Source organism: Micromesistius poutassou (genome assembly GCF_964030765.1).
Source record: "Micromesistius poutassou genome assembly, chromosome: 15".
In the NCBI taxonomy this organism is placed as follows: Eukaryota; Metazoa; Chordata; class Actinopteri; order Gadiformes; family Gadidae; genus Micromesistius; species Micromesistius poutassou.
Genome location: NC_140285.1, coordinates 17934360 through 17999359, shown reverse-complemented (window position 1 = coordinate 17999359; position 65000 = coordinate 17934360). Strand labels below are relative to the sequence as shown.

The 65000-nt window shown below is 49.8% G+C and overlaps 4 protein-coding genes across 5 annotated transcripts in view; 1 reads left to right on the top strand and 3 right to left on the bottom strand.

The window, feature by feature from the left end:
• Nucleotides 1-4318, top strand: part of LOC311360176 (nck-associated protein 5-like) — a 40616-nt gene extending 36298 nt beyond the window's left edge. The window contains exon 13 of the mRNA XM_084480267.1: nt 3240-4318. Coding sequence (XP_084336393.1) covers nt 3240-3503 — 264 coding nt within the window. The 3' untranslated portion in view covers nt 3504-4318. The remainder of the gene's footprint in view (nt 1-3239) is intronic.
• A 127-nt stretch (nt 4319-4445) lies between these two features.
• On the bottom strand, nt 4446-10481 carry tmbim6 (transmembrane BAX inhibitor motif containing 6). The gene is made up of 10 exons (XM_084479074.1): nt 10326-10481; nt 9241-9337; nt 9041-9149; nt 8439-8559; nt 8190-8238; nt 7579-7676; nt 5926-6005; nt 5749-5849; nt 5445-5520; nt 4446-5352 (listed from the first exon to the last, which is right to left on the bottom strand). Exons 2-10 carry the CDS (start codon nt 9294-9296, stop codon nt 5329-5331), a joined length of 714 nt encoding a protein of 237 aa, XP_084335200.1. The 5' UTR covers nt 9297-9337; nt 10326-10481; the 3' UTR covers nt 4446-5328.
• A 1876-nt stretch (nt 10482-12357) lies between these two features.
• ctdsp2 (CTD (carboxy-terminal domain, RNA polymerase II, polypeptide A) small phosphatase 2) lies at nt 12358-30701 on the bottom strand. Of its 2 annotated transcripts, none has more exons than XM_084479615.1 (7): nt 30340-30701; nt 25232-25426; nt 24189-24287; nt 16680-16736; nt 15394-15486; nt 14862-15047; nt 12358-13446 (listed from the first exon to the last, which is right to left on the bottom strand). In XM_084479615.1, the coding sequence occupies exons 1-7, from the start codon at nt 30475-30477 to the stop codon at nt 13321-13323; spliced, it is 894 nt and encodes a 297-aa protein (XP_084335741.1). In that variant the 5' UTR covers nt 30478-30701; the 3' UTR covers nt 12358-13320. The 2 variants fall into 2 exon arrangements, with proteins under 2 accessions (XP_084335741.1, XP_084335740.1); XM_084479614.1 differs by having other exon boundaries at nt 12361-13446; nt 25232-25407; nt 30358-30701.
• A 4377-nt stretch (nt 30702-35078) lies between these two features.
• Nucleotides 35079-62834, bottom strand: LOC311359333 (natural resistance-associated macrophage protein 2-like). The gene is made up of 16 exons (XM_084479339.1): nt 62677-62834; nt 62220-62333; nt 61897-62030; nt 58736-58858; nt 53627-53746; nt 49884-49990; nt 49159-49229; nt 48065-48132; nt 45218-45373; nt 44499-44657; nt 43312-43398; nt 42458-42577; nt 38130-38279; nt 35787-35860; nt 35567-35720; nt 35079-35279 (listed from the first exon to the last, which is right to left on the bottom strand). The coding sequence occupies exons 1-16, from the start codon at nt 62726-62728 to the stop codon at nt 35172-35174; spliced, it is 1797 nt and encodes a 598-aa protein (XP_084335465.1). The 5' UTR covers nt 62729-62834; the 3' UTR covers nt 35079-35171.
• Between the last annotated feature and the right edge of the window lie 2166 nt (nt 62835-65000).

The window sequence follows — 65000 nt, the reverse complement described above, 5'->3', positions numbered from 1 at the left end:
GGGAGCAGAGGGTGGAGCTGAGGGGAGCAGAGGGTGGAGCTGAGTGGAGCAGAGGGGAGCAGAGGGTGGAGCTGAGGGTGGAGCTGAGCGAGATGCCTCGCCCTGACTGCTCCTGAGCCGCTGTCGCCCTGCGGGGCCGACTCCGCCGTCAGTGTGTGAATGTGTGATCTATCTATATCTATATATCTATATATATATCTACGTATATCTATATCTATCTATATCTATATATCTATATCTATATCTACGTATATCTATATCTATCTATATCTATCTATCTATATCTATATATCTATATATATATCTACGTATATCTATATCTATCTATATCTATCTATCTATATCTATATCTATATATATATATATATATATACGTATATCTATATCTATCTATCTATCTATATCTATATATCTATATATATATCTACGTATATCTATATCTAACTATATCTATCTATCTATATCTATATATCTATATATATCTACGTATATCTATATCTATCTATATCTATCTATCTATATCTATATATATATATCTACGTATATCTATATCTATCTATATCTATCTATATCTATATATCTATATCTATCTATATTTATATCTATATCTATCTATATATAGGTATATCTATATACCTATATCTATCTATATCTATATCTATATATCTATATCTATCTATATCTATATCTATATATCTATATATATATCTATATCTATCTATATCTATCTATCATGGTGTAAAGAGTCTCTCACTGTTGTTAATAACTGATGATGTTAACTGATGTTAATAATCCCCGTAATATGAGTCACCAGCGGGTCTATTGAGGGTTCCTCCTCTCCACGTGGTGAATGAGTGAGGGCCGTTCCTCCGTGGTGAATGAGTGAGGGCCGTTCCTCCTCCGTGGTGAATGAGTGAGGGCCGTTCCTCCGCGGTGAATGAGTGAGGGCCGTTCCTCCTCCACGTGGTGAATGAGTGAGGGCCGTTCCTCCGTGGTGAATGAGTGAGGGCCGTTCCTCCTCCTCCACCATGGTGAATGAGTGAGGGCCGTTCCTCCTCCTCCACCGTGGTGAATGAGTGAGGGCCGTTCCTCCGTGGTGAATGAGTGAGGGCCGTTCCTCCTCCACGTGGTGAATGAGTGAGGGCCGTTCCTCCGTGGTGAATGAGTGAGGGCCGTTCCTCCTCCACGTGGTGAATGAGTGAGGGCCGTTCCTCCTCCACGTGGTGAATGAGTGAGGGCCGTTCCTCCTCCTCCACCATGGTGAATGAGTGAGGGCCGTTCCTCCTCCACGTGGTGAATGAGTGAGGGCCGTTCCTCCTCCTCCACCGTGGTGAATGAGTGAGGGCCGTTCCTCCGTGGTGAATGAGTGAGGGCCGTTCCTCCTCCACGTGGTGAATGAGTGAGGGCCGTTCCTCCGTGGTGAATGAGTGAGGGCCGTTCCTCCTCCACGTGGTGAATGAGTGAGGGCCGTTCCTCCTCCACGTGGTGAATGAGTGAGGGCCGTTCCTCCTCCACGTGGTGAATGAGTGAGGGCCGTTCCTCTGTGGTGAATGAGTGAGGGCCGTTCCTCTGTGGTGAATGAGTGAGGGCCATTCCTCCTCCTCCACCGTGGTGAATGAGTGAGGGCCGTTCCTCCTCCACGTGGTGAATGAGTGAGGGCCGTTCCTCCGCGGTGAATGAGTGAGGGCCGTTCCTCCGTGGTGAATGAGTGAGGGCCGTTCCTCCGTGGTGAATGAGTGAGGGCCGTTCCTCCGTGGTGAATGAGTGAGGGCCGTTCCTCCTCCTCCACCGTGGTGAATGAGTGAGGGCCGTTCCTCCTCCACGTGGTGAATGAGTGAGGGCCGTTCCTCCTCCACGTGGTGAATGAGTGAGGGCCGTTCCTCCGTGGTGAATGAGTGAGGGCCGTTCCTCCTCCTCCACCGTGGTGAATGAGTGAGGGCTGTTCCTCCGTGGTGAATGAGTGAGGGCCGTTCCTCCTCCACGTGGTGAATGAGTGAGGGCCGTTCCTCCGTGGTGAATGAGTGAGGGCCGTTCCTCCTCCACGTGGTGAATGAGTGAGGGCCGTTCCTCCGTGGTGAATGAGTGAGGGCCGTTCCTCCTCCTCCACCATGGTGAATGAGTGAGGGCCGTTCCTCCTCCACGTGGTGAATGAGTGAGGGCCGTTCCTCCTCCGTGGTGAATGAGTGAGGGCCGTTCCTCCGCGGTGAATGAGTGAGGGCCGTTCCTCCGTGGTGAATGAGTGAGGGCCGTTCCTCTGTGGTGAATGAGTGAGGGCCGTTCCTCCTCCTCCACCGTGGTGAATGAGTGAGGGCCGTTCCTCCTCCACGTGGTGAATGAGTGAGGGCCGTTCCTCCTCCTCCACCGCGGTGAATGAGTGAGGGCCGTTCCTCCTCCGTGGTGAATGAGTGAGGGCCGTTCCTCCACCGTGGTGAATGAGTGAGGGCCGTTCCTCCGTGGTGAATGAGTGAGGGCCGTTCCTCCGTGGTGAATGAGTGAGGGCCGTTCCTCCGTGGTGAATGAGTGAGGGCCGTTCCTCCTCCGTGGTGAATGAGTGAGGGCCGTTCCTCCGTGGTGAATGAGTGAGGGCCGTTCCTCCGCGGTGAATGAGTGAGGGCCGTTCCACCGTGGTGAATGAGTGAGGGCCGTTCCTCCGTGGTGAATGAGTGAGGGCCGTTCCTCCGCGGTGAATGAGTGAGGGCCGTTCCTCCGCGGTGAATGAGTGAGGGCCGTTCCTCCTCCGTGGTGAATGAGTGAGGGCCGTTCCTCCGTGGTGAATGAGTGAGGGCCGTTCCTCCGTGGTGAATGAGTGAGGGCCGTTCCTCCTCCGTGGTGAATGAGTGAGGGCCGTTCCTCCGTGGTGAATGAGTGAGGGCCGTTCCTCCTCCGTGGTGAATGAGTGAGGGCCGTTCCTCCGTGGTGAATGAGTGAGGGCCGTTCCTCCTCCGTGGTGAATGAGTGAGGGCCGTTCCTCCGCGGTGAATGAGTGAGGGCCGTTCCTCCGCGGTGAATGAGTGAGGGCCGTTCCTCCTCCACGTGGTGAATGAGTGAGGGCCGTTCCTCCGCGGTGAATGAGTGAGGGCCGTTCCTCCGCGGTGAATGAGTGAGGGCCGTTCCTCCGCGGTGAATGAGTGAGGGCCGTTCCTCCTCCACGTGGTGAATGAGTGAGGGCCGTTCCTCCGTGGTGAATGAGTGAGGGCCGTTCCTCCGCGGTGAATGAGTGAGCTGTGGTTGTGTTCCAGGGCCTGAAGGAGGGGGGCCCGTCCTCCAGCCGGGGGGGCGTGGACCCGGGCAGCGTGCCCGTCCCCGTCCCGTCCGGTCTGGGCCGCCGGGGGAAGACTCGCACTCCCAGCATCCCCGAGATGAGCCGGGAGGCGGGGCTGGAGCTGCTGCGGGAGCGGCCAGAGGAGGCCATCTCCCCGAGCCGCCCCCAGGTCCTAGAGACCCCGGAGTCCCTGAGCGACTCGCTCTACGACAGCCTGTCGTCCTGCGGCAGCCAAGGGTGAAGGAGACACAGCGAGGACTCAGAGCTAACGGCTAGCGGGGAACCTCGGTGCCTCACGCAGGACAACGATGTGGGAGCCGTCTGCTGCACCACCAGGACTAACGGAACGTTAACGTCCTCCACACCGCGGCAGCTGGACGCATCTGCACCAGGTTGGGACAGATATCCCACCCAAACTGGCAACAGCCAGATTGGGTGGGAAATTTGGCCCAATCTGGCAACACTGGCTGGAAGATGAGACTTCTCCTCAGGATTTCTAATAAACGCGAAACCAAAAGCCACTCCAATAGAATAAGGTTGTTCACTTTTTTAATGATGCAGTTGAATACGGACACGTCAAAGTCATGTCAACGGGACAACGGAACGCAAAGGAACAATGATCACACACGTCCATTACTCGTTTAAAAGAAAAGCAGGAGGACCTCCTCCAAGCCTTCATTGTGTAGTTGTTGAAAGCGATGACGTTGATCATGTGTGTAGCCAACATACTCTACAGCATTTGTTGTATCGACTATGTACTTTATCTTACGTTACGTTTTTAACTTCACAAGTTCTGAAAATAGTGTTTTCTTATTCAGCTTCTTAAATAATGAATGTCTGTGATTCTTAATTGCTAAACTCATGCATTATTAGTCAGATTAGTCAGAATGTATGTGCTTTAAATCATACTTTTTAAAAAGGTAATATATACCAGCAATAATATCATAGGAAAAAGAAATGGCTACAATATTCAACGAATATGTATTATTTATTTATTTGAAATGTACATTTCCCTCAGTTGATCTATGTGAACCGTAGTCTTAGATCCTGTTCAGTCTGTCCATCCCCTCACTAGAGAACATGTACCCGCTGAGCTTTTTTCTACTCTACAATTAAAACATTTTTGATTTAATCTGGATTGTGATTATGACCCACACATTACAAAACACAACACACCCAAGAGTTGAGTTGATCACATTCAACAAATTTATTTGAGCAAATGTATCAAATTATTTGATTTTCAATAGTACATCAATAAAATAAATTCTTCACAGTATACAAACGTTCAAAATATTGTAAATGTTAACATCACATTTGGCAAACAAATTTCTAAAGAACATGTACTTCATTGAGGTTTTTTTTAGACACATTTACATAAAGGAACAATCTGAATGACTGGCTTGTCCGCAGGAAAAATATGGACAGATGGCCATATCTGTCCCTACAGCAGCCAACAGCCAGAACCACCGAGACTTCCAACTGGGGGAATTAGCAAAAATGGGTGGATATTATTACAATTAGGCTTTGCTATTGTGGCTCTCCAAATATTAGACCACAAACAAAATGTGGGGAGATAGTTGTAATCAACCTTTAGGTGGTATGTGAATATACCACGGACTCCATGACTCCACCTCAAAAGATTTAACGTGGAGGGGAGGGTGGCCACTAAATAGATTGATCAAATTACAAATAACTTCAAATAAAACAATGATCAGATCTCAGAAGCTCAAGTTACCTACTCAATGAGTCTTTTATAGTTACTTTATGCCCCTTATTATGAAAGTGTGTGTAGGTTTAGTGACACTTCTGGGAGCCTCTGTGGGACAACGGCCCCCTCTACAGGCCAAGCGGGATCACTGCAGCATTAGTAATCTTCACAAGCAAGAAAGAACTAGCGTTCATTTACCACAAACTTACATTCAAACCTTATTGTAAGTCCAAAACCTAATTAAAGTTCAGCATTATAAGACCACATGGGAGTTAATTCAAGAAGTGAAGACAGAAAGTGAAAGCACCACCAGCGTAATGTGTGGAGTCTCAGATCCTGTGAAGCTCTAGAGCCGCCTCTACTTCTTCTCCTTCTTCTTGTCCTGGTCAGAGAGGAACAGTATACAGTCAGCCACCTTACTATTAGGACTGTACCTTAGTGCTACAGAGGCCCTTTCACAGATCAATACTGTACCTTCTCATTCATAGCGAGGAGGACCATCAGTTTCCTGAAGATTGTGACAAAGTCGAGGAACAAGTCCACGCAATGCCTTCAAAGCAACAGAAGATACCAGCATTAGTTCAAAGGTTATCGTATTTAAACAAGCAAGACTTGAGTTTCTTCATAGGGATTTGCACCGCCAAGAGGAAAGTACGTCATGTAGCCAGTGCTGAACCAACCGGTTTCTGCACCACAGAAGGAATATCTCCTCCTCAGAGATCATTTGAATGAAGAACTACTTTCTGCTTTCATTTCTATGTAACCAGGCAGCGCTCACCAGATGTAGTCCTTGTCTCCATTCTCTGCCTTCTCAATGATGAGCTGAGTGTCGAACAGGACGAATCCACACATGATGATCAGCCCCAGGTACATGTGGGCCTGCAGAAGAGAAGGAGCAGGTTAAGGTCAGACCCTATTCTGAAGTCAGGCCCAACAAAGCCCCGTCCAACGTTACCTTGAACAGCAAGGCAGAACCCAGGAACATGTTCATGACCGACATGAGGAACAGGACCGACAGCCCGGACATCAGAGTACCTGGAGAACAACACGGGTCATAAAGAGACTTAAGACACAATGAGCTTCACTGGTCTCATCATAAAGAGACTTAAGACACAATGAGCTTCACTGGTCTCATCATAAAGAGACTTAAGGCACAATGAGCTTCACTGGTCTCATCATAAAGAGACTTAAGACACAATGAGCTTCACTGGTCTCATCATAAAGAGACTTAAGGCACAATGAGCTTCACTGGTCTCATCATAAAGAGACTTAAGACACAATGAGCTTCACTGGTCTCATCATAAAGAGACTTAAGGCACAATGAGCTTCACTGGTCTCATCATAAAGAGACTTAAGACACAATGAGCTTCACTGGTCTCATCATAAAGAGACTTAAGACACAATGAGCTTCACTGGTCTCATCATAAAGAGACTTAAGGCACAATGAGCTTCACTGGTCTCATCATAAAGAGACTTAAGACACAATGAGCTTCACTGGTCTCATCATAAAGAGACTTAAGGCACAATGAGCTTCACTGGTCTCATCATAAAGAGACTTAAGACACAATGAGCTTCACTGGTCTCATCATAAAGAGACTTAAGACACAATGAGCTTCACTGGTCTCATCATAAAGAGACTTAAGACACAATGAGCTTCACTGGTCTCATCATAAAGAGACTTAAGGCACAATGAGCTTCACTGGTCTCATCATAAAGAGACTTAAGACACAATGAGCTTCACTGGTCTCATCATAAAGAGACTTAAGACACAATGAGCTTCACTGGTCTCATCATAAAGAGACTTAAGGCACAATGAGCTTCACTGGTCTCATCATAAAGAGACTTAAGACACAATGAGCTTCACTGGTCTCATCATAAAGAGACTTAAGGCACAATGAGCTTCACTGGTCTCATCATAAAGAGACTTAAGACACAATGAGCTTCACTGGTCTCATCATAAAGAGACTTAAGGCACAATGAGCTTCACTGGTCTCATCATAAAGAGACTTAAGACACAATGAGCTTCACTGGTCTCATCATAAAGAGACTTAAGACACAATGAGCTTCACTGGTCTCATCATAAAGAGACTTAAGGCACAATGAGCTTCACTGGTCTCATCATAAAGAGACTTAAGACACAATGAGCTTCACTGGTCTCATCATAAAGAGACTTAAGACACAATGAGCTTCACTGGTCTCATCATAGAGACTTAAAAGGGAAATCCGTTGTAAAATGGATCTGGGATGTTTAGTATGATAACAAGTTTGCACGTTTGTTGGGGAGCAAAAGAACGCCTATAGACACATTCTTAAAAGGTGTCATGACATGCCACACAGGTGTGGTGTGATTAGCATCATAAAGAGGTTATTATGGGAAATAAAATAAAATAAAATAAAAAGCGCAATGACTGCGCGTCTATTGTTGTCATACTAAAACGAAACAGCGAAGCGCTGATTCGTTTTAGTGTCGTTCCTTTCCCAGGGCTCGAGTTTCGCCTCCATCAACGTTACCGTATGACAACAATAGACGCGCAGTCATTGCGCTTTTTATTTTACTACTACTACTTTTAATACTGTCGGTGGAAAAGCGGCGTAAGAGTTCACGTACCTCCGAGGAAGAGATAGCTCCTCCTCTTTGCATAGAGCGCACTGAGCGTGAAGCACAGGAAGATCATGGAGGTCCCCAGGAACGCCGTCACGATGATGCTGAGGGCGGACAGCACACAAAGGTTAGGCTCTGACCCCGGGGACCCCCAGGACCCCCAGGACCCCGGACGCTGCTCCAGTCACAGCAGAGTCTTCTGATGACCAACACAGCTTCAGCTGACTGGTGGACATTAACATGGACTGAAGTCCACAGCCCACCAAGGCTTCTGCAGCTGAACAGGACAAGAGGCACCCCCTGGCCCTGGGGCCTACCCAGTGTTACCCCCTGGCCCTGGGGCCTACCCAGTGTTACCCCCTGGCCCTGGGGCCTACCCAGTGTTACCCCCTGGCCCTGGGGCCTACCCAGTGTTACCCCCTGGCCCTGGGGCCTACCCAGTGTTACCCCCTGGCCCTGGGGCCTACCCAGTGTTACCCCCTGGCCCTGGGGCCTACCCAGTGTTACCCCCTGGCCCTGGGGCCTACCCAGTGTTACCCCCTGGCCCTGGGGCCTACCCAGTGTTACCCCCTGGCCCTGGGGCCTACCCAGTGTTACCCCCTGGCCCTGGGGCCTACCTCGGATTGATGGCGATGACAAAGTCCATGGCGGGGCCAAGGCCGACACCTGGAGGGAGAAGACAAGACATGAAGCACCACCTACACCCAGAACCCACCTGGGGACCTACCACACTCAGCCTAACCCTATATATGCTCATGGGCATCAACATATTAAAAAACTAGAAGGCACAGTGGACCAAAAACTTAAATCGACCATGATAAACAATGGAGAAGATCCTGATTGGTCCAAACCAAGCAGACGTTTACCTGTGAAGAAGGCAAAGCCGGCCAGGATGGCCAGTCTCTTCTTCTCCGTGTCAGAGTTGTGTGGAGTCATGGCCAGCCAGAACATCATCCCCAGAGAGCCCAGCAGAGACAGCACGCCGCCCTGCAGCGCACACAGCACAGCACACAGCACAGCGCGCCGTGAGACGCTGGTGGGCCCAGGGCTACAGGACCAGTATCAAGGCCACTCTGAGCTCTATGAAACGTGGCCACTGGATGTCTACATTATGGCAACAACATCCACCGCAGGGTTTCCACTTCTATTTCAAATGAACTAGTCCCACAATGCATCAGCTTTGTGTGTTCATCAGTCACAGTCTCAGTGTGAGTGCCCTGTGACCAGGTGAGTGACCAGGTGAGTGTCCACCCAGATGATAGATAAGCCTACCAGTGGACTGGAGCCACTGATAGGCTTATCTATCCCTCTTACATCACACAGCAGGGAAGATATGGAAATGGTTTGTAACGGCTCATCACACCCGGTGGTGCAATAGGAGTCCTTTCAGTTGAGTAGAGACGCAGGTTGACAGCCAAACACTGTTCCAGTGGAGGCATTGAGGAGAGCGATAAGGTGGTCCCCGTACCTGGAAGAGACGAGTGACCACATGGACATAGGACCCCGCTGCAGCCACAAACATGCATACTGCCAGGCTGGAGTAGACGTTCTTCAGGTGCACCTGGGTGGAGTGGGATCTGGAAGAGGAGAAAGCAACACGGTGGACATTAAAGGCCTCTGCAGCGGTCCACTGGTAACACCATCGTGGGGCAGAGGCTTCCTTCTCACATTTGGGATAGTTTGAAGAGGGCGTCAAAGTTGATGTTTCGATCAAACACGTTCATCGTGGCTCCCGAGACGTTTGGCGATGCAGACCGTAAACCTTCTGTGGACAGAGTAAAACACGACAAACACTGGTTAGCGCTAGATAATGTGTCAAGGAACGACTGTCACTAGATAACTCCACAGCACAGAGACCAGAGCACACAGAACAATGAGGCATTGTGGCCGTCAGCACCCCCCATAGGCCTCCACCTCGCTGAGCACAGAGCCACTGATCCAGGGTGAGCACAGAGCACAGAGCCACTGATCCAGGGTGAGCACAGAGCCACTGATCCAGGGTGAGCACAGAGCACAGAGCCACTGATCCAGGGTGAGCTGAGCACAGAGCAGCAGCCCTACGAGGACTGCTGAAGCCCGCTGCTCTGGCTGTTGATTCAGGCCTTCTGATAGCGGACCACGACTGACATGTTAGCCCCCAGTTAGCACTACCTAGCCCCCAGTTAGCACTACCTAGCCCCCAGTTAGCACTACCTAGCCCTCGGTTAGCACTACCTAGCCCCCAGTTAGCACTACCTAGCCCTCGGTTAGCACTACCTAGCCCTCGGTTAGCACTACCTAGCCCTCGGTTAGCACTACCTAGCCCTCGGTTAGCACTACCTAGCCCTCGGTTAGCACTACCTAGCCCTCGGTTAGCACTACCTAGCCCTCGGTTAGCACTACCTAGCCCTCGGTTAGCACTACCTAGCCCTCGGTTAGCACTACCTAGCCCTCGGTTAGCACTACCTAGCCCTCGGTTAGCACTACCTAGCCCTCGGTTAGCACTACCTAGCCCCCAGTTAGCACTACCTAGCCCCCAGTTAGCACTACCTAGCCCTCGGTTAGCACTACCTAGCCCTCGGTTAGCACTACCTAGCCCCCAGTTAGCACTCGGTTAGCTCGCTCGTTGTAGCTGATTACGCCTAGCATGCTAGCAGTCAGCGCTAGCTGAACGTTGGTCCGCGGTACGTCCTGCTCCTCCTCCGCCATGAGGCGGGAGGGGGCCGGGGCGGCCGTGAGGAGCCGCGGGCGGACCGCGGAGGGCCTCGGCTCACCTTTCCGTCTCTCCGCCGCTCGTCTTCTTCCTGCTGGCTGTTTTGTTTTCGACGTGTCACTCAGCGCCTCGTCGCTGACGTCACCACCGCGGCCCCGCCCACCGCCTGATCGGAGTCTGGTCACGTGACTCGCGCTGCAGCCAGTGTTACCAGATCGGGCAGGAAATCTGACCCAATCTGGCAACACTGGCAGCTTAACGTACGTATGTGCTATTATCTAATAACATGGCGCCATGGGCCATTGTTAAATAGAATAATGGCTCCTGCAGTGCCAAAGAATACTGGCATGGGTAATTGTCAACGTTTTACAAGGAAAATGGCACTGCCGTCAACGTAATTTCATCCCCGAGTACACCTAAAATGGCTTCCACCGCGCAGCGCTGTGATTGGTTGAAGAGCCTCACGGAGGCGCTGTGATGTGATTGGTTGAAGACCCTCATGACGGCGAAGGGGTGTGAATATTAATGCCCTCATTGTTTACTTCAACCGACTTCAATCTGAAACATTGACCGGAGCGCAGTTATGTATGGAAAACTAACAAATTACATGAATTGACGTATACGGTGCAGTGTTTGCAGTGGTTATACTTATTGAAAGTAATTGTATGTAATTTATTGTAATGCAATCAGGTTTTAAACCAGTTTGTTGTTGTTTTTTCCTGAAATTGACAGTCGCTGCTTTTGCTTTGTATTTAGGTTTGTACTTTTTGTATTGTAATGGTTAAGGGGGAATGTGTTACACTGGACCCATATCAACATCAATGAGCAATGTTTTTTGCCATTTGCAAGTCATACAAACTGTGCAGTTAGGGAAAAACACATCAGTAAAATATAGTCATCTTTTATTTGTACACTGTCATGAAGAGTTTACTTGAATTGGGTCTGATAGTACAGACGTTCTTCTTTTCAATAAACACTAAGTATAAGACAATTCAATCATCACCGTCTAAAATAAAATATTTGGCAGTTTATAATAAATGGTTACTTTTTTTTTTAACATGCAGGCAATAGTTGTATAAATTGTAAAGCCAAAAAACGTTGGATATTACTCGATAAGCATAGTAATTCTCAGTGGAAAAAAGATGAAAAATAATTTTGAGTTGACAATGTGGTTTTGCTGCATAACTAAAGCGGCTTCAGAAGAGGTTCTGCTGGTCGTCCACAGCTGGCCCCTTCCTCTGACACGAGAGGCTCCAAGGCACTAACACAACTGGATGGTCCAACACTCAACCACCAGCAAAGCAGGCGTTGGATCACGAGCCGGACAGCAGTAAGAGGTACTGGACAATAAATACAGAAAAACGTTCCTCAGATATGATGATATGTTCAAGTGTTGCACTGCAGGTAGCACAGCTACTGGTGTCACTTGATCTCCACCAGGAGCTCTGCATGCTCTCCACTCACAGCAGGAGCTCTGCATGCTCTCCACTCACAGCAGGAGCTCTGCATGCTCTCCACTCACAGCAGGAGCTCTGCATGCTCTCCACTCACAGCAGGAGCTCTGCATGCTCTCCACTCACAGCAGGAGCTCTGCGTGCTCTCCACTCACAGCAGGAGCTCTGCGTGCTCTCCACTCACAGCAGGAGCTCTGCGTGCTCTCCACTCACAGCAGGAGCTCTGCGTGCTCTCCACTCACAGCAGGAGCTCTGCATGCTCTCCACTCACAGCAGGAGCTCTGCGTGCTCTCCACTCACAGCAGGAGCTCTGCGTGCTCTCCACTCACAGCAGGAGCTCTGCATGCTCTCCACTCACAGCAGGAGCTCTGCATGCTCTCCACTCACAGCAGGAGCTCTGCGTGCTCTCCACTCACAGCAGGAGCTCTGCGTGCTCTCCACTCACAGCAGGAGCTCTGCGTGCTCTCCACTCACAGCAGGAGCTCTGCGTGCTCTCCACTCACAGCAGGAGCTCTGCATGCTCTCCACTCACAGCAGGAGCTCTGCGTGCTCTCCACTCACAGCAGGAGCTCTGCGTGCTCTCCACTCACAGCAGGAGCTCTGCGTGCTCTCCACTCACAGCAGGAGCTCTGCGTGCTCTCCACTCACAGCAGGAGCTCTGCGTGCTCTCCACTCACAGCAGGAGCTCTGCATGCTCTCCACTCACAGCAGGAGCTCTGCGTGCTCTCCACTCACAGCAGGAGCTCTGCATGCTCTCCACTCACACCAGGAGCTCTGCGTGCTCTCCACTCACAGCACCAGGCACACCTGACACTTTTGCAAGTGCAATATTGTTCAAATCATCAGTGACAAACATAAGGACAAATCATTCATTATCTTGTTTTACAAATGTGGCTTTTATTCTATTAAGTCAGGAGCCACCGGCGAATTCCAGTGTGTCTGCTTTTAAATGGCCATAGTGTCATTCCAAAGTATCCCATCAACTGTCCCTATGTTCCGATACTGGACCATTATTGGAACTGGTATGATAAATAATCAACTTTATCACGCGTCCTATAGTTCTGTAGAAAAGAAGGTAGAGTACAGTTTCGGTGTTCCATTGCTGATTCATTGGTCTAAATCACAACCTCTCCATTTACACGGGCAGTATGTCATTACCAGCTGTCTACAGTAAGAGGTATTGTCAATGTAATGGGTTGCATAGATAAACCACATTTACTCTTCAAAAAATAGATTTATATATAAAAAAAACTAGAAAAAAATAACAAAAGCTGTTCAAATAAAAAGTGAGCCAATGTTTTTGTTTTGTTCCTTAAAAAAGGCACAATGATACAAAAACATCCCAGGGTAGAGTCAGGGACGGCAAAAGAACCACTTAGAGACAACCCCTGGAGCGACGGTTACCTAACTGCTTTGGTGGCCGTTTCCAAATCTCTCTGCTTTCAAATAGTGGCTAACACATGCAAGGCCCCATGTGCAGAAAGACTCAAGATACAAGTCCATGTTTGTTGCAACATTTTAAAAGATAAACAAGAGGTTGGGAAAGCACCAGATCTCTATTGGAACCACGAGGGGGGGCTGTAGTGTGGGCAGACCCCAGGCCTACGGGCCGCGGAGCTGGTCCAGACGGGTGTAAACGTTGTCTGCTTGACTCAGGTCCTCGAACACGGGAAGAAGGTTGAGGAGCTCAGCGTCGTCCACGTCGTCGAACCACGACAGCACCGGCACCTAGGCATGAGCAACAGAGTCAGACCTAGAACCTCACCTGCACCTAGGCATGAGCAACAGAGTCAGACCTAGAACCTCACCTGCACCTAGGCATGAGCAACAGAGTCAGACCTAGAACCTCACCTGCACCTAGGCATGAGCAACAGAGTCAGACCTAGAACCTTTCTAGTCCACCTACTACCTAGGCAGGCATGAGTAACAATCAGATCTAGAACCTTCCTAATCCAACTGGAACCAGATCTCATACCAAAAACCTAGATCACCGTTTCAATTTGTGAAATGTATAATCTTCTAACTAATTAACATTGATGTTAATATGATTCAATAAGACGATTTACAATGCCTTCATTCATACTTTGCACGTGACGTCACAACGACTGGCTGGTGGGCAAGAACTCCAGCAACGAAACCTAGTAACCTGATCAGGACGTCGCCAGTTTTACCACACGAACGGTCATTAGGTTCCTCTTAGTCCAAATACCGCCATGATGGAAAGATTAGTTCAACGGGAGCATTTGTGCCAGGCATACACATGGCAAACTGACAAATTAGACATATTTTTGTACGGAATCTCCCTGCTTCTGAAATGCGCGAACATCTCCGCCCAGCGCTCATTCCACTGTGCAGATTAAATCGCGCAGCATTCTGTAACAGCAACTGTGTGATCATCCCTGCCCTCACACATTGTTGAAATCATATGCTGGATGCTTTAATCTTTCTATGTGTATTTTAGTGAATGATCGGGCTATAATAAGACCACATTGGCTATGTAATCGCGGACAAAAGGGGACATTTCATAGTGGATGGTGGAATAATAACATTCACCTTTGCTTTGATTATGAAGATATTCCTGTTTTTCACCTCCCATACGACAGCGTTGTTAACCCATCTGTAGGCTTTCAATTTTTGTGCGGTATAAGGTGACGGATTCTCTATGAGATAAATGTAAATATCTCCAAACTCCAAGTCTTTGCCAGCTTCAAAGCAATGAATAACCTACATCAGCAGGTGCTGTGTATGGATCACAAGTTCAGAGTATGTTTATCTTCGTATCTAATTTTAACATTTTGTGACAAATGGTCTAAATAGTTGATTTATTTAAGTATCGGAAATCTGCAAGGCTGCAATTCCCCTGGTTGGCCGTTGTTCATCGCCATTTTGCCAGCGTTTGTTGCCCTCCAGGTATCCATGGTAGTCACGTGACCGCAAAGTATGAATTGACGGTACATCAAATCATCTTTCTGAGCATCTTCTAAAAATTCACATAAAGCAAATACAAACTATGCTAATTAAATTGTTTCAATAAGAAATTCACTTATTTTTACACTAAGTTTTAGTCTAAATCACTGCCTAGTGCTCATGTAGTCGGTGCAGTAAAGTGTTCATCAGGTGTTCAGTGTGGGGAGGGGCCTCACAGCGTTCTCCGGGTGGAAGATGTAGGAGGCCGGTGAGTTGTCCAGGATGAGGGTCTTCCTCAGGTCGCGGCCCAGCCGGCTCAGGTCCTTCACATAGCAGCCCTGGTGGAAGACGCAGGACTCCCGGAACAGACGCGCGCGGAACACACTGCCCTGATCCAGCAGGTCAGTCACTGGGTCCGCATACTGCCCGGGGGGGGGGGGGGGGGGGAAGACATGAACTAACGCTTAAAGAGTAACCAAACACTCAGGCCAACCTCTGCGTATTGCTATTTAGGATTGGCTTAAATTGGTGCCAAACAGTGGCATGACCTGTGGCTAATTTAAGCCCCACAGCATAACCTGTGTTTGGGACTGCGTCATGTTTGGTTCATCTTTTATAGCAATACATAGGCAACTACTGAGGGGGCCCGAAGCACGGGAAGCATCTAAGAGGAAGTTACAGGAAGAGGATCACACATAATGTCACACATTGAGCCAGCGCATCAGGAAACAGAAAGGTGATGTGTACCGCTAGGCCGCTTCCAAATACCTTAGCCAGGCTGGCTGTGAACAGCACACACTCAAAGAGCTCCCCCATCCTCTGCAGGAACTCGTCCACGTAGGGCCTCTTCAGGACGTAGACCTCGAGGAGACACAACAGGCTTCTGGTCACGTTCTGATCCGTTAGTCACATGCTATTTCACTGAGGAAATACATTATCTATTGAACTGATTGTCATAACCATAATACGGATAAGAGTCAATATTTATAATACTTTATAAATGTTCATATAAATACTTCATAATCCTTGCAATACTTTGGATATAGACAAATATGGAAAGAGTAACACTCCAGGACCCTCCTCTCAGCTCCTCCGCTGCCAGGTACCATTTCCTGAAACAAGTAATCAAAAATAGGCCGTGCGGTTGTGAACCAGCCTATCCTGGATTACTTGAACCAAGCCATGGCCAAAAAAAGATGAGTCCGCCCCAGCCCGTCCAGAGAGGTTACAAGGATTCATGTTACAGAGACAAGTGCTTCTCCACATGTCAAACAGTCGTCCCCTCTATAGAAAAATCGAATCATTTAAGATCATCTGATTATATTAGCCTAATTGGCATACATAAAATAAATTTTCAATTTTCAAAGCCACACAAAAAAAGACAGTGAATGATTTCCTGTGGGCCGTCAGCCGTTGTTCCCCGTATGGCCAGCAGAGGGCGCCACATAGCTACCATAACAACGCTGATCCCTGAACGCCAAGCAGGCTGTAAACACACCAACACACCAACACAACACAACAACACACCACCAGACCAACAGACACCACCACACCAACAGACCAACACACCACCACACCACCACACCAACAGACACCACCACACCACCAACACACCAACAGACCAACACAACACACCAACACACCACCAGACCACCACCACACCACCACCACACCAACACACCACCACCACACCAACAGACCACCACACCAACAGACCAACACACACCACCACACCACCACACCAACACACACCACCACACCACCACACCAACAGACCAACACACACCAACAGACCAACACACACCACCACACCAACACACACCACCACACCAACACACACCACCACACCACCACACACCACCACACACCACCACACCAACACACACCACCACACCAACACACACCAACACACCAACACACCAACACACCACCACACCACCAGACCAACACACACCAACAGACCACCACACACCAACAGACCACCACACACCAACAGACCACCACACAGCAGACCTTCTACCTTCTACCAGACGCACCAGGCCGTGAGGTCCTACCTGGTGGGTGGTCCCTTCTATCTCCACCGGAACGATGAAGTCTGCGTTGCTGATGGGCTGTGGAGGGAGGCCAGAGAGGCGGTCGGCATGTGTACATTCATGTCATTACATAACAAGTGAAAGAGTGAACACTCTGGGCCAGGCTGCTGACGCCATAACTCACAGACCCTGGCCTACATACACAGAATGGACTCACGGCCCCAAACATCCTTCACCACGTCCTGGCCGCATTAAGACCCTAACACGTTAACAATATGGACCACAACCGTCTTTGACTAAAAGCTCAAAGCCAATTAAAACACGTTGGATTCCTGCACAGACTTAGAGGCCAACACTGTACAGCGTTCTAAAACGGTGTGTAAATCAACTCTGAGTGTCGCAATCGGCGGGGCTAGAGAACTGGAATGCAGATGAGAGGGCTCAGGTCGCCCAACAGAGAGAAACCTGTTGTGGGGCCGAGTGACGCTGTGTTAGTGTGGAGTAACGCTGTGTTAGTGTGGAGTGACGCTGTGTTAGTGTGGAGTAACGCTGTGTTACTGTGTTAGTGTGGAGTAACGCTGTGTTAGTGTGGAGTAACGCTGTGTTACTGTGTTAGTGTGGAGTAACGCTGTGTTAGTGTGGAGTGACGCTGTGTTACTGTGTTAGTGTGGAGTAACGCTGTGTTAGTGTGGAGTAACGCTGTGTTACTGTGTTAGTGTGGAGTAACGCTGTGTTACTGTGTTAGTGTGGAGTGACGCTGTGTTAGTGTGGAGTGACGCTGTGTTAGTGTGGAGTGACGCTGTGTTAGTGTGGAGTAACGCTGTGTTACTGTGTTAGTGTGGAGTAACGCTGTGTTAGTGTGGAGTAACGCTGTGTTAGTGTGGAGTAACGCTGTGTTACTGTGTTAGTGTGGAGTAACGCTGTGTTAGTGTGGAGTAACGCTGTGTTACTGTGTTAGTGTGGAGTAACGCTGTGTTAGTGTGGAGTGACGCTGTGTTACTGTGTTAGTGTGGAGTAACGCTGTGTTAGTGTGGAGTAACGCTGTGTTACTGTGTTAGTGTGGAGTAACGCTGTGTTACTGTGTTAGTGTGGAGTGACGCTGTGTTAGTGTGGAGTGACGCTGTGTTAGTGTGGAGTGACGCTGTGTTAGTGTGGAGTAACGCTGTGTTACTGTGTTAGTGTGGAGTAACGCTGTGTTAGTGTGGAGTAACGCTGTGTTAGTGTGGAGTAACGCTGTGTTACTGTGTTAGTGTGGAGTGACGCTGTGTTAGTGTGGAGTGACGCTGTGTTAGTGTGGAGTGACGCTGTGTTACTGTGTTAGTGTGGAGTAACGCTGTGTTAGTGTGGAGTAACGCTGTGTTAGTGTGGAGTGACGCTGTGTTAGTGTGGAGTAACGCTGTGTTAGTGTGGAGTGACGCTGTGTTAGTGTGGAGTAACGCTGTGTTACTGTGTTAGTGTGGAGTAACGCTGTGTTACTGTGTTAGTGTGGAGTAACGCTGTGTTAGTGTGGAGTAACGCTGTGTTAGTGTGGAGTAACGCTGTGTTACTGTGTTAGTGTGGAGTGACGCTGTGTTACTGTGTTAGTGTGGAGTAACGCTGTGTTACTGTGTTAGTGTGGAGTAACGCTGTGTTAGTGTGGAGTAACGCTGTGTTAGTGTGGAGTAACGCTGTGTTACTGTGTTAGTGTGGGGTAACGCTGTGTTACTGTGTTAGTGTGGAGAAACGCTGTGTTAGTGTGGAGTAACGCTGTGTTAGTGTGGAGTAAGTGTGGAGTAACGCTGTGTTAGTGTGGAGTAACGCTGTGTTAGTGTGGAGTGACGCTGTGTTAGTGTGGAGTAACGCTGTGTTACTGTGTTAGTGTGGAGTAACGCTGTGTTAGTGTGGAGTAACGCTGTGTTACTGTGTTAGTGTGGAGTAACGCTGTGTTAGTGTGGAGTAACGCTGTGTTAGTGTGGAGTAACGCTGTGTTACTGTGTTAGTGTGGAGTGACGCTGTGTTAGTGTGGAGTAACGCTGTGTTACTGTGAAGTAACGCTGTGTTAGTGTGGAGTAACGCTGTGTTACTGTGTTAGTGTGGAGTAACGCTGTGTTAGTGTGGAGTAACGCTGTGTTACTGTGGAGTAACGCTGTGTTAGTGTGGAGTAACGCTGTGTTAGTGTGGAGTAACGCTGTGTTAGTGTGGAGTAACGCTGTGTTACTGTGTTAGTGTGGAGTAACGCTGTGTTAGTGTGGAGTAACGCTGTGTTACTGTGTTAGTGTGGAGTAACGCTGTGTTACTGTGTTAGTGTGGCGTAACGCTGTGTTAGTGTGGAGTAACGCTGTGTTACTGTGTTAGTGTGGAGTAACGCTGTGTTACTGTGTTAGTGTGGAGTAACGCTGTGTTACTGTGTTAGTGTGGAGTAACGCTGTGTTAGTGTGGAGTAACGCTGTGTTACTGTGTTAGTGTGGAGTAACGCTGTGTTAGTGTGGAGTAACGCTGTGTTAGTGTGTTAGTGTGGAGTAACGCTGTGTTAGTGTGTTAGTGTGGAGTAACGCTGTGTTAGTGTGGAGTAACGCTGTGTTACTGTGTTAGTGTGGAGTAACGCTGTGTTACTGTGTTAGTGTGGAGTAACGCTGTGTTACTGTGTTAGTGTGGAGTGACGCTGTGTTAGTGTGTTAGTGTGGAGTAACGCTGTGTTAGTGTGGAGTAACGCTGTGTTACTGTGTTACTGTGGAGTAACGCTGTGTTAGTGTGGAGTAACGCTGTGTTAGTGTGGAGTAACGCTGTGTTACTGTGTTAGTGTGGAGTAACGCTGTGTTACTGTGTTAGTGTGGAGTAACGCTGTGTTACTGTGTTAGTGTGGAGTGACGCTGTGTTAGTGTGTTAGTGTGGAGTAACGCTGTGTTAGTGTGGAGTAACGCTGTGTTACTGTGTTAGTGTGGAGTAACGCTGTGTTAGTGTGGAGTAACGCTGTGTTACTGTGTTAGTGTGGAGTAACGCTGTGTTAGTGTGGAGTAACGCTGTGTTAGTGTGTTAGTGTGGAGTAACGCTGTGTTAGTGTGTTAGTGTGGAGTAACGCTGTGTTAGTGTGGAGTAACGCTGTGTTACTGTGTTAGTGTGGAGTAACGCTGTGTTACTGTGTTAGTGTGGAGTAACGCTGTGTTACTGTGTTAGTGTGGAGTGACGCTGTGTTAGTGTGTTAGTGTGGAGTAACGCTGTGTTAGTGTGGAGTAACGCTGTGTTACTGTGTTACTGTGGAGTAACGCTGTGTTACTGTGTTAGTGTGGAGTAACGCTGTGTTAGTGTGTTAGTGTGGAGTAACGCTGTGTTAGTGTGGAGTAACGCTGTGTTACTGTGTTAGTGTGGAGTGACGCTGTGTTACTGTGTTAGTGTGGAGTAACGCTGTGTTAGTGTGGAGTAACGCTGTGTTAGTGTGGAGTAACGCTGTGTTAGTGTGTTAGTGTGGAGTAACGCTGTGTTAGTGTGGAGTAACGCTGTGTTACTGTGTTAGTGTGGAGTAACGCTGTGTTACTGTGTTAGTGTGGAGTAACGCTGTGTTACTGTGTTAGTGTGGAGTAACGCTGTGTTAGTGTGGAGTAACGCTGTGTTAGTGTGGAGTAACGCTGTGTTACTGTGTTAGTGTAGAGTAACGCTGTGTTACTGTGTTAGTGTGGAGTAACGCTGTGTTAGTGTGGAGTAACGCTGTGTTACTGTGTTAGTGTAGAGTAACGCTGTGTTACTGTGTTAGTGTGGAGTAACGCTGTGTTACTGTGTTAGTGTGGAGTAACGCTGTGTTAGTGTGTTAGTGTGGAGTAACGCTGTGTTAGTGTGGAGTAACGCTGTGTTAGTGTGGAGTAACGCTGTGTTAGTGTGGAGTAACGCTGTGTTAGTGTGGAGTAACGCTGTGTTAGTGTGGAGTGACGCTGTGTTAGTGTGTTAGTGTGGAGTGACGCTGTGTTACTGTGGAGTAACGCTGTGTTACTGTGGAGTAACGCTGTGTTAGTGTGGAGTAACGCTGTGTTAGTGTGTTAGTGTGGAGTGACGCTGTGTTACTGTGGAGTAACGCTGTGTTACTGTGGAGTAACGCTGTGTTAGTGTGTTAGTGTGGAGTAACGCTGTGTTAGTGTGGAGTAACGCTGTGTTACTGTGGAGTAACGCTGTGTTAGTGTGTTAGTGTGGAGTAACGCTGTGTTAGTGTGTTAGTGTGGAGTAACGCTGTGTTAGTGTGGAGTAACGCTGTGTTACTGTGTTAGTGTGGAGTAACGCTGTGTTAGTGTGGAGTAACGCTGTGTTAGTGTGGAGTAACGCTGTGTTACTGTGTTAGTGTGGAGTAACGCTGTGTTACTGTGTTAGTGTGGAGTGACGCTGTGTTAGTGTGGAGTAACGCTGTGTTAGTGTGGAGTAACGCTGTGTTAGTGTGGAGTAACGCTGTGTTACTGTGTTAGTGTGGAGTAACGCTGTGTTAGTGTGGAGTAACGCTGTGTTAGTGTGTTAGTGTGGAGTAACGCTGTGTTAGTGTGGAGTAACGCTGTGTTACTGTGGAGTAACGCTGTGTTAGTGTGGAGTAACGCTGTGTTAGTGTGTTAGTGTGGAGTAACGCTGTGTTAGTGTGGAGTAACGCTGTGTTACTGTGTTAGTGTGGAGTAACGCTGTGTTAGTGTGGAGTAACGCTGTGTTAGTGTGGAGTAACGCTGTGTTACTGTGTTAGTGTGGAGTAACGCTGTGTTACTGTGTTAGTGTGGAGTAACGCTGTGTTAGTGTGGAGTAACGCTGTGTTAGTGTGGAGTAACGCTGTGTTACTGTGTTAGTGTGGAGTAACGCTGTGTTAGTGTGGAGTAACGCTGTGTTACTGTGTTAGTGTGGAGTGACGCTGTGTTAGTGTGGAGTAACGCTGTGTTAGTGTGGAGTAACGCTGTGTTAGTGTGGAGTAACGCTGTGTTACTGTGTTAGTGTGGAGTAACGCTGTGTTAGTGTGGAGTAACGCTGTGTTACTGTGTTAGTGTGGAGTAACGCTGTGTTAGTGTGGAGTAACGCTGTGTTAGTGTGGAGTAACGCTGTGTTAGTGTGTTAGTGTGGAGTAACGCTGTGTTACTGTGTTAGTGTGGAGTAACGCTGTGTTACTGTGTTAGTGTGGAGTGACGCTGTGTTAGTGTGGAGTAACGCTGTGTTAGTGTGGAGTAACGCTGTGTTAGTGTGGAGTAACGCTGTGTTAGTGTGTTAGTGTGGAGTAACGCTGTGTTAGTGTGGAGTAACGCTGTGTTACTGTGTTAGTGTGGAGTGACGCTGCGTTAGTGTGGAGTGACGCTGTGTTACTGTGTTAGTGTGGAGTGACGCTGCGTTAGTGTGGAGTGACGCTGTGTTAGTGTGGAGTAACGCTGTGTTAGTGTGGAGTAACGCTGTGTTACTGTGTTAGTGTGGAGTGACGCTGCGTTAGTGTGGAGTGACGCTGTGTTAGTGTGGAGTAACGCTGTGTTAGTGTGGAGTAACGCTGTGTTACTGTGTTAGTGTGGAGTAACGCTGTGTTAGTGTGGAGTAACGCTGTGTTACTGTGTTAGTGTGGAGTAACGCTGTGTTAGTGTGTTAGTGTGGAGTAACGCTGTGTTAGTGTGGAGTAACGCTGTGTTAGTGTGGAGTAACGCTGTGTTAGTGTGTTAGTGTGGAGTAACGCTGTGTTAGTGTGGAGTAACGCTGTGTTACTGTGTTAGTGTGGAGTAACGCTGTGTTACTGTGTTAGTGTGGAGTAACGCTGTGTTAGTGTGGAGTAACGCTGTGTTAGTGTGGAGTGACGCTGTGTTACTGTGTTAGTGTGGAGTAACGCTGTGTTAGTGTGGAGTAACGCTGTGTTAGTGTGGAGTGACGCTGTGTTACTGTGTTAGTGTGGAGTAACGCTGTGTTAGTGTGGAGTGACGCTGTGTTACTGTGTTAGTGTGGAGTAACGCTGTGTTACTGTGTTAGTGTGGAGCAACGCTGTGTTAGTGTGGAGTAACGCTGTGTTAGTGTGGAGTGACGCTGTGTTACTGTGTTAGTGTGGAGTAACGCTGTGTTAGTGTGGAGTGACGCTGTGTTACTGTGTTAGTGTGGAGTAACGCTGTGTTAGTGTGGAGTGACGCTGTGTTACTGTGTTAGTGTGGAGTAACGCTGTGTTAGTGTGGAGTAACGCTGTGTTAGTGTGGAGTGACGCTGTGTTACTGTGTTAGTGTGGAGTAACGCTGTGTTACTGTGTTAGTGTGGAGTGACGCTGTGTTACTGTGTTAGTGTGGAGCAACGCTGTGTTAGTGTGGAGTAACGCTGTGTTAGTGTGGAGTAACGCTGTGTTAGTGTGTTAGTGTGGAGTAACGCTGTGTTACTGTGGAGCAACGCTGTGTTACTGTGTTAGTGTGGAGTAACGCTGTGTTAGTGTGGAGTAACGCTGTGTTACTGTGTTAGTGTGGAGTAACGCTGTGTTAGTGTGGAGTAACGCTGTGTTACTGTGGAGCAACGCTGTGTTAGTGTGGAGTAACGCTGTGTTACTGTGGAGCAACGCTGTGTTACTGTGTTAGTGTGGAGTAACGCTGTGTTAGTGTGGAGTAACGCTGTGTTAGTGTGGAGTAACGCTGTGTTAGTGTGTTAGTGTGGAGTAACGCTGTGTTAGTGTGGAGTAACGCTGTGTTAGTGTGGAGTAACGCTGTGTTAGTGTGGAGTGACGCTGTGTTAGTGTGGAGTAACGCTGTGTTACTGTGTTAGTGTGGAGTAACGCTGTGTTACTGTGTTAGTGTGGAGCAACGCTGTGTTAGTGTGGAGTAACGCTGTGTTAGTGTGGAGTAACGCTGTGTTACTGTGTTAGTGTGGAGTAACGCTGTGTTAGTGTGGAGTAACGCTGTGTTAGTGTGGAGTAACGCTGTGTTACTGTGGAGTAACGCTGTGTTAGTGTGGAGTAACGCTGTGTTAGTGTGGAGTAACGCTGTGTTACTGTGGAGTAACGCTGTGTTAGTGTGGAGTAACGCTGTGTTAGTGTGGAGTAACGCTGTGTTAGTGTGGAGTAACGCTGTGTTACTGTGGAGTAACGCTGTGTTAGTGTGGAGTAACGCTGTGTTAGTGTGGAGTAACGCTGTGTTAGTGTGGAGTAACGCTGTGTTACTGTGTTAGTGTGGAGTAACGCTGTGTTACTGTGTTAGTGTGGAGTAACGCTGTGTTACTGTGTTAGTGTGGAGTAACGCTGTGTTAGTGTGGAGTAACGCTGTGTTAGTGTGGAGTAACGCTGTGTTAGTGTGGAGTGACGCTGTGTTACTGTGTTAGTGTGGAGTAACGCTGTGTTACTGTGTTAGTGTGGAGCAACGCTGTGTTAGTGTGGAGTAACGCTGTGTTAGTGTGGAGTAACGCTGTGTTACTGTGTTAGTGTGGAGTAACGCTGTGTTAGTGTGGAGTAACGCTGTGTTAGTGTGGAGTAACGCTGTGTTACTGTGTTAGTGTGGAGTAACGCTGTGTTAGTGTGGAGTAACGCTGTGTTACTGTGTTAGTGTGGAGTAACGCTGTGTTACTGTGGAGCAACGCTGTGTCCGTGCGGAGCAGCACCTTGAAGGAGCTGTGGACCAGGGTCTCATCCAGGTCTATGACCACGCAGAGCTTCCCCTGGTCCTGGGGGTCCAACTCAGGCAGCAGGCTGCCCTCATCCTGGGAAGAGGACACACACACACACACACACACACACACACACACACACACACACACACACACACACACACACACACACACACACACACACACACACACACACACACACACACACACACACCTTGTCGTATGGATATTGACCAAAAAGAAGAGACATTACAGTGAGATGGAGGCAAACAATAGCCATTAGTGTCTAAATCTTCTGCTTCCTGTTGGCTGCTGTTGCCAGAGGGCCGCACGTGAGCAAACACAGCCTCTGGTTAAGACTGAGTCTAGAGCTCACACCTGAACACAGCCTCTGGTTAAGACTGAGTCTAGAGCTCACACCTGAACACAGCCTCTGGTTAAGACTGAGTCTAGAGCTCACACCTGAACACAGCCTCTGGTTAAGACTGAGTCTAGAGCTCACACCTGAACACAGCCTCTGGTTAAGACTGAGTCTAGAGCTCACACCTGAACACAGCCTCTGGTTAAGACTGAGTCTAGAGCTCACACCTGAACACAGCCTCTGGTTAAGACTGAGTCTAGAGCTCACACCTGAACACAGCCTCTGGTTAAGACTGAGTCTAGAGCTCACACCTGAACACAGCCTCTGGTTAAGACTGGAGTCTAGAGCTCACACCTGAACACAGAACCCTCCTCTAACTCAAAGCTAGGCCTGAGTCTAACTATTGGATCTTCAAATGTGAGCATCACATTCTTTCTTTATCTCCAAATGGTTAAGTGTGTGTAGATAGAAGGCTGAGGTAAAAGAAACATTTAATGAAGTTGATTCAAATGGCCTTTCTGTTTTCTTGGTCAAGTGACTCAATTTTCTGTTTTGGTAGATTTTTTTGTTCAAGTCTTCTCCAACACACGATTACCAACACTGGGTTGGTTAGTTGTAAATCAAGCTCTTAGAACCAGGGCTGTAAATCACAGTGTGAGTGTGAATAGTGCGTTACCTTGACAACTGTCCCATTTTCCTGCGACTCCAGCAAGGCATGCTGGGAGGACGGTGGAGGCGGCGGCGGTGCAGGTGGTGGCAGTTTGGGGCCATCCTGCGCTTGGAGGCAGCAGAAGAGCGCCTTAAAGATGTTACAGCTCTTTGGCTGCTTGAGAGAGGAGTGGCTCACCGCGCCTGGAGGGGAGAGAGGAGGCTGAGCAGACGGGACAGTACACAGCAAACAGCACGCTACAACACGGACCAATCACCATGGACCTCACACCCCCGTCCCACTACACAGACCCCCTCCGTCCCACTACAGTGCACCGACACTAGGCCAATGAACAGGGGTGTGTTCAAATGAATCCAGCGTATGGATTCCCTTGACATCAATAATCACCAAGCTATCAGTCCCCCCCTAAAGGCAGTACACCCAGCCTTCTATAGGGAGGCCACAGCCTGCAAAAGAAATCTGGTTTTAATGAGCTCCACTCTGCTGCTGCTGCTGCTGCTGGAAATGGCTGGTACACGTTATATAATCACAGAGGGCGGGAAAACACACACTACTCTTTTTTTCTCTCCAGTGGTAGGCTACCTTTAGCAGGAAAACACAGGGCCAAGGCATTCTGACCATGTCCCACTCCCAAGACACGAAGCCAGACGGCCTACAGGCTGACAGGAGCCAGCAGAGGGGAGAGCTGCTCACACCTCACTGCTCTGATCAGAGACGCTCTCCACCACAGAGAGACCAGCCAGAGGTCTGGGAGAGACCAGCCAGAGGTCTGGGAGAGACCAGCCAGAGGTCTGGAAGAGACCAGCCAGAGGTCTGGGAGAGACCAGCCAGAGGTCTGGGAGAGACCAGCAGCCAGAGGTCTGGGAGAGACCAGCCAGAGGTCTGGAAGAGACCAGCCAGAGGTCTGGGAGAGACCAGCAGCCAGAGGTCTGGGAGAGACCAGCCAGAGGTCTGGGAGAGACCAGCCAGAGGTCTGGAAGAGACCAGCCAGAGGTCTGGGAGAGACCAGCAGCCAGAGGTCTGGGAGAGACCAGCCAGAGGTCTGGGAGAGACCAGCAGCCAGAGGTCTGGGAGAGACCAGCCAGAGGTCTGGAAGAGACCAGCCAGAGGTCTGGGAGAGACCAGCAGCCAGAGGTCTGGGAGAGACCAGCAGCCAGAGGTCTGGGAGAGACCAGCAGCCAGAGGTCTGGGAGAGACCAGCCAGAGGTCTGGGAGAGACCAGCCAGAGGTCTGGGAGAGACCAGCGCGAGGTCTGGGAGAGAAGGAGTCCAGCCGTAGCACCAACACTGGAGGCACTAAGAGTTTGGTGGGAGTACTTCAGCTAATTAAGGCTAAATGCTAATAGGCGTCCAACTGCCAGCATAGACAACTGTTGACACAAGGCTGAGAAAAGGGAACTCTATTCAGTTTAAAATGTGCACTTAACTTCATAATAAGCCTCCAACCAAGGTTGGGCTTTTTTCACCTCCAAAAGGCATAATGCAGCTGCTGCTGCAGGCTCATGTTACACCACCGACACTACAACACTACAACACTACAACACTGATGGTCCACCGACACTACAACACTACAACACTACAACACTGATGGTCCACCGACACTACAACACTACAACACTACAACACTGATGGTCCACAGACACTACAACACTACAACACTACAACACTGATGGTCCACAGACACTACAACACTGATGGTCCACCGACACTACAACACTACAACACTACAACACTGATGGTCCACCGACACTACAACACTACAACACTACAACACTGATGGTCCACAGACACTACAACACTACAACACTACAACACTGATGGTCCACCGACACTACAACACTACAACACTACAACACTGATGGTCCACAGACACTACAACACTACAACACTACAACACTGATGGTCCACAGACACTACAACACTGATGGTCCACCGACACTACAACACTACAACACTACAACACTGATGGTCCACAGACACTACAACACTACAACACTACAACACTGATGGTCCACCGACACTACAACACTACAACACTACAACACTGATGGTCCACAGACACTACAACACTACAACACTACAACACTACAACACTGATGGTCCACAGACACTACAACACTACAACACTACAACACTGATGGTCCACAGACACTACAACACTACAACACTACAACACTGATGGTCCACAGACACTACAACACTACAACACTGATGGTCCACCGACACTACAACACTACAACACTACAACACTGATGGTCCACAGACACTACAACACTACAACACTACAACACTACAACACTACAACACTGATGGTCCACAGACACTACAACACTACAACACTGATGGTCCACAGACACTACAACACTACAACACTACAACACTGATGGTCCACAGACACTACAACACTACAACACTGATGGTCCACAGACACTACGACACTACAACACTACAACACTGATGGTCCACCGACACTACAACACTACAACACTGATGGTCCACAGACACTACAACACTACAACACTACAACACTGATGGTCCACAGACACTACAACACTGATGGTCCACAGACACTACGACACTACAACACTGACCTGATGGTCCACAGACCTGATGTGGTCCACAGACCTGATGTGGTCCACACAGACCTGATGGTCCACACAGACCTGATGGTCCACACAGACCTGATGGTCCACAGACCTGATGTGGTCCACAGACCTGATGGTCCACACAGACCTGATGGTCCACAGACCTGATGTGGTCCACAGACCTGATGGTCCACAGACCTGATGTGGTCCACTGACCTGATGTGGTCCACAGACCTGATGCGTTTCCAGATCAGTGTATTTAAAGTGTCACTGGTGTGATTACTGCCGGTGACCAGTGCTGAACCAGTGGCTCCTGCACAGGGCCCGCTCTGTGGCCTATTTACTGAAAGGGGGCAAGATCAACAGTCGGAGCCTTTTCCTATTTGCTTTTTTTTCCAGGGATATAACTCATTTAAAGTGAACAACAAGTGTAAAGGTGAACCCAAGGCTGCAGCACGCACACAGCGGCTCTGACAATGGCAATGAGACTGCGTTCTTCATGGTGGGAGCACAGGGCCCTTCAGAGCTCCAGTGGGACGAGGAGGGCGTGTGGAGGGGTGGAGGGTGGAGGGGTGGAGTGCATTCCTCCGTCAGTACCGCAGCCCCTGGGCTGAGCCAACAGGGCTCTACACCTCTCCGCCGACGACCCGTTTACACCTCTTCAAACACACCTTTATCTCCCTCCGTGTGCACTGTTCAACACTATCTATGTGCTTCATGTATTAACCAACGTACGACTGGAAGGTTGGAGCACTGCGGTAGGCCTGGGACTACTTTATTGTCCTCTGACCGCCGCGCACTGACCTGCCACTCCTCCTCATGTGAGCAGAACAACACACTGTGATCTCTGGTCCTGGTAGGAGGACCAGGACTGATCAACACACTGTGATCTCTGGTCCTGGTAGGAGGACCAGGACTGATCAACACACTGTGATCTCTGGTCCTGGGAGGAGGACCAGGACTGATCAACACACTGTGATCTCTGGTCCTGGTAGGACGACCAGGACTGATCAACACACTGTGATCTCTGGTCCTGGTAGGAGGACCAGGACTGATCAACACACTGTGATCTCTGGTCCTGGTAGGAGGACCAGGACTGATCAACACACTGTGATCTCTGGTCCTGGGAGGAGGACCAGCAGTAGGACTGATCAACACAACATGGTGTGTCCTCTGGTCCTGGTAGGAGGACCAGCAGTAGGACTGATGGTTCACCATGTATGGTGGTCGGGCCTCCGTTGGAACATGTTTTGATAACAATTGGAGAGAGCTCTATTCTTCAATAATAAGCGCTTCATGTTGTGACAGTAGAGTGGCTATGGGAGGAGCTGCAACATGAAGGCCTACCTGGTTCAACAAGAAGAGGAACCTCCACATCAGTAGGGCCCCTGGTCCTGTCACAGTGGTACCGTGGGGCCCCTGGTCCTGTCACAGTGGTACCGTGGGGCCCCTGGAGGCCCCTGGTCCTGTCACAGTGGTACCGTGGGGCCCCTGGAGGCCCCTGGTCCTCATGAGGATCACAGTGGTACCGTGGGGCCCCTGGTCCTCATGAGGATCACAGTGGTACCGTGGGGCCCCTGGAGGCCCCTGGTCCTCATGAGGATCACAGTGGTACCGTGGGGCCCCTGGAGGCCCCTGGTCCTGTCACAGTGGTACCGTGGGGCCCCTGGAGGCCCCTGGTCCTCATGAGGATCACAGTGGTACCGTGGGGCCCCTGGAGGCCCCTGGTCCTCATGAGGATCACAGTGGTACCGTGGGGCCCCTGGAGGCCCCTGGTCCTGTCACAGTGGTACCGTGGGGCCCCTGGAGGCCCCTGGTCCTCATGAGGATCACAGTGGTACCGTGGGGCCCCTGGAGGCCCCTGGTCCTGTCACAGTGGTACCGTGGGGCCCCTGGAGGCCCCTGGTCCTCATGAGGATCACAGTGGTACCGTGGGGCCCCTGGAGGCCCCTGGTCCTCATGAGGATCACAGTGGTACCGTGGGGCCCCTGGAGGCCCCTGGTCCTGTCACAGTGGTACCGTGGGGCCCCTGGAGGCCCCTGGTCCTCATGAGGATCACAGTGGTACCGTGGGGCCCCTGGAGGCCCCTGGTCCTGTCACAGTGGTACCGTGGGGCCCCTGGAGGCCCCTGGTCCTCATGAGGATCACAGTGGTACCGTGGGGCCCCTGGAGGCCCCTGGTCCTCATGAGGATCACAGTGGTACCGTGGGGCCCCTGGAGGCCCCTGGTTCTCACCTTATCCACATAGTTCCCTTTTATGAAGGTGCTCGCTATTGAAACCCAGCAGGACTATTTTCATTACGCTGGACGTGTTTTGATTCCCCGATGGTTTGAGTCAATATCGTTAATGACTTAATTGTAGAGCTCGTTAAGCGTCGGAGCAGGCAGTGGCTGCGCGAGGTGCGCGCGGCCCGCCGCCCGCAGCGCTCAACTGTCACATTGACGCACTGGACTGCTTTGGATCAGATTGTATTAAATTATGCAATTGTTGCGAGCAAATTAAGACGATATAAACTATTCACATGTGTACCATTAGGCGGCGTTTTACCTGTTTTCGGTGACACTTGGACGTCTTCTTTCTGCACTTGAGTGATAATAGAACTTTCCATCTGACAATCACAGAGCCCTCGAAGTGAAATCCTGTCCCCGACCCCCGCCGAGTCTTCATCAGGGACCGAGGAGTCCGTCGGTCAGACCGCTGTCATCCGTCCCGCTGTCCCCGAGGGGCCGGGAGGGCTGGGCTCCGGGACGGGTTCTGGGGCTGGGCTCCGGGCCGGGGTTCTGTCCTCTGGTGCTCCGTCGTCCGGTCCCGTGTCGTGGACCAGGGCTGCTGTTGACCGCGGGACTAGCAGAGGCTGGAGCTCAACAACATGGAGAACCAGGCGGGGAGGAAAACAACCGAGGAAATGGGGCACGGCCGGTTTCAAGGCCCCCTTACTACAGATAAACAACCTCGCCAAAATCGCAAAAGGGGATGGAGAAAAAAAATAAAAATAGATCGAATGAAGATATTTTTAAAGGAAAACAGTAACCACGATCATTTTAGTATTAAATAATAGTTACAATTTTAATCGCGGCTTTGTTTTCGTTCGATTTGGACTCTATGGGCGCCTCGAAACAGTCCCTCTTTCCGGATTGGTCGGTTGGAAAGTGGGCGTTGCGAAGGCATTCTTCTCTCTGCACGCGCCACACTAAACACATTCCAGCGCTGCTCTTTAGTATGATGATCAGAACTTCCTCCTTCATGTCCAGAAGGTCTCATGATAACGAGAGGACCTCCATCATGTCCAGAAGGTCTCATGATAACGAGAGGACCTCCATCATGTCCAGAAGGTCTCATGATAACGAGAGGACCTCCATCATGTCCAGAAGGTCTCATGATAACGAGAGGACCTCCATCATGTCCAGAAGGTCTCATGATAACGAGAGGACCTCCATCATGTCCAGAAGGTCTCATGATAACGAGAGGACCTCCATCATGTCCAGAAGGTCTCATCATAACGTGTGTTACGCTGAGATGCTTTTGTGCCTATAACATGTGTCAGTCCAATTGGGTTAGACAGTAGTCGTTTTATAGACATAAAGCAGCAGGGATCAATCCAACCAATTCAATGCCATAGTAGTGCGCCTTTAGCCTCCGTGGTTATTTAGAGGTCCAAGAGAAGGCGTGTCATATATGTTCTGTCAAGATAACCACAACTTTATTCAGCACTGGTTTTCATTTGGGTTAATTTGGTCCTGCTCCTCAATCCTGGCCGAGGCTCTCCTGCCTGTGGTGTGTAGGACAGAAGAGGCTGAGATGATGTCCCCAACCCTACCGTCGAGCTGTGGTTCTGAGCACATTTATGGATTTCTGGACATTTGGATTTAATGCGGAACAAAATATCTAAATAAGTCTTCTTTATGGAATATGCCTTTACAACACAGCGCCCAGAGTGGATACCTTTAAAGCCCTACTTAAGTTGCAGCGTGTTAGAAAACTGTAAGCATCCAATAATACATGGTGACGGTTGACTCTTCCAAAGAGGCCTAGTGCCGTACTTCTGTCCACCAGTGGAAACAGAACAAGACGCCCCGGCTGTCTGCATTCCTAAGCTTAAGTAGACTAACTAACTTAACTTAGTAAAACTAGGCTAAAACGCTTCCTGTTTTTATTGGACCTATAAAGTTCTGTTCATAGGACTATATTTACCCCTCTATTTCCGAAATTGGATATTTGAGAGACAGAAAGAGAGCAAAATACATTTGAGTAAAGCAGAAGTACAACGCTCCGTTGAGCGTTCCTAGGCCTACCAGGTGAGGGAGAGATCTAATGGTGTCCTGTGTGAGAATCTGCTCAAACACGTTACTGGTTGAAGCTGTGTTCATCAATCAAAGGTACTGATGCGTAACGCTTTTACTGGCATCACTAATGATAAGGCCTGAAGTTAACTGAGATAAGAAGATAATGTGAAAAACACGATCTGAAATCAGTATCACAGGAAGCTGCACTAACAGTTCGCTCGTAGTGCAATCAGACACTTTTATTGGTTTTATTTTACAATATTTACAATTACATGTCTTCCAACTTGTTAATTATTACATATGTGCGTTACAATAAACATATCTTTCTGCATTCTAACATCAATATAGCGTACAAATCCATCCACAAATTAATTTTACACCATTAGGGTCACAGCTATACATAATCAACAAAACACATGTTAGAAATGAAAACTAAAATCACCTACACGAACACGTGTTAGAAATGAAAACTAAAATCACCTACACTAACACACGTTAGAAATGAAAACTAAAATCACCTACACTAACACCACATGTTGATGTATGATGTATGTATGTTTTATGTGACATAAATATTAGCATATAGTACATTGATAGTCTTATAAATAAAGTACAAATTCATAAAAATGGATGATTGTGGTCCACTTACCCAAGATTATAACAACAATGTTTGACAGAAACTTAACTGTGGACCACAAGACTGATGTGATGCAAAGCAATAGCTGTGCACTAGTGCGGCCCTGTGCACTAGTGCACTAGTGCGGCCTTGTGCACTAGTGCACTAGTGCGGCCTAGTGCACTAGTGTGGCCTTGTGCACTAGTGCACTAGTGCACTAGTGCGGCCTTGTGCACTAGTGCGGCCCTGTGCACTAGTGTGGCCTTGTGCACTAGTGCGGCCTTGTGCACTAGTGCGGCCCTGTGCACTAGTGTGGCCTTGTGCACTAGTGCACTAGTGCACTAGTGCGGCCTTGTGCACTAGTGCACTAGTGAGGCCCTGTGCACTAGTGCACAAGGCCGCACTAGTGCACTAGTGTGGCCTTGTGCACTAGTGCACTAGTGCACTAGTGCGGCCTTGTGCACTAGTGCACTAGTGAGGCCCTGTGCACTAGTGCGGCCTTGTGCACTAGTGAGGCCTTGTGCACTAGTGCGGCCGGCGTTCAGCGGCCGTCCACAGAGCGGGCAGCGTGGCTCTGTGTTCCTACTTCATCGTGTCCGGTGTTTATTTACAGCCCCACGCCCTCCGCCCAGGGCGCGTCCCCCCCGGTGGCCCCTGGCCGCGGAGACATCCCCCTGCGCTGCGGAGCCTGAAGTACGGCTGTGCCTCAGGCGGTCATGTGACCTGTGACGGGCCTCTGCCAGGGCTGTGTTTCCAGGAAAGGGGCCTGCTGGACGGCTGTGGGGCCCAGCAGGGAGACATTGGCTCATTGAGAAAAACAAAAACAGCAAAGGGGGTGGGAAGGCTCTCCCCTCTTACATAACTCTGTCTCCAAGACTCCTCAGCCACAATGTAAAGAAAGCCTTCCTCCTCCGCCCCCAGCCTGGGGCTCAGGCGGCCCTGTGCACAATGGAGGCAGCAGTGACACCAGCAGCTCCTAAAGCAAACGGGCTGGCTTGGTTTACAACACCACTGCAGCGCAACTATGTGAAACATGCAACAACATGATGTAACACGTCACGCCATCTGATGTGTGCTGTATTCATTACAGCACTGTTCTGCGTTATGGACTTCTATTAGTTCCATGAAAACCTTTCTAGAGTATTTTAGTTGACATCACCCCCTTGTGGTGGAAAAACGAATAGGACTTATGGAATTAACACAGATATAAATATGTATATGTGTAGGCCTACTCAATGGTGGCGTTGCAGACACGCTTGTCACATTTTACGTGGGGTTGAAAAGAAGCTAATGCAGGCTGTAGACTACCTGGATATCGGTGTTCATTAAATGTTTTACCATTGCTCAGTGTATTTCCTATAATTAGATAATATAGATACATATATAGTAATATCAGATATTAACAAATTAGCATGGAAATGAACCAATGAAGCACTATATAGTGTACGTACAACATAAGACATAAGACAACATAAGACATATAGTGTATGTACAACATAAGACATAAGACAACATAAGACATATAGTGTATGTACAACATAAGACATAAGACAACATAAGACATATAGTGTATGTACAACATAAGACATAAGACAACATAAGACATATAGTGTATGTACAACATAAGACAACATAAGACATATAGTGTATGTACAACATAAGACATAAGACAACATAAGACATATAGTGTATGTACAACATAAGACATAAGACAACATAAGACATATAGTGTATGTACAACATAAGACATAAGACAACATAAGACATATAGTGTATGTACAACATAAGACAACATAAGACATAGTGTACGTACAACATAAGACATAAGACAACATAAGACATGACAGCCTCACTGCAGCGGGGGTCAGACTGTCAGGAGGCGGTCTCTCCTCACTGCAGCGGGGGTCAGACTGTCAGGAGGCGGTCTCTCCTCACTGCAGCGGGGGTCAGACGGTCAGGAGGCGGTCTCTCCTCACTGCAGCGGGGGTCAGACGGTCAGGAGGCGGTCTCTCCTCACTGCAGCGGGGGTCAGACGGTCAGGAGGCGGTCTCTCCTCACTGCAGCGGGGGTCAGACGGTCAGGAGGCGGTCTCTCCTCACTGCAGCGGGGGTCAGGGAGGCGGTCAGGAGGCGGTCTCTCCTCACTGCAGCGGGGGTCAGACTGTCAGGAGGCGGTCTCTCCTCACTGCAGCGGGGGTCAGACGGTCAGGAGGCGGTCTCTCCTCACTGCAGCGGGGGTCAGGGAGGCGGTCAGGAGGCGGTCTCTCTTCACTGCAGCGGGGGTCAGACGGTCAGGAGGCGGTCTCTCCTCACTGCAGCGGGGGTCAGGGAGGCGGTCAGGAGGCGGTCTCTCCTCACTGCAGCGGGGGTCAGACTGTCAGGAGGCGGTCTCTCCTCACTGCAGCGGGGGTCAGACTGTCAGGAGGCGGTCTCTCCTCACTGCAGCGGGGGTCAGGGAGGCGGTCAGGAGGCGGTCTCTCCTGGCTGCTCGATGAGGACGCTGGTGTCGCTCCTCTCCTGGGAGCAGGGGTACAGCCCCGACACGCCCAGGGCCATCAGACACAGCCAGGCCTGCAGCGTGTGGGAGATGAGGGCGTTAGAACAGCATCTTAACGGCCGTCCAGAGCACAGCTCATTCATCAGTTATGTTACGTCTGAGGTCTACCGGTTTACTAAGTGTTTTTCTTTCTTTGATAAATAATTAAAAGACAAAAATGTATTGGACAAAATATGCGTCCACGCCATTTCACATTGGTTCTCTTTCCTCCTCCCTGTAGAGGCTGGCTCCGCCTCCAGTGAGCGACGCCTGAGCATCACTCGCCCCCCGCAGACCGGTGTGTGACGGACGTCATACTGACCAGGTAACCCACAAACGCCAGGTAGGCCACGGAGAGGAGCGAGGCCACGACGTACAGCCAGGCGCTGTTGAGCGCGCCGACGTAGACCACCACCAGGTACATGTTGATGCAGCACACGCCCAGGATCAGCAGCCCTCCGCCCGCCTTCTGCACGCTGGAGGACGGCGGCGTTAGAGTCAGCACACGGGACGCCGGCCCACCACAGAGAGGAGAGACTTACCGCCCGTTGGAGAAGTGGCCCATCAGCGAGGGCATGCTGGTGAAGGTGAGGACGGGGATGAGGGCAAAGGGGAGCTGGGGGCAGGAAGCACACAACGGTTAGGTCAGGGAGGCGCTCCGCCACCAAGCTGCCGTACACCGCGAGCCGCTGAGCAGACGCCGTCAGGTCCAGGTCTTCATGCAGCTGTACGCTCATCTGATGTGTATGCGTTCTCCTTTTCTTTCGACTAAGAAGCGTCATACATAAACGTCCAGATACATCTCCCATAACGGGGCTTCAGGGTGGTCGGTGCCGGGCTCAGCAGGCGAGACCCCCTCATGGGGCCCCAGGGCCGACCCGCGGGCCCCCAGCCAGCTGGGCCTACGGGTGACCCTGCTAATAAAGGCTGCCTCTGGAAATAGGTTCAATCTGAATTCTTGATAGCGGGTTTTGAATCTTCGAAAAGAGCCATCATTACTGAACTCCCCTTGAGGAAAATAGCTGCAGATACACCTATTAATGTGGTAATAAATAAACCTATATTAATGTGGTAATAAATAAACCTATATTAATGTGGTAATAAATAAACCTATATTAATGTGGTAATAAATAAACCTATATTAATGTGGTAATAAATAAACCTATATTAATGTGGTAATAAATAAACCTATATTAATGTGGTAATAAATAAACCTATATTAATGTGGTAATAAATAAACCTATATTAATGTGGTAATAAATAAACCTATATTAATGTGGTAATAAATAAACCTATATTAATGTGGTAATAAATAAACCTATATTAATGTGGTAATAAATAAACCTATATTAATGTGGTAATAAATAAACCTATATTAATGTGGTAATAAATAAACCTATATTAATGTGGTAATAAATAAACCTATATTAATGTGGTAATAAATAAACCTATATTAATGTGGTAATAAATAAACCTATATTAATGTGGTAATAAATAAACCTATATTAATGTGGTAATAAATAAACCTATATTAATGTGGTAATAAATAAACCTATATTAATGTGGTAATAAATAAACCTATATTAATGTGGTAATAAATAAACCTATATTAATGTGGTAATAAATAAACCTATATTAATGTGGTAATAAATAAACCTATATTAATGGAGAGACATCAGGTGCGACTGAGGACAAAGGGTCATCAGAGAAGGGCACCGAGAATCCCAATCAGTGCGGATAGACTACTTAGCGTTATATAGCCTACCGTAGATGTGTGGATAGACTACTTAGTGTTATATAGCCTACCGTAGATGTTTGGATAGACTATTGAGCGTTATATAGCCTACCGTAGATGTTTGGATAGACTATTGAGCGTTATATAGCCTACCGTAGATGTTTGGATAGACTACTTAGCGTTATATAGCCTACCGTAGATGTGTGGATAGACTACTTAGCGTTATATAGCCTACCGTAGATGTGTGGATAGACTACTTAGCGTTATATAGCCTACCGTAGATGTGTGGATAGACTACTTAGCGTTATATAGCCTACCGTCGATGTGTGGATAGACTACTTAGCGTTATATAGCCTACCGTAGATGCTCTCAATCGATGTACTTCTGGGGACCTCAGTTCTTTTTATTTTATTTGGGTTGCCAAATAAATTTGCAGAATTTCTTCCACTTTTTAAGACAGGGAGGTATGGGAGAGGGAGGGGAAGACATGTTACCTTATGTGGTTAACAAATTGATTGTTGACTGTTCAATTTGATTGATTGATTGACTGTTTGACAACAACTGACTTGGTCTCATTTATAGACAACTTATAAAGTATTTAACATGTGTATTATGTTTTCAATAACGCGTGCATAAAAAAAGGTTGTGATTTATCTCTTAGAAATGGTTTAAGGTTTAAGGTCTGGTTTAAGATCATTTATAAGGTGATGCGGAAATGGCAATAAAAATGGTCAGGGATGTTAATTTATGCACAAATTCGTTCTTCTCACAATTTGTTGTTAAGGCATATTGTGAATTGGGTCGCGATGGTTTGTAATTTAAAAAAAATGGGTCCCCAGAAAAAAGTTAGTGAAACCCTGCTCTAGACGTCAGCTGGCAGAAGAGCAGGCTAGTGGTCGCCGTCGCCCTCACCGTCGCCTTCTTGGGCATTTCATGTTGTGTCCTTTATCCTGTGTCTCCTTTGTCCCGCTCATGGTTTTAAGCGGTGGGGGTGGATCCAGCTAAATACGTCCTGAAGAGGCAGTGCTAACCAACTCTTCAACTCACCATGAGTCAATGAGCAGAGGCTGCTGGTGTGTGAGATCGACACGGCCATGAGGACATCCTCCCTAGCAACAAGAGATCTGTCTGCTCCCAGGGCGGGGCTCACCTGCATGCTCTGGAGGACGTTCAGGAAGTCGTTCATTCCCGTCAGGCGCTGGACGTCCTGGAAGACGGCCACCAGCAGGGTGGGGGTGAGCGCCAGGGAGCGGGTCAGCAGGACCCGGGCGAAACGCGACCAGCGCAGGTTCAAGAAACCCTGAGGGAGGGGGGGGGGGCATCAGAGAAGAGGTCTGGTCTGAGGGTGAGCAACATGTCACCATGTCACCCTGTCACCCTGTCACCATGTCACCCTGTCACCCTGTCACCATGTCACCATGTCACCCTGTCACCCTGTCACCCTGTCACCATGTCACCCTGTCACCATGTCACCCTGTCACCCTGTCACCATGTCACCATGTCACCCTGTCACCCTGTCACCATGTCACCATGTCACCCTGTCACCATGTCACCCTGTCACCATGTCACCCTGTCACCCTGTCACCATGTCACCCTGTCACCATGTCACCATGTCACCATCAGAGAGAAGAGGTCTGATCTGAGGGTGAGCACCATGTCACCATGTCACCACCCTGTCACCACCATGTCACCATGTCACCATCAGAGAGAAGAGGTCTGATCTGAGGGTGAGCACCCTGTCACCATGTCACCACCCTGTCACCACCATGTCACCATGTCACCATTCCACCATGTCACCCTGTCACCATTCCACCATGTCACCATTCCACCATGTGACCCTGTCACCATGTCACCATGTCACCATGTCACCACCATGTCACCATGTCACCACCATGTCACCCTGTCACCACCCTGTCACCACCATGTCACCACCATGTCACCCTGTCACCATGTCACCACCATGTCACCACCATGTCACCACCATGTCACCATGTCACCACCATGTCACCCTGTCACCACCCTGTCACCACCATGTCACCACCATGTCACCATGTCACCACCATGTCACCACCATGTCACCCTGTCACCATGTCACCACCATGTCACCCTGTCACCACCATGTCACCACCATGTCACCCTGTCACCATGTCACCACCATGTCACCACCATGTCACCACCATGTCACCATGTCACCACCATGTCACCCTGTCACCACCCTGTCACCACCATGTCACCACCATGTCACCATGTCACCACCATGTCACCACCATGTCACCCTGTCACCATGTCACCACCATGTCACCCTGTCACCACCATGTCACCACCATGTCACCCTGTCACCATGTCACCACCATGTCACCACCATGTCACCACCATGTCACCATGTCACCATGTCACCACCATGTCACCATGTCACCACCATGTCACCACCATGTCACCCTGTCACCACCATGTCACCACCATGTCACCCTGTCACCATGTCACCACCATGTCACCATGTCACCACCATGTCACCATGTCACCATGTCACCACCATGTCACCACCATGTCACCACCATGTCACCACCATGTCACCATGTCACCACCATGTCACCACCATGTCACCATGTCACCACCATGTCACCATGTCACCACCATGTCACCACCATGTCACCACCATGTCACCACCATGTCACCATATCACCACCATGTCACCACCATGTCACCATGTCACCACCATGTCACCATGTCACCACCATGTCACCACCATGTCACCACCATGTCACCATGTCACCATGTCACCACCATGTCACCACCATGTCACCATGTCACCACCATGTCACCATGTCACCACCATGTCACCACCATGTCACCACCATGTCACCACCATGTCACCATATCACCACCATGTCACCATGTCACCACCATGTCACCACCATGTCACCATGTCACCATATCACCACCATGTCACCATGTCACCACCATGTCACCACCATGTCACCACCATGTCACCACCATGTCACCATGTCACCACCATGTCACCATGTCACCATATCACCACCATGTCACCATGTCACCACCATGTCACCATGTCACCACCATGTCACCATGTCACCATATCACCACCATGTCACCATGTCACCACCATGTCACCATATCACCATGTCACCACCATGTCACCACCATGTCACCACCATGTCACCATGATGTCACCACCATGTCACCACCCTGTCACCACCATGTCACCATGTCACCATATCACCACCATGTCACCATGTCACCACCATGTCACCACCATGTCACCATGTCACCATATCACCACCATGTCACCATGTCACCACCATGTCACCACCATGTCACCACCATGTCACCACCATGTCACCACCATGTCACCATGTCACCACCATGTCACCACCATGTCACCCTGTCACCATGTCACCACCATGTCACCCTGTCACCACCATGTCACCACCATGTCACCCTGTCACCATGTCACCACCATGTCACCACCATGTCACCACCATGTCACCATGTCACCACCATGTCACCCTGTCACCACCCTGTCACCACCATGTCACCACCATGTCACCATGTCACCACCATGTCACCACCATGTCACCCTGTCACCATGTCACCACCATGTCACCCTGTCACCACCATGTCACCACCATGTCACCACCATGTCACCACCATGTCACCACCATGTCACCACCATGTCACCATGTCACCATGTCACCACCATGTCACCACCATGTCACCACCATGTCACCATGTCACCATGTCACCACCATGTCACCACCATGTCACCACCATGTCACCATGTCACCATGTCACCACCATGTCACCATGTCACCACCATGTCACCCTGTCACCACCATGTCACCACCATGTCACCCTGTCACCATGTCACCACCATGTCACCATGTCACCACCATGTCACCATGTCACCATGTCACCACCATGTCACCACCATGTCACCACCATGTCACCATGTCACCACCATGTCACCACCATGTCACCACCATGTCACCATGTCACCACCATGTCACCATGTCACCACCATGTCACCACCATGTCACCACCATGTCACCACCATGTCACCATATCACCACCATGTCACCACCATGTCACCATGTCACCACCATGTCACCATGTCACCACCATGTCACCACCATGTCACCACCATGTCACCATGTCACCATGTCACCACCATGTCACCACCATGTCACCATGTCACCACCATGTCACCATGTCACCACCATGTCACCACCATGTCACCACCATGTCACCACCATGTCACCATATCACCACCATGTCACCATGTCACCACCATGTCACCACCATGTCACCATGTCACCATATCACCACCATGTCACCATGTCACCACCATGTCACCACCATGTCACCACCATGTCACCACCATGTCACCATGTCACCACCATGTCACCATGTCACCATATCACCACCATGTCACCATGTCACCACCATGTCACCATGTCACCACCATGTCACCATGTCACCATATCACCACCATGTCACCATGTCACCACCATGTCACCATATCACCATGTCACCACCATGTCACCACCATGTCACCACCATGTCACCATGATGTCACCACCATGTCACCACCCTGTCACCACCATGTCACCATGTCACCATATCACCACCATGTCACCATGTCACCACCATGTCACCACCATGTCACCATGTCACCATATCACCACCATGTCACCATGTCACCACCATGTCACCACCATGTCACCACCATGTCACCCTGTCACCACCATGTCACCATATCACCACCATGTCACCATGTCACCACCATGTCACCACCATGTCACCCTGTCACCACCATGTCACCACCATGTCACCACCATGTCACCACCATGTCACCATGTCACCACCATGTCACCATGTCACCATATCACCACCATGTCACCATGTCACCACCATGTCACCATGTCACCACCATGTCACCATGTCACCATATCACCACCATGTCACCATGTCACCACCATGTCACCATATCACCATGTCACCACCATGTCACCACCATGTCACCACCATGTCACCATGATGTCACCACCATGTCACCACCCTGTCACCACCATGTCACCATGTCACCACCATGTCACCATGATGTCACCATGTCACCACCATGTCACCATGATGTCACCCTGTCACCATGTCACCACCATGTCACCCTGTCACCATGATGTCACCACCATGTCACCACCCTGTCACCCTGTCACCACCATGTCACCATGTCACCCTGTCACCACCATGTCACCATATCACCATGTCACCACCATGTCACCATGTCACCACCATGTCACCACCATGTCACCATATCACCATGTCACCACCATGTCACCACCATGTCACCATGTCACCACCATGTCACCATGTCACCACCATGTCACCATGTGTGCGTGCGTACGTGCGTGCGTGTGTGTGTGCGTGTGTATGTGTGTGTGTGAGTTGCTGGTCCTATACCTCCATGACAAACTGGCCGGAGTAGGTCCCCGTCATGGTGGAGCTCTGGCCCGCTGCCAGGATGCCCACAGCCCAGATGTAGAGCGCTGCGGAGCCGAAGAAACAGCCCAGCACCACGCCCTGCAGCACACACACAACATCAACACAACATCAACACAACATCCAGACACAGAGCTCATGTCTAAAGCTCCTGTCACCTTGAATCTCCCCTCGGGGATCAATACAAGCCTCTCTCTCTGTCCAGCACCAGGGACCGACCATATTAATAAAACAATTGGGAGGACTGATAATCAATGCCTTCATTATAAGGTGCATCATTTTTAAACAAAGGATGTAGCTGTTTTTCAAGATATTTTTCATATTCACAACAATTAAAGCAACAGCAATGAAATGCTTGAGTGTCAGGCTCCATTCAACAATGTAATAATATAAAATAATACAATTTATAAGAGAAACACATGAAAAGTAACCTGAGACTTAAATAAACACAAAAGTAATGAAAAGACACAGTGCATTTACAGTGCTTCATTTACAGTGGTTTAGTTGCATATTATGAACTAGGTGGCAACAAAAGCTAATTGAATTGAATTGAATATACCAATAATTAAACTTTCAGAACAATTCACAAAATGTTTCCCTTTTCTCCACTGCGTATGGAGTGTATGTGTTGGGGGAAATAACAAGACTAGTATAGCCTAGGTTATAAAACATGTTTTTTTTTAATTATTATTTTCTGGAAATATTTCAAGGCCGGGCCCACGGAGTGGCGGGCCGGACCCCCGCCCCACCCCGCCGCGCCGTGGGCCGGTGGGGCGGGGCGGGGCGGGGTGGGGTGGGGTGCTGCTGTAGCTTACCCCTCTGTAGATGTCCACCTGGAGGGTCTGGTTGTCCACCGGGAAGAGATGGGTGTGGGGGCTTCCAGTCGCATTGCAGACGTCGTGCTGGGAGGAGAAAATATTGCAAGGGTATAGGGATGTCACGAGAACCGATACTTCGGTACCAAGTCGATACCAAAATTATAAAAACGTGACGGTACTCGTTTTTCTTAGTACCGTAGGTACCGAGGATGCAATTCCTCCGGACGTCACGTGGGCAGCATATACACCTACACGGGAACATGGAAGACGGCAACTGCGGCTGCAGCGAGTGCGACGGCTCCGCCTCGACTCGTCGATAAAAAGAATAACAAGAGTCGTGTCTGGAAGTACTTTGCGTTTGGAACGCTGCGCCGCGCGACTGTTTCAGACGGGACCCGTTTCAATGTTGCGCTTCTAAACACGCATGGTACGACTGCGTTCGGCATCACTTACTTGATGTTGCTTTGATTGAAGATCGGCAGGTTGTAGTAGGTGCGGCGGTGAATGTGTGCGTGCGTGTGCGCGTGTGCGTGTGTGTTGCGAGCGTATGCAATTTCAAAGTAAACAAACCAACTCAAACCTGATGCATGCATCCAAAACTATTCGTTCAAAACCAAATAAACAAATCAAAAACAGCGTTGCTTATTCGCTTCAAAGACTTTTTCTTTTCAAAACTTGGTCATTAATACGGCGTGGTACCGAGCGGTTGAAAACAATGTTGGCGTCTCCTGTGGCTGCCTTGCTCACCTGCATTATATTACTTAATATTAGGTTGGAAGTTATGTTTTAAACCCCGCCATGCACGCAAGTGTAAACGCCAGCCGCATAGCTGCATGACTGCCTGCTTTCAGCGCGTATTTTTTTCAAATTATTATTACTTGAACGCTACATGCCACTGTTCTTTTTTTGTAATGTTAATAGTGGTTTATTTTTATTCATTACTTGAAGGCTACATGCCAGTGCCACTGTTTTTTGTAATGTTTAAATGTTTTTAATAAATAAAGTACATGGGATTTATTGTTTTGTTTTTGACCGTGGTATCGAATTGGGTATCGCGAATCGTGGAATTTCACTGGTATTGGTATCGACTACAAAATTTCTGGTATCGTGACATCCCTACAAGGGTATAAATTGGTGATGCATAAACATCAGAGTTGACAGCCCCCCTGTAGCGCGTCACTCACCACCTCTGCGTTGGTGCGTCCGTAAAAAGCTTCAGCAAAGACCGCCACCACGAACACGTTGATCAGGAAGGAGACGAACAGCGCCATGGACGACTCGATGAAGAAGTACTTGTTGGCCTCTTTGACGTCCTTCTTGTTGGAGCGGTCCACCTCCCTGGACTGGGCTCACCTCCGACTCGTTAGATTTATTCAGGTGTTAAACACAAATGGCAAATTGTAATGTGTGTGTTTGTGTGCGGTGCGCATGCTTATGTCTGTGTGACACAGGGGTAGGGGTGAACTTACATTTGTGTGCCAATAATGTGTGTGTACATGTATATATATATATGTGTGTGTGTGTGTGTGTGTGTGTGTGTGTGTGTGTGTGTGTGTGTGTGTGTGTGTGTGTGTGTGTGTGTGTGTGTGTGTGTGTGTGTGTGTGTGTGTGTGTGTGTGTGTGTGTGTGTGTACACATGTATGTGTGTGTCTGTGTGTGTGTACATGCATGTCTGTGTGTGCGCGTGTGTGTGTGTGTGTGTGTGTGTGCATGTGTGTGTGCATGTGTGTGTGTGTGTGTGTGTGTGTACATGTATGTGTGTGTGTGTGTGTGTGTGTGTACATGTATGTGCGTGTGTGTGTTGGGCTGAGACTGACATGTGACTCCTGCACGCCGATGGTTCAAAGCGTAACAAAGAGGACAGGGAGGAAGCTTAAGGAAGCTCCGCCCCTCGGGGTCCTACCTTGACCAGGGCGGAGTGGAGGTAGATGTTGTGAGGCATGATGACGGCCCCCACGATGCCCACCGCCTGCTCCAGCTGCACGGGCCCGCAGCCGTCGCAGTACGGCAGGAACATCCCCTTCAGCAGCTGGCCCTGGTCCGGACCCACCGCCACGTACTGGAGACAGCAACACATCAGACTGTAGGGCTCTGTAGGGCTACTGTAGGGCTACTGTAGGGCTACTGTAGGGCTACTGTAGGGCTAAGGACTGTAGGACTGTAGGACTGTAGGACTGTAGGGCTACTGTAGGGCTACTGTAGGGCTAAGGACTGTAGGGCTACTGTAGGGCTACTGTAGGGCTACTGTAGGGCTACTGTAGGGCTACTGTAGGGCTAAGGACTGTAGGACTGTAGGACTGTAGGACTGAGGACTGTAGGGCTACTGTAGGGCTAAGGACTGTAGGGCTAAGGACTGTAGGGCTAAGGACTGTAGGGCTAAGGACTGTAGGGCTAAGGACTGTAGGGCTAAGGACTGTAGGGCTAAGGACTGTAGGGCTACTGTAGGACTAAGGACTGTAGGGCTAAGGACTGTAGGGCTAAGGACTGTAGGACTAAGGACTGTAGGGCTAAGGACTGTAGGACTGTAGGACTGAGGACTGTAGGGCTAAGGACTGTAGGGCTAAGGACTGTAGGACTGTAGGACTGTAGGGCTAAGGACTGTAGGACTAAGGACTGTAGGGCTAAGGACTGTAGGGCTAAGGACTGTAGGGCTAAGGACTGTAGGGCTAAGGACTGTAGGGCTAAGGACTGTAGGGCTAAGGACTGTAGGGCTACTGTAGGACTAAGGACTGTAGGGCTAAGGACTGTAGGGCTAAGGACTGTAGGACTAAGGACTGTAGGGCTAAGGACTGTAGGACTGTAGGACTGAGGACTGTAGGGCTAAGGACTGTAGGACTGTAGGACTGTAGGACTGTAGGACTGAGGACTGTAGGACTGTAGGGCTAAGGACTGTAGGACTAAGGACTGTAGGACTGTAGGGCTAAGGACTGTAGGACTGTAGGGCTAAGGACTGTAGGACTAAGGACTGTAGGACTGTAGGACTGTAGGACTGAGGACTGTAGGGCTAAGGACTGTAGGGCTAAGGACTGTAGGACTGTAGGACTGTAGGGCTAAGGACTGTAGGGCTGAGGACTGTAGGACTGTAGGACTGTAGGACTGTAGGGCTAAGGACTGTAGGGCTAAGGACTGTAGGGCTAAGGACTGTAGGGCTAAGGACTGTAGGGCTACTGTAGGGCTAAGGACTGTAGGACTGTAGGACTGTAGGACTGAGGACTGTAGGACTGTAGGGCTAAGGACTGTAGGGCTGAGGACTGTAGGGCTAAGGACTGTAGGACTGTAGGGCTAAGGACTGTAGGACTGTAGGGCTACTGTAGGGCTAAGGACTGTAGGGCTAAGGACTGTAGGACTGAGGACTGTAGGACTAAGGACTGTAGGACTGTAGGACTGTAGGACTGTAGGACTGTAGGGCTAAGGACTGTAGGACTGTAGGACTGTAGGGATGAGGACTGTAGGGCTAAGGACTGTAGGACTAAGGACTGTAGGACTGTAGGACTGTAGGGCTAAGGACTGTAGGGCTAAGGACTGTAGGACTGTAGGACTAAGGACTGTAGGACTGTAGGACTGTAGGACTGTAGGACTAAGGACTGTAGGACTGTAGGACTGAGGACTGTAGGGCTAAGGACTGTAGGGCTAAGGACTGTAGGGCTGAGGACTGTAGGACTGTAGGGCTAAGGACTGTAGGGCTAAGGACTGTAGGACTGTAGGACTGTAGGACTAAGGACTGTAGGACTGTAGGGCTAAGGACTGTAGGGCTGAGGACTGTAGGGCTGAGGACTGTAGGACTGTAGGGCTAAGGACTGTAGGGCTAAGGACTGTAGGGCTAAGGACTGTAGGGCTACTGTAGGACTAAGGACTGTAGGGCTGTAGGGCTAAGGACTGTAGGACTGTAGGGCTGAGGACTGTAGGGCTAAGGACTGTAGGACTGTAGGACTGTAGGGCTAAGGACTGTAGGGCTGAGGACTGTAGGACTGTAGGACTGTAGGGCTGTAGGACTGTAGGGCTGAGGACTGTAGGACTGTAGGGATGAGGACTGTAGGACTGTAGGGCTAAGGACTGTAGGGCTAAGGACTGTAGGGCTGAGGACTGTAGGACTGTAGGGCTAAGGACTGTAGGGCTAAGGACTGTAGGACTGTAGGACTGTAGGACTAAGGACTGTAGGACTGTAGGGCTAAGGACTGTAGGGCTGAGGACTGTAGGGCTGAGGACTGTAGGACTGTAGGGCTAAGGACTGTAGGGCTAAGGACTGTAGGGCTAAGGACTGTAGGGCTACTGTAGGACTAAGGACTGTAGGGCTGTAGGGCTAAGGACTGTAGGGCTGAGGACTGTAGGGCTAAGGACTGTAGGACTGTAGGACTGTAGGGCTAAGGACTGTAGGGCTGAGGACTGTAGGACTGTAGGACTGTAGGGCTGTAGGACTGTAGGGCTGAGGACTGTAGGACTGTAGGGATGAGGACTGTAGGACTGTAGGGCTAAGGACTGTAGGACTGTAGGACTGTAGGGCTGAGGACTGTAGGACTGTAGGACTGTAGGACTGTAGGACTGTAGGGCTGAGGACTGTAGGACTGTAGGACTGAGGACTGTAGGACTGTAGGACTAAGGACTGTAGGGCCGGGGCTCTCTTACACTAGGTGATGAGCAAGTGAACAAGACCTTGTCTGATACACACACACACACACGACGTATGTGTGTGTGAGCCGTGAGTACGAGGTAAGAATCAACACATCGTTGTTTACTCTCTCTTAAGGAGTACCTCGTATCCGAAGGTTATGGCCATGACTGTTATGAGCAGACCGAAGAAGGCTTCCAACTTCCTCAGACCTGAGTGGGAGAGAGAGAGAGAGAGAGAGAGAGAGAGAGAGAGAGAGAGAGAGAGAGAGAGAGAGAGAGAGAGAGAGAGAGAGAGAGAGAGAGAGAGAGAGAGAGAGAGAGAGAGAGAGAGAGAGAGAGAGAGAGAGAGAGAGAATGCTTTATATCTGCTCTCATGCACAACAAAGTACATCACTAGAGCACCCTGGCAATAGCCTGGAGACCATCCTGATCACATGACATTCTGTTTGGTCACATGGACCAGCCTGGACCTCTGGCCGCCCACAGAGACTTCCAGAAATGAGATCATGTGATCAGGGACTCAGAGTTGATGACGTGAGATAGCGGCCTGGAAAAAAACAGTTATGGCGTCTTCCTCAACGAACGGTAGTCCCGCCCACTGAGAGCGGTAGCGTTAACATTAGAGTGAAGTAGTCCCGCCCACTGAGAGCGGTAGCGTTAACATTAGAGTGAAGTAGTCCCGCCCACTGAGAGCGGTAGCGTTAACATTAGAGTGAAGTAGTCCCGCCCACTGAGAGCGGTAGGGTTAACATTAGAGTGAAGTAGTCCCGCCCACTGAGAGCGGTAGCGTTAACATTAGTGAAGTAGTCCCGCCCACTGAGAGCGGTAGGGTTAACATTAGAGTGAAGTAGTCCCGCCCACTGAGAGCGGTAGCGTTAACATTAGTGAAGTAGTCCCGCCCACTGAGAGCGGTAGCGTTAACATTAGTGAAGTAGTCCCGCCCACTGAGAGCGGTAGCGTTAACATTAGTGAAGTAGTCCCGCCCACTGAGAGCGGTAGCGTTAACATTAGTGAAGTAGTCCCGCCCACTGAGAGCGGTAGCGTTAACATTAGTGAAGTAGTCCCGCCCACTGAGAGCGGTAGCGTTAACATTAGTGAAGTAGTCCCGCCCACTGAGAGGCTGATGGCTGTGGTGAGCAGAAGGTGAGGTCAGGTGATCAGCTGAGGTCAGGTGATCAGCTGAGGTCAGGTGATCAGGTGATCAGCTGAGGTCAGGTGGTCAGGAGGAACACCCACCGTACTTATCCAGGAAGAGGAAGACAAACGTGTCCACAATGGTGATGAGGACCCCGCCCCACAAGGGGATCCTGCACACACACACACACACACACACACACACACACACACACACACACACACACACACACACACACACACACACACACACACACACACACACACACACACACACACACACACACACACACAGCAATGAAACAAAAATGTCAAGCAGTCATAAACAGTGAACCTATATCAGCAGTCAGTGCACCTATATCAGCAGTCATAAACAGTGAACCTATATCAGCAGTCAGTGCACCTATACCAGCAGTCAGTGCACCTATATCAGCAGTCAGTGCACCTATATCAGCAGTCAGTGAACCTATATCAGCAGTCAGTGCACCTATATCAGCAGTCAGTGCACCTATATCAGCAGTCAGTGCACCTATATCAGCAGTCAGTGCACCTATATCAGCAGTCAGTGCACCTATATCAGCAGTCAGTGAACCTATATCAGCAGTCAGTGCACCTATATCAGCAGTCAGTGCACCTATATCAGCAGTCATAAACAGTGCACCTATATCAGCAGTCAGTGCACCTATACCAGCAGTCAGTGAACCTATATCAGCAGTCATAAACAGTGCACCTATACCAGCAGTCAGTGCACCTATACCAGCAGTCATAAACAGTGCACCTATACCAGCAGTCAGTGCACCTACGTATATCAGCAGTCAGTAACAGACCTGCCAGAGGAGAGCAGGTTGAAGGCGATGGCACACCCGATGACCTCCTGCATGTCTGATCCGATGATGGCCAGCTCCACCATCAGCCACAGCAGGACTCTGGGGACCTGACAGGGAGGGCACAGCACTGTGTGGTGAATGACTGGTGATGATGATAGGAGACTCTGGGGACCTGACAGGGAGGGCACAGCACTGTGTGGTGAATGACTGATGATGATAGGAGACCCAAATCATTCAGCATGGACAACGTTTACTTTGTGAATCTGGAGTTGGACCTCAGTCTTTAGGTAGTGAATCACTGTTTTTATCATTAGCCTTGAAGGTAACGATGTGGTAGTATTGTGATATAGCCCGGCATGCAGCTCCAGAGAAAGCTAATGAGTAATAACTCTAAAGCTAATGAGTGTCTAACTCTATCTGCGTGGTTAAGGATGTAACCAGTTCTCTGCTCACTCCGCCCTCCAGGTACATTCCAATGGGCAACATTAGGATGGGACTTTCAGTGGTTTTCAGTTCCACATCCGGGCCGTTAAGGACTCAAAGGTGAAGCTTTGTCAGCCTGTGTGGCCGTCTGTCCTGGAGATGGACGGACATGGAGACCAAGAGTCCCAGCTCTATTGGTCCTGTGCCTGCTGCCTGCTTACTGGCTGCATGGCCTGTATGTATTGTCTGGTTTGGTTACATCTGCCAGTTTGTTGCACCTTAAACCAAAGCCTATAGTTTAGGCTATAGGTCTGAATTCTGATTCATTCATAATTCATTTTTAAATATCAAAACTTGAAATCATTCAAAAAGAGCCCACATTGATCACTTTGATCAAGTAACATATACACTAGATTGGTCTTTCTATTTGATGTAAACTTTCTATAATTTGATTATATGGTAACGATCTGGGGCAGGATGTGTTAGTGAGTGGCAACGGGGCAACGATCCATTTGACCAGTGGTTAAGGGATGTGACCCAGACCAGCGTCCACATGGGACCAGCAGGGGCCTGTGGACTCTGGCAGCAGGGGAGGTTCAGCTGGACCCAGAGCTGGGGCTTTACAGTACAGCGGAGGGGTTCACTGAATCTGGGATCTGCTCAACTTCCAGACAGGTTTCCAGAGCCAGTCCAACGGCCTTATAACGGGATCTACTGGGAAAACCTGTTTGGCCATTGCTATTGGAGTGCTTTGATTTGGTTGTTGGTGTTGACCTCGTGGGTGCTCTACCTCCCCAGGGAACGCTCTGCTATTTGAAGCCATCTAGCATTCAGCAGTTTTTTTATAACGTACATTTTTTAAGAAGAGTGAAGCTGTAGTTAACTGTACACCTTACTGTAGTGAAATACTTTGAACATGCATCAATTTGCATCCAAAACAATGCATCATTTACATAAAGTGTATTCATGTTTATAAAGTTGTTTGTCTAAACCAATAAGACGATAGCAGAAGGCGCCATGCAGCCGTGGGCGGGGTTAAGTTAGGTTAGTCTGCATTGGGTTCACAGCACCAGTCACCATGGTAACTGGACCGACAGGACATCTTATCTGAAACAGAAATCTTCTCACTTAACATATCTGGTTCACCTGGAAGTCCTGCTTCTGGAAACTCTGACGTAGAGAGGTGGAGGAGGGGTGACGGAGGCTACAGGTGGAGGAGGGACGGAGGCTACAGGTGGAGGGACGGAGGCTACAGGTGGAGGAGGGGTGACGGAGGCTACAGGTGGAGGAGGGGTGACGGAGGCTACAGGTGGAGGAGGGACGGAGGCTACAGGTGGAGGAGGGGTGACGGAGGCTACAGGTGGAGGAGGGACGGAGGCTACAGGTGGAGGAGGGGTGACGGAGGCTACAGGTGGAGGAGGGACGGAGGCTACAGGTGGAGGAGGGGTGACGGAGGCTACAGGTGGAGGAGGGGTGACGGAGGCTACAGGTGGAGGAGGGACGGAGGCTACAGGTGGAGGGGTGACGGAGGCTACAGGTGGAGGAGGGGTGACGGAGGCTACAGGTGGAGGAGGGACGGAGGCTACAGGTGGAGGAGGGGTGACGGAGGCTACAGGTGGAGGAGGGACGGAGGCTACAGGTGGAGGAGGGGTGACGGAGGCTACAGGTGGAGGAGGGACGGAGGCTACAGGTGGTGGAGGGGTGACGGAGGCTACAGGTGGAGGAGGGGTGACGGAGGCTACAGGTGGAGGAGGGACGGAGGCTACAGGTGGAGGAGGGGTGACGGAGGCTACAGGTGGAGGAGGGACGGAGGCTACAGGTGGAGGAGGGACGGAGGCTACAGGTGGAGGAGGGGTGACGGAGGCTACAGGTGGAGGAGGGACGGAGGCTACAGGTGGAGGAGGGGTGACGGAGGCTACAGGTGGAGGAGGGACGGAGGCTACAGGTGGAGGAGGGACGGAGGCTACAGGTGGAGGGGTGACGGAGGCTACAGGTGGAGGAGGGGTGACGGAGGCTACAGGTGGAGGAGGGACGGAGGCTACAGGTGGAGGAGGGACGGAGGCTACAGGTGGAGGAGGGGTGACGGAGGCTACAGGTGGAGGAGGGACGGAGGCTACAGGTGGAGGAGGGGTGACGGAGGCTACAGGTGGAGGAGGGACGGAGGCTACAGGTGGAGGAGGGGTGACGGAGGCTACAGGTGGAGGAGGGACGGAGGCTACAGGTGGAGGAGGGACGGAGGCTACAGGTGGAGGAGGGACGGAGGCTACAGGTGGAGGAGGGGTGACGGAGGCTACAGGTGGAGGAGGGACGGAGGCTACAGGTGGAGGAGGGACGGAGGCTACAGGTGGAGGGGTGACGGAGGCTACAGGTGGAGGAGGGACGGAGGCTACAGGTGGAGGAGGGACGGAGGCTACAGGTGGAGGAGGGGTGACGGAGGCTACAGGTGGAGGAGGGGTGACGGAGGCTACAGGTGGAGGAGGGACGGAGGCTACAGGTGGAGGAGGGGTGACGGAGGCTACAGGTGGAGGAGGGACGGAGGCTACAGGTGGAGGAGGGGTGACGGAGGCTACAGGTGGAGGAGGGACGGAGGCTACAGGTGGAGGAGGGACGGAGGCTACAGGTGGAGGAGGGGTGACGGAGGCTACAGGTGGAGGAGGGACGGAGGCTACAGGTGGAGGAGGGGTGACGGAGGCTACAGGTGGAGGAGGGGTGACGGAGGCTACAGGTGGAGGAGGGGTGACGGAGGCTACAGGTGGAGGAGGAGGGACGGAGGCTACAGGTGGAGGAGGGACGGAGGCTACAGGTGGAGGAGGGACGGAGGCTACAGGTGGAGGAGGGGTGACGGAGGCTACAGGTGGAGGAGGGGTGACGGAGGCTACAGGTGGAGGAGGGGTGACGGAGGCTACAGGTGGAGGAGGAGGGACGGAGGCTACAGGTGGAGGAGGGACGGAGGCTACAGGTGGAGGAGGGGTGACGGAGGCTACAGGTGGAGGAGGAGGGACGGAGGCTACAGGTGGAGGAGGGACGGAGGCTACAGGTGGAGGAGGGACGGAGGCTACAGGAGGAGGAGGGACGGAGGCTACAGGTGGAGGGTGTGGGTGGAGGCCCTTGTGTGTAGAGGTGGAGGTGGGGTGACGGAGGCTACAGGTGGAGGGTGTGGGTGGAGGCCCTTGTGTGTAGAGGTGGAGGTGGGGTGACGGAGGCTACAGGTGGAGGGTGGAGGCCCTGGTGTGTAGAGGTGGAGGTGGGGTGACGGAGGCTACAGGTGGAGGGTGGAGGCCCTGGTGTGTAGAGGTGGAGGTGGGGTGACGGAGGCTTACCGTACGGTACTGGCGGTGGCAGACCTCGGCCAGGTGCATACCTGTGACCACGCCCAGTCGAGAGGACAGTCTCTGCAGCAGCAGACCAATCAGGGTGGCTCCCATCAGCACCCAGAGGAGCTGGGACAGGGAGGGGCACAGGTCAGCACCCAAAGGAGCTGGGACAGGGAGGGGCACAGGTCAGCACCCAGAGGAGCTGGGACAGGGAGGGGCACAGGTCAGCACCCAAAGGAGCTGGGACAGGGAGGGGCACAGGTCAGCACCCAGAGGAGCTGGGACAGGGAGGGGCACAGGTCAGCACCCAGAGGAGCTGGGACAGGGAGGGGCACAGGTCAGCACCCAGAGGAGCTGGGACAGGGAGGGGCACAGGTCAGCACCCAGAGGAGCTGGGACAGGGAGGGGCACAGGTCAGCACCCAGAGGAGCTGGGACAGGGAGGGGCACAGGTCAGCACCCAGAGGAGCTGGGACAGGGAGGGGCACAGGTCAGCACCCAGAGGAGCTGGGACAGGGAGGGGCACAGGTCAGCACCCAGAGGAGCTGGGACAGGGAGGGGCACAGGTCAGCACCCAGAGGAGCTGGGACAGGGAGGGGCACAGGGGCCCATAGAGCTTCATAAGCAGAACACTAAGACACCCCCCTCGGGGTGATCAACTCACACCTGGTAACTGTCTCTCCCAGACCTGGTAACCGTCTCTCCAAGCAGACCTGGTAACTGTCTCTCCCAGACCTGGTAACGTCTCTCCCAGACCTGGTAACCGTCTCTCCAAGCAGACCTGGTAACTGTCTCTCCCAGACCTGGTAACTGTCTCTCCCAGACCTGGTAACTGTCTCTCCCAGACCTGGTAACTGTCTCTCCAAGCAGACCTGGTAACTGTCTCTCCCAGACCTGGTAACTGTCTCTCCCAGACCTGGTAACTGTCTCTCCAAGCAGACCTGGTAACTGTCTCTCCCAGACCTGGTAACTGTCTCTCCCAGACCTGGTAACTGTCTCTCCAAGCAGACCTGGTAACTGTCTCTCCCAGACCTGGTAACTGTCTCTCCCAGACCTGGTAACTGTCTCTCCAAGCAGACCTGGTAACTGTCTCTCCCAGACCTGGTAACTGTCTCTCCCAGACCTGGTAACTGTCTCTCCCAGACCTGGTAACTGTCTCTCCCAGACCTGGTAACTGTCTCTCCCAGCCTCACTAACACATCGTTACCAGTACATTTGATCCATAGCACTTCCTATTGTGGAATTAACGGTACATCAGCACAGAGACTGAAGTAGAAACAAGTACTTGTATGATAAGACACAGGGACTCTTTTACTGAGGGCCAAGGTCTCCCTGAGCGCTCTTCAGCAGAATCAGCACAACAAACAAAGTAACAAAGTCCTTCTGCCCGTTGTAAATGGTTAAGAGTTGAACTTCAGCCAGGTGGTGACGGTGGTTGGACACCCGGCCCGTATCGTCGGGCCGGGTGCTGGTTCAAATTCTCTGTCTTGTGTTCTTGGCAACTAGAAGGTTGCTGGTTTGATTCCTTGCTCCGTGCTGACCTGTCCTGGAGCATGCACCTAATAAGATGTTTAAGACCTTGAAGGATTGACACCGCTGTGTGTGTGTGTGTGTGTGTGTGTGTGTGTGTGTGTGTGTGTGTGTGTGTGTGTGTGTGTGTGTGTGTATTTGTATGTGTGTATAGGTGTGTGTGTGTGTATTTGTATGTGTGTGTATTTGTGTGTGTGTGTGTGTATTTGTATGTGTGTATAGGTGTGTGCGCGTGTGCGTGTGTGTGTGTGTGTGTGTGTGTGTGTGTGGGTGTGTGTGTGTGTGTAAGTGTGTGTGTGTGGGTGTGTGTAGGTGCGTGTGCGTGTGTGTGTCATGGCCTAGTATAGACAGTAGCTGTAAATGCTCTATCATAAAGATGCAGTACATTGACCATTTCAGAAGCACACAGCCAGCACATATAAAAAGGTACCAACATAAAACTTTTAAATATTAAAGAGTTGTGACTAGGCTGTGTTAGGAGGACAGTAGGAAGAGATGTCCACCTACTTTTACTGAGATGAATGTGCTCCATTAAATGGTATATTGTAAATGGACTGCAGTTAAACAGCACTTTTCTAACCAGGGGCCGTTCAAAGCTCTTAACAATATTGCCTAACATTCATCCACACACCGACGGCGGAGTCGACCACGCAGCGCGACAGCCAGCGCGGTGGGGGCCGTCAGGGCGAGGCGTCTTGATCAGAGACACCTCGCTAGAGCCGGGATCAAACTAGCGACCTTCAGGTTCAGCTAACCCCGCTCTACCTCCTGAGCCACCGCCCACCAGGGGCCTGTCAGCCGCTGACACTGTGTCGACAGTGTGCGCTTTTCCCTTTACCTTCAACTCATCTCAAGCAATTAACTCTTTATTTGTTAGTCAAAATGCTAATCAAATAAAATTGACATTAGCGCTTTAAATAGTATGCGTATGTGTGTGTGTTGGATTATTGGACCTGGTGGACCATGTCTGTCCATGGACCATGACTGCCTGAGCGGTCACAGAAGACATCAGGTTGTGATGATGTGGGATAACATCCCTCAGGAGCTGATCAGGACTAAACAGAAAGACACCAGGAAGGAGAGGAGGCATTCGGAGCCGCCTACGATGGAGACGCAACCGCCCACCCCTCCTCCCCCTCCTCCCCACTAACCTGCGCACTTTGAAGAACACAGTAGACGCAACACGGACAGACACAAGGTACTGTAACGAATTTCGTGAAGCATCTTTATTGTGCTTCACAAAAAGCTGGTTGCCATCGGCTACGCCCAATAACCTCTTTGAAGTGCCCGGATTCAGTTTAGGGCGCAGACAGAGATGCAGCTGGCTCAGGAAAAACTAAAGGAGGTGGCATCTGTGTACATATAAACGATCTTTGGTGCCGTGCGCACTAATATCTGTGACCCCAATGTGGAAGTTCTCGGCATGTTGTTAGACTTGTATTTTGCTCATCGTTGTATACGTGCCTCCCAGCTGGAACAATGGCAGACTGTGTTCATTAATTACAACTCAACTAACCTCATGCAACGCCAATAGTGCTCGGGGATTTTAATCAGTGTCGTCTTGAGACTAGACTGGATTTGAACAGTACATTAAAGACAAAACCAGAAAAGACCTTGGACAAAGAAAAAAGTATAAGCTGCGTGCAAGTCGCCCATATTCAATTGGGATCATAATGTTGTCCACATGATTCCAGTGTACAAGACTAAACTTAAGAGCAGTAAACCCAAAAAGAATGTACATGGACAAATGAACATAAAGAACAACTGGAAGCCTGTTTTGAACTGACAGACTGGGACACGTTTCAGGAGGGTTCACTGAATGAAATTACTACAGTTACAAATGATAATATCGACTTTTGTGTACAATTGATTTTCCCTACCAAGGAGATTAAAATATGTCCAAACAATAAATCATATGAAACTAAGGACATGAAGAAATTAATTAACACAAGGAAATTGGCATTCAAAAACAAAGATTCTGGTGGACTTCAACTGACAGAATAATAACTGAAACTGGCGCACATAACTCAGAAAAGGTGTGGGATACAATGAACTCAATGACAGGAATGTCACCCACGTCTTACCCATAGTAACAGATAATGAACTTTCTTTTTCCAACAGACTCAATACTTTTTTTCTAGATTAGAATCTCTAGATAATCCTGTTAAGTGCAAAGAAATGATTAAAACTGTTATACCTGCTGCCTCAGACAGAATTGTCATCACTGTGGAAGACGTTAGGAAAACATTTCAGCGTACAAACACAAAGAAAGCTGCTGGGCCGGACGGATGCAGCGCTTTTCTGTTGAGGAACTTGGCAACCCAGCTGGCTGCAGTGTGGCAACACATATTCCAGGCTTCTGTGGCCACACACACACGGTCCCGCTGTCATGGAAAACCTCCCATTTTAAACCTTCAGACCCATAGCCCGTACTTCAGTAATTATGAAATCTCTAGAAAGAATTTTGCTCCGACATTTCATCAGTACAACAGACAAGATCTCGACCTATATCCATTTGCCTATAAGCAGGGCTGTGGCACTGAAGACGCTGTTGCCTCCTTAGTTCATATTATTTCTAAACCTTTAGACAAACCCAACACCTATGCAAGAGCCCTCTTCATTTCTCACTTTCTAACAGTACAGTACAGTTTGTAAAGAAACTGCCCTAAACAAAGCCCTTTCATCTGCCATTACAACCAATGTTGCAGGGTTGTGTGAGTTCAGCTATGCTCAGCTATGCTTTTTACCTTCTACACTACCTTCTAGCAAATCAATATATACTAAAATACTCTGACGATACAGTTTTATTATCTCTCTTATCTCTGTTTCACCAACTTGACGTGAACACACTGGTCGAGTGGACTGACAATAATGCACTTCTGTTAAACACGAGAAAACAGAAGAGGCTGTTTGGCTCACCACCTGACTGTCAATCAGTTTCTTTTTTCATCCATGAAGAAGAAATTCAGCAGGTGTCTTCATTTAGATAGTTGGGGGTAACTACAGACCATCAGCTCTCATGGAAAGACCACATCGACAAGATTTGCAACAAGACTAAAAAAAGAATCTGGTTTCTCCACGACTCAGAACTTTGGGAGCAAGGTGACAATTCTTTTATTATTTTTTGTAGCTGTGATTATGAGTGTCTGAAACCCCACATGGTACAAGAGTTTGTCTGCTAATTTAAAATCAAAACTGCTCCACTAATTGAACATCTGCTCAAAGATACTAGGTCAACCAATCAGCCTACCCTAAAAACATACTGAGGGGTGGCTAACCTCATTTCCTCCGACCCCAACCACGTCCTGAACATGAGTACAATCGACTATATAGGTTTCCACATTCAGAAAGGTTCGACTGAAGCACTCTTTTGTTCACCAGTCAATCCTCAAACTGAATCAGGCCCTTAGCCCAGAGCAAACGCTGATGGGCCTTAAATGTTGTTTTGAGTGAGTGAGTGAGTGAGTGAGTGAGTGAGTGAGTGAGTGAGTGAGTGAGTGAGTGAGTGAGTGAGTGAGTGAGTGCGTGCGTGCGTGCGTGCGTGTATGTGTACCACCATCTTGACCGCTTTATAGAGTGTTCCTACCTTGAAGCCGGCTTTAGCCCCAGACTGGAGGTCTGACTCGATGTTTCCGGGGTCCAGGTAGGCGATGCTCATCAGGAACCCCGGCCCGCTGAAGGCCCACAGCTTCCGGAAGCTGAAGCCCACCTAGAGGACCACAGACTGTTACCAACACCATCTGAAGACCACAGACTGTTACCAACACCATCTGAAGACCACCTAGAGACAGACTGTTACCAACACCATCTGAAGACCACCTAGAGGACCACAGACTGTTACCAACACCATCTGAAGACCACCTAGAGACAGACTGTTACCAACACCATCTGAAGACCACCTAGAGGACCACAGACTGTTACCAACACCATCTGAAGACCACCTAGAGACAGACTGTTACCAACACCATCTGAAGACCACCTAGAGACAGACTGTTACCAACACCATCTGAAGACCACCTAGAGGACCACAGACTGTTACCAACACCATCTGAAGACCACCTAGAGACAGACTGTTACCAACACCATCTGAAGACCACCTAGAGGACCACAGACTGTTACCAACACCATCTGAAGACCACCTAGAGGACCACAGACTGTTACCAACTCCATCTGAAGACCACCTAGAGACAGACTGTTACCAACACCATCTGAAGACCACCTAGAGGACCACAGACTGTTACCAACACCATCTGAAGACCACCTAGAGACAGACTGTTACCAACACCATCTGAAGACCACCTAGAGGACCACAGACTGTTACCAACACCATCTGAAGACCACCTAGAGGACCACAGACTGTTACCAACACCATCTGAAGACCACCTAGAGACAGACTGTTACCAACTCCATCTGAAGACCACCTAGAGGACCACAGACTGTTACCAACACCATCTGAAGACCACCTAGAGACAGACTGTTACCAACACCATCTGAAGACCACCTAGAGACAGACTGTTACCAACACCATCTGAAGACCACCTAGAGACAGACTGTTACCAACTCCATCTGAAGACCACCTAGAGACAGACTGTTACCAACACCATCTGAAGACCACCTAGAGACAGACTGTTACCAACACCATCTGAAGACCACCTAGAGGACCACAGACTGTTACCAACACCATCTGAAGACCACCTAGAGGACCACAGACTGTTACCAACTCCATCTGAAGACCACCTAGAGACAGACTGTTACCAACACCATCTGAAGACCACCTAGAGACAGACTGTTACCAACACCATCTGAAGACCACCTAGAGACAGACTGTTACCAACACCATCTGAAGACCACCTAGAGACAGACTGTTACCAACACCATCTGAAGACCACCTAGAGGACCACAGACTGTTACCAACACCATCTGAAGACCACCTAGAGACAGACTGTTACCAACACCATCTGAAGACCACCTAGAGACAGACTGTTACCAACACCATCTGAAGACCACCTAGAGACAGACTGTTACCAACACCATCTGAAGACCACCTAGAGACAGACTGTTACCAACTCCATCTGAAGACCACCTAGAGACAGACTGTTACCAACACCATCTGAAGACCACCTAGAGACAGACTGTTACCAACACCATCTGAAGACCACCTAGAGACAGACTGTTACCAACTCCATCTGAAGACCACCTAGAGACAGACTGTTACCAACACCATCTGAAGACCACCTAGAGGACCACAGACTGTTACCAACACCATCTGAAGACCACCTAGAGACAGACTGTTACCAACACCATCTGAAGACCACCTAGAGACAGACTGTTACCAACACCATCTGAAGACCACCTAGAGACAGACTGTTACCAACACCATCTGAAGACCACCTAGAGACAGACTGTTACCAACACCATCTGAAGACCACCTAGAGACAGACTGTTACCAACTCCATCTGAAGACCACCTAGAGACAGACTATTACCAACTCCATCTGAAGACCACCTAGAGGACCACAGTCCTGCTCATTATTCTTCTTATAGGAGGAGGTGGAGGATAGAGGTGGAGGATAGAGGTGGAGGAGGAGGTGGAGGATAGAGGTGGAGGATAGAGGTGGAGGATAGATGTGGAGGAGGAGGTGGAGGATAGAGGTGGAGGAGGAGGTGGAGGTGGAGGATAGAGGTGGAGGAGGTGGAGGATAGAGGTGGAGGAGGATAGAGGTGGAGGAGGTGGAGGATAGAGGTGGAGGAGGAGGTGGAGGAGGTGGAGGATAGAGGTGGAGGAGGTGGAGGAGGAGGAGGATAGAGGTGGAGGAGGAGGTGGAGGATAGAGGTGGAGGAGGAGGTGGAGGTGGAGGATAGAGGTGGAGGAGGATAGAGGTGGAGGAGGTGGAGGATAGAGGTGGAGGAGGATAGAGGTGGAGGAGGTGGAGGATAGAGGTGGAGGAGGAGGTGGAGGATAGAGGTGGAGGAGGTGGAGGATAGAGGTGGAGGAGGAGGAGGAGGTGGAGGAGGATAGAGGTGGAGGAGGAGGTGGAGGAGGTGGAGGATAGAGGTGGAGGAGGTGGAGGATAGAGGTGGATAGAGGTGGAGGAGGAGGTGGAGGAGGTGGAGGAGGAGGAGGAGGATAGAGGTGGAGGAGGAGGTGGAGGAGGTGGAGGATAGAGGTGGAGGAGGAGGATAGAGGTGGAGGAGGTGGAGGAGGTGGATAGAGGTGGAGGAGGTGGAGGAGGATAGAGGTGGAGGAGGTGGAGGAGGAGAGGTGGAGGAGGAGGATAGAGGTGGAGGAGGTGGAGGAGGATAGAGGTGGAGGAGGAGGAGGATAGAGGTGGAGGAGGTGGAGGAGGATAGAGGTGGAGGAGGTGGAGGAGGAGGAGGAGGATAGAGGTGGAGGAGGTGGTGGAGGAGGAGGATAGAGGTGGAGGAGGAGGAGGAGGAGGTGGAGGAGGTGGAGGAGGAGGTGGAGGAGGTGGAGGAGGTGGAGGAGGAGGTGGAGGAGGTGGAGGAGGATAGAGGTGGAGGAGGAGGTGGAGGAGGAGGTGGAGGAGGTGGAGGATAGAGGTGGAGGAGGATAGAGGTGGAGGAGGAGGAGGAGGAGGTGGAGCAGGTGGAGGAGGTGGAGGAGGATAGAGGTGGAGGAGGAGGTGGAGGAGGTGGTGGAGGAGGAGGATAGAGGTGGAGGAGGAGGAGGAGGATAGAGGTGGAGGAGGTGGAGGAGGAGGAGGAGGAGGTGGAGGAGGAGGCCTACCCTGCTGTGGTCCTCGGGGACAGGGACCCTCTGGTCGAAGTAGGTGCTGGCCACCGTAGCTCCCGACCCCTGGAGGAACCCCGGGGGCGCCCCCGCGTGGCTGTGGTGGGTCTGGATCACATCCCGCTCCCCCGCTGACACACACACACACACACACACACACACACACACACACACACACACACACACACATGTACATTATAATATTATATATATCCAAAAATGAGCTTGTTGACAGGTGTGAACAAAGCGGCTCTAAGCCGGTTCAATGTCATTACTCTGTGAAGAACATGAAGCGGTTGTTGAGTGTTTTAATGACTTACTGTCTGCGTGTTGGGGGGGCGGCTGGTCGCTGGGAACGTTGGGAACGTTGGGAACACTGGGAATACTGGGAGGGAGTGATGGGATGTGGACATTCTCAGGATGGGCCTTTCTGTCTGTTGGCACAGCGGTAGTTATGCAGGATTACACTCAACCACAAACACTCATCTAGCGCACACACAATCACACGGGGAACGTCTTGGACCATTGACGTCACAAACTAGGAATAATTAGGGAGTTGAGGCGATCAGAGACGTTGATGTCGATTTAAATAAAAGAAAATACAAAAAATAAAACAAATCAAATCAATTCTGAACTCTACAGAAAGAAACCAAAGGTGAACACACCACTTCTATTAAAATACGATTTGGTAAAAGTCAGATGGACTTCTGCCTTCACTCGAAGAGGAATGCGGGAGCCCTGTGAGGACAGCCACCAGCCAGGTGTAATGGAGCTCACCTGTCCTCCGGGGGGAGAACAGCTCGGCGGCCGCTCCTCGGAATCTCTTCATTTCTGTTTCTTCGGCCAACGAGCCGAACTCCAACGTGACTCCGAGTATCAACCACCAAACTATCTGGAGTTCGATCTGTTTAGCTTCCCCATTCAACGAGTGCGCCGTAGGAGACTTGGTGCGTAAGAGCTTTTCTGGAACTGAGCCGGCAGGTTGGAGGGAGGGGTCAAAGTTACATTCCAACTCGATGCCACTTACTGGGACTGATCCCGGTATACTTGGACTGATCCTGGTGTATTGCCTTGTGGCAATGTTTATTTTTCGTCATATACGAATTACAGCAGAAGTAGGACCAATTTCTTTGATTTAACATTCAGAATGCGTTTTTTTTAAATGTCCCATTTGGTTTCCAACTGTCCCTGGGGGAGAAGGCTCCTGACATTTACATCGCCCTCTCGCGGAAACTATACCAAACTAAAATGAAGAATCATAAAATCAGGGAGGACATGTCTGGAGGCCACCACTAGGGGGCGACAAACGCCAACACATTTTGATGCAGTAGAGTCTGAAGCGGCCACACACCGCCAGCGAAGCGCAGTTTCCGCGCGTCAAACGCCGCCCCCAGCACCAATAGGAAGCGTCGCGCTGCAGCACCGCTGTGGTTGTGTTTTGAAAGCAGCAGACCAACAAACATAGTCGGTATAGGCTACCATTACGTTATACGATTTGTTTTAGGACTACATATACGGCCCTGATGCCCGTGATCCTCTGTGCCTACAATGATCGTCACATTCATGCATAGTTACTCATGTCCTGTCAGGCACTTTGTTTGCGGTTTAGTCAGTGGAGTGCGTCAGTGGTGTGTTGTGTGTCAGTGGTGTGTGTCAGTGTTGTGTTGTGTGTCAGTGGAGTGTGTCAGTGGTGTGTGTCAGTGTTGTTTTGTGTGTCAGTGGTGTGTTGTGTGTCAGTGATGTGTTGTGTGTCAGTGGTGTGTTGTGTGTCAGTGGTGTGTGTCAGTGGTGTGTGTCAGTGTTGTGTGTCAGTGGTGTGTGTCAGTGTTGTGTGTCAGTGGTGTGTGTCAGTGTTGTGTGTCAGTGGTGTCAGTGTTGTGTGTCAGTGTCGTGTGTCAGTGGTGTGTGTCAGTGTTGTGTGTCAGTGGTGTGTGTCAGTGGTGTGCGTGCTTGAAGGAGGAGACAGGGTAGAGACTGAATGGTAAGAGATCATCTGATCCCTATTTTAATTCAATAGTTTACTTGTTATCAAATCAGCACACAGCAGCAACATTCTGTATCAGCTGAGACTGACACGCGCTCGTTTGTCATGGACAAAGGTTGGTGCAATGAGAGATGTTTCAAAGTGTTCATTTTGGCAAGCACCATTCGAAATAGAGCCGATCTGTTGTGTGCGTATGTCGTGTGATGAAGGATAAACTGATATACCCATGCAAACCCTGTGAAATGTACACGTATCGTTATTGCGGAGATATTAGGTGTATGCCCCCTGGCTTTGTGTTGTTGTTTGTGGTGTGTTTTGTTGGTACACCTCTGTATGTGTTGTTGTTGTTTGTGGTGTGTTTTGTTAGTGCACTGTGTACACTCTGTATTTGTGTTGTTGTTTGTTGTGTGTTTTGTTAGTGCACTGTGTACACTGTATGTGTGTTGTTGTTTGTTGTGTGTTTTGTTAGTGCACTGTGTACACTCTGTATTTGTGTTGTTTGTTGTGTGTTTTGTTAGTGCACTGTGTACACTCTGTATGTGTGTTGTTGTTTGTTGTGTGTTTTGTTAGTGCACTGTGTACACTCTGTATGTGTGTTGTTGTTTGTTGTGTGTTTTGTTAGTGCACTGTGTACACTCTGTATGTGTGTTGTTGTTTGTTGTGTGTTTTGTTAGTGCACTGTGTACACTCTGTATGTGTGTTGTTTGTTGTGTGTTTGTTAGTGCACTGTGTACACTCTGTATGTGTGTTGTTTGTTGTGTGTTTTGTTAGTGCACTGTGTACACTCTGTATGTGTGTTGTTTGTTGTGTGTTTTGTTAGTGCACTGTGTACACTCTGTATGTGTGTTGTTGTTTGTGGAGTGGTTTTGCTCCCCAGTGGTTGGTCTGTTAATCATTAGCTCTTATAAATTGTAAGATAATAATTGTAAGATAATTACACGTTGCTGATTGGAAATGTATGAAGTTACATGATTATCATAAAATCCAAAAGAAAAGTGGTTTAAAAAACAATGCAAAAATAAAAGATACAAACAAACGGGTCAAATGGTACAGACCAGTGTCTTGTGCGTTCTGGTCTTGAACTGGAAAAGGTCTGGGATACAAAACCTGTTTACTT

Excerpts from the sequence above, each read along its gene's own strand:
- tmbim6 (XM_084479074.1), bottom strand. The coding sequence starts at position 9,296 with ATGAACGTGTTTGATCGAAACATCAACTTTGACGCCCTCTTCAAACTA. Across the intron at positions 7,677-8,189 it reads GTCATCGCCATCAATCCGAG|CATCATCGTGACGGCGTTCC; the intron begins GTAGGCCCCAGG and ends GTCCGCCCTCAG. Across the intron at positions 5,521-5,748 it reads GGAGACAAGGACTACATCTG|GCATTGCGTGGACTTGTTCC; the intron begins GTGAGCGCTGCC and ends GTTGCTTTGAAG.
- ctdsp2 (XM_084479615.1), bottom strand. The coding sequence starts at position 30,477 with ATGAAGACTCGGCGGGGGTCGGGGACAGGATTTCACTTCGAGGGCTCT. Across the intron at positions 24,288-25,231 it reads AAAATGGGACAGTTGTCAAG|GATGAGGGCAGCCTGCTGCC; the intron begins GTAACGCACTAT and ends TCCTCTTCCCAG. Across the intron at positions 13,447-14,861 it reads TCTTCCACCCGGAGAACGCT|GTGCCGGTGCTGTCGTGGTT; the intron begins GTGAGGCCCCTC and ends GCTCATGCCTAG.
- LOC311359333 (XM_084479339.1), bottom strand. The coding sequence starts at position 62,728 with ATGAAGAGATTCCGAGGAGCGGCCGCCGAGCTGTTCTCCCCCCGGAGG. Across the intron at positions 62,031-62,219 it reads GCCCCCCCAACACGCAGACA|CGGGGGAGCGGGATGTGATC; the intron begins GTAAGTCATTAA and ends TGTGTGTGTCAG. Across the intron at positions 35,280-35,566 it reads TGGCGTTTGTGGGTTACCTG|GCCTGGCTGTGTCTGATGGC; the intron begins GTCAGTATGACG and ends CACACGCTGCAG.